The sequence below is a fragment of the Oncorhynchus mykiss genome, chromosome 8 (assembly GCF_013265735.2).
Source record: "Oncorhynchus mykiss isolate Arlee chromosome 8, USDA_OmykA_1.1, whole genome shotgun sequence".
Lineage (NCBI taxonomy): Eukaryota > Metazoa > Chordata > Actinopteri > Salmoniformes > Salmonidae > Oncorhynchus > Oncorhynchus mykiss.
This window is the reverse complement of record NC_048572.1, coordinates 10,503,593-10,575,681: the sequence shown is the minus strand read 5'-3', so window position 1 is coordinate 10,575,681 and position 72,089 is coordinate 10,503,593. Positions and strand designations below refer to the sequence as shown.

Genomic DNA, 72,089 nt, shown 5'->3' with positions numbered 1-72,089 from the left:
TGGTTCCTAGAACTCTCATTTCCCAAGGGCATCATTAGAGGGTGAAACTTCCTGTTGCACAAAAAAAAAAAAAAACATCCCCAAAAGCAGCGACAGTGGGGCCTTCACGTTACCGGGGCACCGGACCAGGATGTTTGTTTACCCTGTAGTAAATTACCCTTTGTTGCAGGTCCAAATTGACCACACAAACACGACAGTACAGCCATGAAACATTCAATTAACAAAGCTGGTAAACAAAAGCTGGGTTGGGATGCTTGAGCAGGCCTGTGCTTGATCAGCAGGGGTCGAAGCTAAATGGAGCCAACCTGGTTCTATAGGCACCAACGGGGAGAAAAACGGACTGAAGCTGGGAGAGACAACCTGAACTTGTCTAATAGGAACCACTTGTTCTTGGTTTTCCGTTGGAAAATGTTTTGCTACAGTGTGCACTAACGAATAGAACCTTGGATCTGCCTGAGCCCAGCGCACTGCCTGAGGGTAGAAAATTCCCTGGTTCTGATCCAGACCAATCAAAAGAGGTATGCCTCTGAAGGTAGGTTGAACTCTGGCGACCTCAGAGAGGCAAGATAAAACAACATGCATCCTGGGTAACTTCCAGGTATTTCCGGAGCGCTCCCGGTCTAATGCACCTTGGGCCGACTTTACAGTGAACCTCGTGGATCGGCTTTCAGCATGTGCGCGCGTGCATACATACAATCATGCATGCCTGTGTGTCTTGGCCCAACATGTGTTTCTGATGAGTCAATATAAATCTGCATTTCAAATAAAACTTAATGGGAAGCAGGAGAGAGGGATGAGTGGGAGAAAGGAAAGAGGGATGAGTGGGAGAAAGGAGAGAGGGATGGAGTGGGAGAAAGGAGAGAGGGATGGAGTGGGAGAAAGGAGAGAGGGATGAGTGGGAGAAAGGAGAGAGGGATGGAGTGGGAGAAAGGAGAGAGGGATGGAGTGGGAGAAAGGAGAGAGGGATGGAGTGGGAGAAAGGAGAGAGGGATGAGTGGGAGAAAGGAGAGAGGGATGGAGTGGGAGAAAGGAGAGAGGGATGGAGTGGGAGAAAGGAGAGAGGGATGGAGTGGGAGAAAGGAGAGAGGGATGGAGTGGGAGAAAGGAGAGAGGGATGGAGTGGGAGAAAGGAGAGAGGGATGGAGTGGGAGAAAGGAGAGAGGGATGGAGTGGGAGAAAGGAGAGAGGGATGGAGTGGGAGAAAGGAGAGAGGGATGGAGTGGGAGAAAGGAGAGAAGGATGGAGTGGGAGAAAGGAGAGAGGGATGGAGTGGGAGAAAGGAGAGAGGGATGAGTGGGAGAAAGGAGAGAAGGAGGACAACATCTTGGGGGGGGGGGGTGACATTCTTGCGGTCTGATGTAGAATGGATGCAAAATTAAAAATATCCCACGCTCCTGGAGGGGGTCCAAAACCTTGGATACACACACACACACAACCACTGTCAGGGGATCCTCCCCCAAAAAGAAAGGAATCGCTCTGGATCCGCTCACAGCCAATTGCGCCCCCCCATACACCCCAGCCTACGGTCTTACTCCTCTGGCATATCAAACGCCAGTGAGAGGGAGCTGTCAAACCGCTGGGATCAAAAAGCATAATGAAATGTGAGACTGACAGAGTCACAGGTGATGATTAATGAACTGTGTTTCTGTGTAGCTGAGAAGAAACGAAAGAAGCGGAGCAGGGAAATATACAGATGGGAGCTCTCATTGAAAGTAGAGTACAGTAAGTAGCCCAACGTGCTAAGAGAAGATGTGTGAGAGACTCATACGTTTCAGGGATGGACATTTTGACGCAATTATCTTTATTCGAGATGAAAGGTTGGAGTTTTGTTCAGTTGAGGGCAGAGGCTGTCCTTCTATTTTCTTATGCTTCCCAGAGAATTAACAGTGGATACAAGGTTTTCTATTCATGTCTCTCTCAGGTTTCCACTGGCATCCAGCCATGCACACACACACACACACACACAGTCTCTCTCTCCTTCACTCTTTTGCCACTGGCGTAAAACCGGGCACAATGGTGGAAACCAAACACTCCAGTATTTTGACTGGCCGTGATCCGTGGTTCCGGGTGGGATGAGGCCAGAGCGGGATTGATGACTCTCACCTGGAGGAGGACATTTACAGGAAAAACTTCCTCGCTGGAATTCTCAAGTTCTTATATTGGATCCTGGACACACAAGGCCACAGTCATGCCTGTGTGAGGGCCAAGTGGTCCCTGAGTGAAAGTGAAGAGTCCCTGGCGACACATACCACACACATACAGACACACATGCGAGCTTGAAAACTCATCGAAGCACAGACAAGCAAGCATGCACGCATGTGTGTGTGTGTTTGGATTAGTGTTTTCAAGCTCACGTGAGTGTGTGTGTCTCTCTCTGTATGTGTCGTCAGAGACTTGCTTTTCACTAAGGGACCACTTGGCCCTCACACAGGCATATGAGAGAGAGACACCCACACACAGAGAGACCGGGAGAAATAATAAAATCAAAATGGTATTTGTCACATGAGCCGAATACTACAAGTGTAGACCTTACAGTGAAATGCTTACTTACAAGCCCTTTTATTAACCAACTATGCAGAATAGAGAACATGGAGAGATAATTGAGAGAAAGAGAGATCATGAGCTCCTGCATTTTTCAGTATGTTCTTAAAAAATATATATAGTTAGATAAACTTGGATTTTGTGGCAGAGACATATACAGGATGCTACCCTCCACAACAACCTTCACTCAAACCCTACAACCTGATTTTGGATGGAATTAAATGGAAGGCCCAAGCTATACATCAAATGCTCTGGCAAACAAACAAACTGAAAACACCATCCAACCTGGAAATGAGTGAGCAATGTTGAGTCTGAAACTATATTTTATATTCAAAAGCCAAGAAGAAAAATACATTACAATCATATATTTGACTTTATAAGGACTGAATACTAAGTTAGACTACCAAGCCGCTTGGACAAGAGCTTCAATTAGCACTGCCGTGTCAAGTGTGAATGTTGCCAAAGTCCTTTAGCCCGACAATGGCAGGAGAATCAAAACAGGCTACCCCAACCAAATTCAGAGCTGCCTCCCGCTGTTCAGAGGTAACTAAAATACAGTACCCAGAAGGGACTTTTTCCCAACGTGATGATCATTGCACAGGTGCACCTTGTGCTGGGGGGGGGGGCAATTAAAGGCCACTCTAAAATGTGCCGTTTTGTCACACAACACAATGCCACAGATTGAGGGAGCATGCAATTGACATGCTGACTGCAAAAAGGCAAGAAAATACACTGCTCAAAAAAATAAAGGGAACACTTAAACAACACAATGTAACTCCAAGTCAAATCACACTTCTGTGAAATCAAACTGTCCACTTAGGAAGCAACACTGATTGACAATAAATTTCACATGCTGGTGTCCAAATGGAATAGACAACAGGTGGAAATTATAGGCAATTAGCAAGACACCCCCAATAAAGGAGTGGTTCTGCAGGTGGTGACCACATCCTGGCTGATGTTTTGGTCACATTTGAATGCTGGCGGTGCTTTCACTCTAGTGGTAGCATGAGACGGAGTCTACAACCTACACAAGTGGCTCAGGTAGTGCAGCTCATCCAGGATGGCACATCAATGCGAGCTGTGGCAAGAAGGTTTGCTGTGTCTGTCACCGTAGTGTCCAGAGCATGGAGGCGCTACCAGGAGACAGGCCAATACATCAGGAGACGTGGAGGAGGCCGCCGTTGTGCAAGGAGGAGCAGGAGGAGCACTGCCAGAGCCCTGCAAAATGACCTCCAGCAGGCCACAAATGTGCATGTGTCTGCTTAAACGGTCAGAAACAGACTCCATGAGGGTGGTATGAGGGCCCGACGTCCACAGGTGGGGGTTGTGCTTACAGCCCAACACCTTGCAGGACGTTTTTCATTTGCCAGAGAACACCAAGATTGGCAAATTCACCACTGGCGCCCTGTGCTCTTCACAGATGAAAGCAGGTTCACACTGAGCACGTGACAAACGTGAGTCTGGAGACGCCGTGGAGAACGTTCTGCTGCCTGCAACATCCTCCAGCATGACCAGTTTGGTGGTGGGTCACTCATGGTGTGGGGTTGCATTTCTTTGGGGGGCCGCACAGCCCTCCATGTGCTCGCCAGAGATAGCCTGACTGCCATTAGGTACCGAGATGAGATCCACAGACCCCTTGTGAGACCATATGCTGGTGCGGTTGGCCCTGGGTTCCTCCTAATGCAAGACAATGCTAGACCTCATGTGGCTGGAGTGTGTCAGCAGTTCCTGCAAGAGGAAGGCATTGATGCTATGGACTGGCCCGCCCGTTCCCCAGACCTGAATCCAATTGAGCACATCTGGGACATCATGTCTCGCTCCATCCACCACAGACTGTCCAGGAGTTGGCGGATGCTTTAGTCCAGGTCTGGGAGGAGATCCCTCAGGAGACCATCCGCCACCTCATCAGGAGCATGCCCAGGCATTGTAGGGAGGTCATACATGCACGTGGAGGCCACACACACTACTGAGCCTCATTTTGACTTGTTTTAAGGACATTACATCAAAGTTGGATCAGCCTGCAGTGTGGTTTTCCACTTGAATTTTGAGTGCGACTCCAAATCCAGACCTCTATGGGTTGATAAATTTGACTTCCATTGATAATTTGTGTGATTTTGTTGTCAGCACATTCAACTATGTAAAGAAAAAAGTATTTCATAAGAATATTTCATTCATTCAGATCTAGTATGTGTTATTTTAGTGTTCCCTTTATTTTTTTGAGCAGTGTAGTTTAAAATGAAGCTCCTTATGGAAAATCAAGAGACAATTTTTGCTGACTATTATTAATCTTCCACACAGATCATCCCCTGGCATGGCACAGTGCTATATTAACTAGAGGTCGACCGATTAATCGGAATGGCCGATTAATTAGGGCCGATTTAATCTTGCAACCTTACAGTTAACTAGTCCAACGCAATAACGACCTGCCTCTCTCTCGTTGCATTCCACAAGGAGACTGCCTGTTCCGCGAATGCAGTAAGCCAAGGTAAGTTGCTTGCTAGCATTAAACTTATCTTATAAAAAACAATCAATCATAATCACTAGTTAACTACACATGGTTGATGATATTACTAGATATTATCTAGCGTGTCCTGCGTTGCATATAATCTGACTGAGCATACAAGTATCTGACTGAGCAGTGGTAGGCAGAAGCAGGCACGTAAACATTCTTTCAAACAGCACTTTCGTGCATTTTGCCAGCAGCTATTCGTTGTGCGTCAAGCATTGCGCTGTTTATGACTTCAAGCCTATCAACTCCCAAGATGAGGCTGGTGTAACCGAAGTGAAATGGCTGGCTAGTTAGCGTGCGCTCAAACGTCACTCGCTCTGTGGTTGTTTCCCATGGGTAACGCTGCTTCGATGTGGTGGCTGTTGTCGTTTAGTTGCTGGTTCAAGCCCAGGGAGGAGCGAGGAGAGGGACGGAAACTATACTGTTTGTTACACTGGCAATACTAAAGTGACTATAAGAACATCCAATTTTTATTTTACCTTTATTTAACTAGGCAAGTCAGTTCAGTCTTATTTTCAATGACGGCCTAGGAACAGTGGGTTAACTGCCCGTTCAGGGGCAGAACGACAGATTTGTACCTAGTCAGCTCGGGGATTTGAACTTGCAACCTTCCAACGCTCTAACCACTAGGCTACCCTGCCGCCCCAATAGTCAAAGGTTCATGAAATACAAATGGTATAGAGGGAAATAGTCCTATAATTCTTATAATAATTACAACCTAAAACTTCTTACCTGGGAATATTGAAGACTCATGTTAAAAGGAACCACCAGCTTTCATATGTTCTCATGTTCTGAGCAAGGAACTGAAACGTTAGCTTTCTTACATGGTACATATTGCACTTTTACTTTCTTCTCCAACACTTTGTTTTTGCATTATTTAAACCAAATTGAACATGTTTCATTATTTACTTGAGGCTAAATTGATTTTATTGATGTATTATATGAAGTTAAAATAAGTGTTCATTCAGTATTGTTGTAATTGTAATTATTACAAATAAATAAAATTGGCCGATTAATCGGTATCGACTTTTTTGATCCTCCAATAATCGGTATCGACTTTGAAAAATCATAATTGGTCGACCTCTAATATTAACACACTACCCCCCTGTTAAGAGGGGGGGGGGGGTGTTAACGAGGGATGGAAACTCCAGATATTAGACAATGAGGACTCGGAGTCAGCTAATATAGATCTCTATAAGTCTGGAACAGTAATGGTACAGGATAACAGTTTCAGCTGGACTTTCACCCAAACAAAGAATTAGCTCAGCAGGAGAAGCTCTCCCTTGAGAAAGATACCCCCACCCCCACCCCGGGTGGGTCAGACCAGACCTCTTCATTATACAACCCCACAGACGAGCAACCCCAGGCTGAAAGTCAACCTCCCAGCCCAGAGTACTACTCCCTCATTGAAATGAAGGATGAATTCACCCAGCTGGAAGTAAGTCAGGTGGAGCTGGAACAGCAGGTGATTACACTCCAGTCAGCACAGACCCAGACAACAGTCCAGCACAACAACACCCCCTTAACTAGACCCGGAGAGCTGGAGGTGGAGAGAGACATATCTGCACTCTGGACAGTGGTGAGACAACTTCAACAGGAGAAAGAGCAGGATCAGGAGAAGAACAGAGCACTAGAGGAGAGGATCAGACTGCTGGAGGAGAGGGTGAGGGGGATGGAGGAGAGGATCAGACTGCTGGAGGAGAGGGTGAGGGGGATGGAGGAGAGGATCAGACTGCTGGAGGAGAGGGTGAGGGGGATGGAGGAGAGGATCAGACTGCTGGAGGAGAGGGTGAGGGGGATGGAGGAGAGGATCAGACTGCTGGAGGAGAGGGTGAGGGGGATGGAGGAGAGGATCAGACTGCTGGAGGAGAGGGTGAGGGGGATGGAGGAGAGGATCAGACTGCTGGAGGAGAGGTTGAGGGGGATGGAGGAGAGGATCAGACTGCTGGAGGAGAGGGTGAGGGGGATGGAGGAGAGGATCAGACTGCTGGAGGAGAGGGTGAGGGGGATGGAGGAGAGGATCAGACTGCTGGAGGAGAGGGTGAGGGGGATGGAGGAGAGGATCAGACTGCTGGAGGAGAGGTTGAGGGGGATGGAGGAGAGGATCAGACTGCTGGAGGAGAGGGTGAGGGGGATGGAGGAGAGGATCAGACTGCTGGAGGAGAGGGTGAGGGGGATGGAGGAGAGGATCAGACTGCTGGAGGAGAGGGTGAGGGGGATGGAGGAGAGGATCAGACTAATGGAGGAGAGGTTGAGGGGGATGGCGTGTGACAGAACAACCTACTAGAGAGGTGGCCACCCCTACAGAGAAGCCAGCAGAACAACCCACTAGAGAGATGGCCACCTCTACAGAGAAGCTAGCAGAACAGCCCACTAGAGAGGTTGCCACCCCTACAGAGAAGCCAGCAGAACAACCTACTAGAGAGGTGGACACCCCTACAGAGAAGCCAGCAGAACAACCTACTAGAGAGGTGGACACCCCTACAGAGAAGCCAGCAGAAAAACCCACTAGAGAGGTGGACACCCCTACAGAGAAGCCAGCAGAACAACCCACTAGAGAGTTGGCCAACCCTAATGAAGAACCCCAAGCCCCATCTGAGAACCCCCCTGTCAGCATCCTGACAACACCCCCATACCCACTGAGGACATACACAAAACAAATTGTACTCCTTATGGACTCAAATGGGAAATATATACAAAAAATATATACTTTTTCCAGACACAGTGTCTAAACACCCAGCGCGCCCTAGACCTTCTGTCCGAGGACCAACTAGGTTCACCAAGCCACATAATAATACACACAGGCACAAACGACCTGAAAGCATAGCAGGGAAGGGTGGCCACAGCACTGAAGGGAGGGATTGAAAAAGCTTCTTCCACTTTCCCCAACGCACAAGTGGTTATCTCCACCCTGCTACCACGAAAAGACTTCCACACAGCGGGCAAACGCAATCATTTCCCGTGACTGTGCCTGAAAACCAGATGTTTACCTGGTCCACCACTCCACCCTGGACTTGAACAGACTTTATGACCTGTTCCACCTATACAAGGCAGCAGTGCCAATCTTCGCAAGGACATCGCTCTCAACCGCAGCCCCAACACTTCACACAGGAGCAACAGATCAATAGACACCACCCCCCCACGGACCTACACATAGAGGACCCACGCCGAGAGGACCTACATCCAGATCACACCCCCACCAATCAACACCCCCCCAAGTCAACCATGCCCACACCCCATTTAGACCCCTAGAGATCAGACCTATGCCCCTCCTGCCCCCCGCTCCTGCAAAGAAAGCCTCAACATGGAAGTCACACATACACCCAGGCTGTGAGCAGGAGCAGGCCAACCCCCACTCTTACACTAGCCCAAGTCAATGGAATGTACCAGATGCTCTGCAGGCTCTGCTCACACTTACTGGCCTGAGGCCAAACCACACAACATTGGACACTTTATTGAACACAAAGCCTTCACTATCTCATCCTGGAATATCCAAGGTCTGAGGTAATCTGCCTTTAGCCTAAAGAGCATGAACCTGGACTTTATCAAAGAAATACAGACATTGTCATACTACAAGAAACATGGTATAAAGGAGACAGACCCACTGGTTGCCCTCTAGGTTACAGAGAGCTGGTAGTCCCATCCACCAAACTACCAGGTGTGAAACAGGGAAGGGACTCAGGGGGTATGCTAATTTGGTATAGCGCAGACCTAACTCACTATTAAATTAATCAGAACAGGAACATTTTACATTTGGCTAGAAATTCAAAGGAAATTATCTCAACAGAGAAAAATGTCCTCCTGTGTGCTACCTATATCCCCCCACTAGAATACCCATACTGAAGACAGCTTCTCCATCCTGGAGGGGGAAATCAATCATTTTCCAGGCCCAGGGACATGTAGCCTGTAGCGACCTAAATGCCAGACCTGGACAAGAACCTGACACCCTCAGCACACAAGGGGACAAACACCTGCCTGGAGGTGACAGCATTCCCTCCCCCATTTGCCCCCCTAGGCACAGCTATGACAATATAACCAACAAAATAAACAGGTCACAACTCCTGCAGCTCTGTTGCACGCTAGGTATGTACATAGTCAATGGTAGGCTTCGAGGGGACTCCTCTGGTAGGTACACCTATAGCTCATCTCTTGGTAGTAGTACTGTAGACTACTTTATCACTGACCTCAACCCAGAGACCCTCAGAGCATTCACAGTCAGCCCACTGACACCACAATCAGCCCACTGATCACAGCAAAATCCTAGTCTACTTGAACAGAGGAATACTCAATCATGAGGCATCAAAGCCAAAGGAACTGAGTAATATTAAGAAATGCTATAGATGGAAGGAATATGGTGTGGAAACCTACCAAAAAACAATTAGGCAACAACAAATTCAATCCCTTTTAGACAACTTCCTGGACAAAACGTTCCACTGTAATAGCGAAGGTGTAAACTTGGCAGTAGAAAATCTTAGCAGTATATTTGACCTCTCAGCTTCCCTATCAAATCTAAACATTTCAAACAGAAAACCAAAGAAAATGAACAACAATGGTAAATAGTTTGATGAACAATGCAAAAACCTAAGAAAGACATTTAGAAACCTGTCCAACCAGAAACAGAGATCCAGAAACCCTGAGTCTATTCCTTCACTATGATGAATCACTAACAATACAGAAACACCATGGGAAAAGGAACAGCACGTCAGAAATCATGACCAATGTAATTGAAGAATCCATAGACTCTAACCTTTTCTGGGAAAATTGGAAAACACTAAAACAACAACAAAGGATTATCTATCCAAAATGGAGACGTATTGGTAAACCACTTCTGCAATCTTTTCAGCTCTATAACAAAAGAACAAACAGCAAAACATATACATGATCAAATGCAAATCTTAGAATCAACTATTAAAGACTACCAGAACCCACTGGATTGTCCAATTACCTTGAATGAACTACAAGACCAAATAGAAACCCTCCAACCCAAAAAGGCCTGTGATGTTGATGGTATCCTCAATGAAATGATCAAATATACAGACCACAATTTCCAATTGGCTATACATAAACTCTTTAACATGATCCTTAGCTCTGGCACCTTCCCCAATATTTGGAACCAAAGACTGATCACCCCAATTGAGGAGACAAATTTGACCCCAATAACTACCGTGGGATATGCGTCAACAGTAACTTTGGGAAAATCCTCTGCATTTGTCACACCCTGATCTGTTTCACCTGTTCTTGTGACAGTTTCCACCCCCTCCAGGTGTCGCTTATTTTCCCCAATGTATTTATCCCTGTGTTTCTATGCATGTTCGTCTTGTATGTTTCCAAGTCAACCAGTGTGTTTTTCCCCCCGTGCTCCTGTTTTCTATTCTCTTTTTCTAGTCATCCTGGCTTTGACCCGTCTGTTTTTCTGGACTCCGGACCCGCCTGCCTAACATCGAGCCTGTCTTCCGCTCTTTACCTCTTAAACTCAGAATCTGGTTTTGACCTTTTGCCTGTCCATGACCATTCTCTTGCCAACTCCTTTTGGATAAAAATAAACAACAAAGACTCTAACCATCTGCCTCCTGTGTCTGCATTTGGGTCTCGCCTTGTGCTCTTATAGCATTATCATTAACAGCAGACTCGTACATTTCCTCAGTGAAAACAATGTACTGAGCAAATAACAAATTGGATTTTTAGCAAATTATTGTATGACAGACCACGTATTCCCCCTGCACACCCTAATTGACAAACAGACAAACCAAAACAAAGGCAAAGTCCTCTCATGCTTGGTTGATTTCAAAAAAGCCTTCCGACTCAATTTGGAATGAGGACCTGCTATACAAATTGATGGAAAGTGATGTTGGGGGAAAAACATACGACATTAGAAGATCCATGTACACAAACAACAATTGTGTGGTTAAAATTGGCAAACACATTTCTTCCCACAGGGCCATGGGGTGAGACAGGGATCCCGCTTAAGCATCACCCTCTTCAACATATATATCAACGAATTGGCGAGGGCACTAGAACAGTTTGCAGCACCCGGCCTCACCCTACTAGAATCTGAAGTAAAATGTCTAATGTTTGTTGATGATCTGGTGCTTCTGTCACCAACCAAGGAGGGCCTACAGCAGCACCTAGATCTTCTGCACAGATTCTGCCAGACCTGGGCCCTGACAGTCAATCTCAGTAAGACCAAAATAATGGTGTTCCAAAAAGGTCCAGTCGCCAGGACCACAAATACAAATTCCATCTAGACACTGTTGTACTAGAGCACACAAGAAACTATTTATACCTTGGACTAAACATCAGCGCCACGGGTATCTTCCACAAAGCTGTGAACGATCTGAGAGACAAGGCAAGAAGGGACTTCTATGCCATCAAAAGGAACATAAAAATTTGACATACCAATTAGGATCTGGCTAAAATACTTGAATCAGTTATAGAATCCATTGCCCTTTATGGTTGTGAGGTCTGGGTTCTGCTCACCAACCAAGAATTCACAAAATTTGACAAACACCAAATTGAGACTCTGCATGCAGAATTCTGCAAAAAATATCCTCAGTGTACAACGTAAAACACCAAATACTGCATGCAGAGCAGAATTTGGCCGATACCCACTAATTATCAAATTCCAGAGAAGAGCCGTTAAATTCTACAACCACCTAAAAGGAAGCGATTCCCAAACCTTCCATAACAAAGCCATCACCTACAGAGAGATGAACCTGGACAAGAGTCCCCTAAGCAAGCTGGTTCTGGGGCTCTGTTCACAAACAGACCCCACAGAGCCCCAGGACAAAAACACAATTAGAACCAACCAAATCATGAGAAAACAAAAAGATAATTACTTGACACATTGGAAACAATTAACAAAAAAAACTGAGCAAACTAGAATGCTATTTGTCCCTAAACAGAGAGTACACAGTGGCAGAATACCTGACCACTGTGACTGACCCACACTTAAGGAAAGCTTTGACTATGTACAGACTCAGTGAGAATAGCCTTGCTATTGAGAAAGGCCGCCGTAGGCAGACATGTCTCTCAAGAGGAGACAGGGTATGTGCACACTGCCCACAAAATGAGGTGGAAACTGAGCTGCACTTCCTAACCTCCTGGCAAATGTATGACCATATTGGAGACACGCATTTCCCTCAGATTACACAGACCTACAAAGAATTTGAAAACAAACCCGATTTGGATAAACTCCCATATCTACTGGGTGAAATTCCACAGTGTGCCATCACAGCAGCAAGATTTGTGACCTGTTGCCACAAGAAAAGGGCAACCAGTGAAGAACAAACACCATGGTAAATACAACCCATATTTATGTTTATTTATTTTCCCTTGTGTACTTTATTAACTATTTGCACATCATTACAACACCGCATGTAACATAATATGACATTTGAAATGTCTTTCTTCTTTTGGGAGTGTAGTATTTACTGCTCATTTTTATTGTCTATTTCACTTTTGTATATTATCTACTTCACTTGCTTTGTCAATGTTAACATATGTTTCCCATGCCAATAAAGCCCCTTGAATTGAATTGAGAGAGATTGTTGAGCGACAGAGAGAGAGAGAGAGAGAGATCGCTGAGGGAGAGAGAAAAATAGATAATTGAGAGACAGAGAGATCGTTGAGAGAAAAGATAGGACACATAGATGGGGGTAAGGGTGGGGTAGGAGGAGACCCCAGAGACTAGTCAGAGGGGCGAGCCCATCGATCTGGTACACTGAGTGGGGTTGCATTTCACCTCCTCAGCAGAACACTGGCGCTTGGCCCATGGAACTGAGCCCTGTCCCATCTGTTCAGGGTCACCTCCAGGTGTGTGTGTGTGTGTGTGTGTGTGTGTGTGTGTGTGTGTGTGTGTGTGTGTGTGTGTGTGTACGCCAAATCAAATCACATTTTATTTGTCACATACTTTGTAAACAACTAACAGTCGTCAAACAATTTCTGTATGGACCTCGCTTTGTGCACGGAGGCAGTGTTATGTTGAAACAGGAAAGGGCCTTCCCCAAACTGTTGCCACAAAGTTGGAAGAACAAAATCATCTAGGATCTAATCAAATTGTATTTGTCACATGCGCCGAATACAACAGGTCAAAGACCTTAACCAACAATGCTTTAAGAAACAAAAAGTGTTAAGTAAATAATAGATCATTTACTCTGCTACTTGAGTCATCCCTCTCCGCTCTCTCTCTCCATGCTGCTTTCCACACAGACCTAGTCCCACCCCGTCATTCAAGGAGCGCATTTGTTGTTGCTTGACCGCGAGATACTTTCGTTCAGTCTGCATGGTCAATACAGCACATGCAACAATGTTGATGACAACGATGTTGTTTCCACTTTGATCTATAATTACAATATTAGTGTTTCTTACATCTGCAAAGAGATATTTTCTTAGCAAGTTAAGCTAAATAATGTTAGCCACTAATGCTAATCCCTAGTTAGCTGGCTAGCTAACTTGCTAATAAAAGTACTGAGTCAGAGCAAACTTGGCTAGCTAAAAAGTACTGAGTCAGAGCAAACTTGGCTAGCTAATACAGCCTGATACCAGTGCTGGTGGAGGCTTAAATCAGCAAGTTGTTTGTGCAACAGTATCTTCTAAATCAAAGAAGAATAGGCTAAGCATAAATATGTCGGCTATACGAATAAAGATTTTATGTATCCTAAGATTATAGGGTCCCCTAGGAAACACTGAACATCACTTTGGTTCCTAACCTGTCACAATAATCCATCCATGGTATTTTCATTAATTGTCATGTCAAACAACACTGTATTCAATGTACCGACTGTTATTTATATTCTAACTATATAATAAAGTCTCTAAGTTTGTTTTACTCACTGCTTTAGCGCACTCTGCCAACCCGGATGTCTTAGTCGTGTCTGAATCCTGGCTTAGGAAAACCATCAAAAACCTTGAAATCTCCATCGCAGCATTTTCTGTCAAGATAGAACTGCCAAAGGGGGCGGTGTTGCAATCTACTGCAAATATATACAGAACTCTGCAGGCTTACTATCCAAGTCTGTACCCAAACAATTCGAGCTTCTACTTCTAAAAATTCACCTTTCCAGAAACAAGTCTCTCACTGTTGCCGCTTGCTACAGACCTCCCTCTGCCCCCAGCTGTGCCCTCGATACCATATGTGAATTGATTGCCCCCGATCAACTGAGCTCGTGGTACTAGGTGACCTAAACTGGGACATGCTTAACACCCCGGCCATCCTACAATCCAAGTTTGATGCCCTCAATCTCACACAAATTATCAATGAACCTACCAGGTACAACTCCAAAACCGCAAACATGGGCACCCTCATAGATGTCATCCTAACTAACTCACCCTCCAAATACACCTTTGCTGTTTTCAATCAAGATCTCAGCGATCACTGCCTCATTGCCTGCATTTGTAATGGGTCAGAGGTCAAACGGCCTTCACTCATCACTGTCAAACGCTCCTTAAAACACTTCCGCGAGAAGGCCTTTCTAATTGACCTGGCCCGGGTATCCTGGAATGACATTGACCTCATCCCGTCAGTAGATGATACCTGGCTATTCCTCACCATCTTAAATAAGCATGCCCCATTCAAAAAATGTAGAACTAGGAATAGACATACTGTAGTCCTTGGTTCACTCCAGACCGGTCTGCCCTTGACCAGCACAAAAACATCCTGTGGCGTTCTGCATTAGCATCGAATAGCCCCCGTGATATGCAACTTTTCAGGGAAGTTAGGAACAAATACATATAGGCAGTTAGGAAAGCCAAGGCTAGCTTTTTCAAACAGAAATTTGCATCCTGTAGTATTAACTAAAAAAAAACTTCTGGGACACTGTAAAGTCTATGGAGAATAAGAGCATCTCCTCCCAGCTGCACACTGCTCTGAGGCTAGGAAACACTGTCACCACCGATAAATACACTATAATTGAGAATTACAATAAGCATTTCTCTACGGCTGGCCATGCTTTCCACCTGGCTACCCCTACCCCGGTCAACTGCCCGGCACCCTCCACAGCAACCCGCCAAAGCCCCCACCATTTATCCTTTACCCAAATCCAGATAGCTGATGTTCTGAAAGAGCTGCAAAATCTGGACCCCTACAAATCAGCCGGGCTAGACAATCTGGACCCTCTCTTTCTAAAATGATCTGCTGAAATTGTTGCAACTCCTATTTCTAGCCTGTTCAACCTCCCTTTCGTATCGTCTGAGATTCCCAAAGATTGGAAAGCTGCCGCGGTAATCCCCCTCTTCAAAGGGGGTGACACTCTAGACCCAAACTGCTACAGACCTATATCTATCCTACCCTGTCTTTCTAAGGTCTTCGAAAGCCAAATTAACAAACAGATTACTGACCATTTCGAATCCCACCGTACCTTCTCCGCTATGCAATCTGGTTTCAGAGCTGGTCATGGGTGCACCTCAGCCACGCTCTAGGTCCTAAATGACTTCATAACCGCCATCGATAAGAGACATTACTGTGCAACTGTATTCGTCGACCTGGCCAAGGCTTTCGACTCTGTCAATCACCACATTCTTATTCGCAGACTCGACAGCCTTGGTTTCTCAAATTATTGCCTCGCCTGGTTTACCAACTACTTCTTTGATAGAGTTCAGTGTGTCAAATCAGAGGGCCTGTTTTCCGGATCTCTGGCAGTCTCTATGGGGGTGCCACAGGGTTCAATCTTCGAGCCAACTCTCATCTCTGTATACATCAATGATGTTTCTCTTGTTGCTGGTGATTCTCTGGTACACCTCTACGCAGACGACACCATTCTGTATACCTCTGGCCCCTCTTTGGACACTGTGTTAACTAACCTCCAGACGAGCTTCAATGCCATACAACTCTCCTTCCGTGGCCTCAAACTGCTCTTAAACAGAGGGGAAACTAAATGTATGCTATTCAACCGATCCCTGCCCGCACCTGCTCGCCTGTCCATCACTACCCTGGATGGCTCTGACTTTAATTACAAATACCTGGGTGTCTGGTTAGACTGTAAACTCTCCTTCCAGACTCACATTAAACATCTCCAATCCAAATTTATATCTAGAATTGGCTTCCTATATCGCAACAAAACATCCTTCACTCATGCTGCCAAACATACCCTTGTAAAACGGACCATCCTACCGATCCTCGACTTCAGTGATGTCGTCTATAAAATAGCCTCCAACACTCTACTCAAGAAACTGGATACAGTCTATCACAGTGCCATCCGTTTTGCCACCAAAGCCCCATACACTACCCACCATTGCGACCTGTACGCTCTCGTTGGTTGGCCCTCGCTTCATACGCATCGCTAAACCCACTTGCTAGAGGTTATCTACAAGTCTCTGCTAGGTAAAGCCCCACCTTATCTCAGCTCACTGGTCACCATAGCAGCACCCACTCATAGCACGCGCTCCAGCAGGTATGTCTCACTGGTCACCCCCAAAGCCAATTCCTCCTTTGGTCGTCTTTCCTTCCAGTTCTCTGCTGCCAATGACTGGAACGCTGCAGCTCACAGATCACTGTACCTGTACATAGCCCATCTGTAAACAGCCCATCTATCTACCTACCTCATCCCCATACAGTATTTATTTATCTTGCTCCTTTGCACCCCAAAATCTCTACTTGCACATTCATCTTCTGCACATCTACCATTCCAGTGTTTAATTGCTATATTTTAATTACTTCGCCACCATGGCCTATTTATTGCCTTAACTCCCTTATCTTACCTCATTTGCACTCACTGTATATAGACTTCTTGTTTTCTTTTGTTCTGCTGTATTATTGACTGTGTTTTGTTTATTCCATGTGTAACTCTGTGTTGTTGTATGTGTCGAATTGCTATGCTTTATCTTGGCCAGGTCGCAGTTGCAAATGAGAACTTGTTCTCAACTAGCCTAATCAGAGAGAACAGTCTATGACTAGGGTGACTGGAGTCTTTGACCATTTTTAGGGCTTTCCTCTGCCACCGCCTGGTATAGAGGTCCTGGATGGCAGGAATCTTGGCCCCAGTGATGTACTGGGCCGTACGCACTACCCTCTGTAATGCCTTGCATAGGTCAGTGGTCAAGCAGTTCCATACCAGGCAGTGATGGAACCAGTAGAGATGTTCTCGATGGTGCAGCTGTAGAACCTTTTGAGGATCTGAGAACCTATGACAAATCTTTTCAGTCTCCTGAGGGGTAATAGGTTTTGTCGTGCCCTCTTTACAACTGTCTATGTGTGTTTGGACAATGATAGTTTGATGGTGATGTGGACACCAAAGAACTTGAATCTCCCAACTTGCTCCACCACAGCCCCATCGATGAGAATAGGGGAGTGCTCTATTCTCATCGAATCTCCTTTGTCTTGATCACGTTGAGGGAGAGGTTGTCGTCCTGGCACCACATGGCCAGGTCTCTGACCTCCTCCCTATAGTTTTTCTCATCATTGTTGGTGATTAGGCCTACCACTGTTGTGTCATCGGCAAACTTGATGGTGTTGGAGTTGTGCCTGGCCACTCAGTCATAAGTGAACAGGGAGTACAGGCGGGGACTGAGCATGTACCCCTGAGGGGCCCCTGTGTTGAGGGTCAGTGTGGAACATGTGTTTTTACCTACCCTTACAACCTGAGGGTGGCCCGTCAGGAAGTCCAGGATCCAGTTGCAGAGGGCGGTGTTTAGTTCCAGGGTCCTTAGCTTAGTGATGAGCTTTGAGGATACTCTGGTATTGAGCGCTGAGCTGTAGTCAATGAATAGCATTCTCACATAGGTGTTATTTTTGTCCAGGTGGGAAGGGCAGTGTTGAGTGCAATAGAGATTGCATCATCTGTGGATCTGTTGGGGCGGTATGCAAATTGGAGTGGGTCTAGGGTTTCTGGGATGTGATTGTAGCGTCACATACATGTGTTTAGCAGATGTTATTGCGGGTGTAGCGAAACGCTTGTGCTTCTGTACCTGCGGGACAGGTACAGGATGGTAACAACAACTGCCCGAGTTACACCAGGAACATACAATCCCTCCATCAGTGCTCAGACTGTCCGCAATAGGCTGAGAGAGGCTGGGCTGTGGGCTTGTGGGCCTGTTGTAAGGCAGGTCCTCACCAGACATCACCGGCAACAACGTTGCCTATGGGCACAAACCCACCGTCGCTGGACCAGACAGGACTGGCAAAAAGTGCTCTTCACTGACGAGTCGCGGTTTTGTCTCACCAGGGGTGATGGTCGGATTCGAGTTTATCGTCAAAGGAATGAGCATTATACCGAGGCCTGTACTCTGATGCGAGATCAATTTGGAGGTAGAAGGTCTGTCATGGTCTGGGGCGGTGTGTCACAGCATCATTGCAGGCAATCTCAACGCTGTGCGTTACAGGGAAGGCATCCTCCTCCAACATGTGGTACCCTTCCAGCAGGCTCATCTTGACATGACCCTCAAGCATGACAATGCCACCAGCCATACTGCTAATTCAGTGCGTGATTTCCTGCAAGACAGGAATGTCAGTGTTCTGCCATGGCCAGCGAAGAGCCCGGATCTCAATCTCATGTCTGGGACCTGTTGGATCGGAGTGTGAGGGCTAGGGCCATTCCCCTCAGAAATGTCCGGGAACTTGCAGGTGCCTTGGTGGAAGAGCTGGGTAACATCCCACAGCAAGAACTGGCAAATCTTGTGCAGTCCTTGAGGAGGAGATGCACTGCAGTACTTAATGCAGCTGGTGGCCACACCACACCAGTTCTTGCTGTTGGTGTGGCCACCAGATTTGCCAGTTCTTGCTGTTACTTTTGATTTTTGAAACCCGCCCAACTTTGTTCAGAGACACATTATTCAATTTCTGTTAATCACATGTCTGTGGAACTTGTTCAGTTCATGTCTCAGTTGTTGAATCTTATGTTCATTTTAATATTTACACATGTTAAGTTTGCTGAAAATAAACGCAGCTGACAGTGAGAGGACCTTTCTTTTTTTGCTGAGTTCATATACATATATGTCAGAGCGGCATTGGACTAAGATACAGTGGCATAGTATAGAGTACAGTATATACTGTACATGTACATATACAAATGAAATGTTTGATGCAATATTTACACACAATTGACCCTTACACACAATTAAAGGGACTAAGATACCGTAGAATAGTATAGAGTTTATACATATGGGATGAGTAAATACAAGACACAGAGACATTATTAAAGATGTTTCATTTCCTTAAAGTGGCCAGTGATTCCTAATCTATGTCTATAGGCAGCCGCCTCTGATGTGCTAGTGATGGCTGTTTAGCAGTCTGATGGCCTTGAGATAGAAGTGTTTTTTCAGTCTTTCGGTCCCTGCTTTGATGCACCTGTACTGACCTCGCCATCTGGATGATAGTGGGGTGAACAAGTAGTGGCTCGGGTGGTTGTTGTCCTTGATGATCTTTTTGGCCTTCCTGTGACATCGGGTGCTGTAGGTGTCCTGGAGGGAAGGTAGTTTTCCCCCGGTGATGCGTTGTGCAGACCTCACCACCCTCTGGAGAGCCCTGCGGTTGCGGGTGGTGAAGTTGCCGTACCAGGCAGTGATACAGCCCGACAGGATGCTCTCAATTGTGCATCTGTAAAAGTTTGTGAAGGTTTTAGGTGTTAAGCCAAATTTCTTTAGCCTCCTGAGATTGAACAGGCGTGTCTTCTTCACCACACTGTGTGGGTGGACCATTTAAGTTTGTCAGTGACGTGTATGCTGAGGAACTTGAAGCTTTCACCTTCACAGCGGTACCATCGATGTGGATAGGGGGGGTACTCCTCCTGCTGTTTCCTGAAGTCCTTAGTTTTGTTGACATTGAGGGAGAGGTTATTTTTCCTGGCACCACACTCCCAGAGCCCCTCTTATATGCTGACCAGAGCGGAGCCGTCGCGTGCGCGAGCGTCGCAAATTAAATGTAGAAATCCATGTTATTCAATTATTGCACCCACACTGCTCGCGAGCGTCTGCAACACCAAGGGCTAAAATATAACTCATTCCTATTTCTGACGCAGATCGCGCTGAAAGTCCTGCCTCTCCCATCTCCTCATTGGTTTATAGAAGCAGGTACCCACGTGCCATCTCCTCATTGGTTATACCCACGTGGGTGACTGAAAGACAAACTGTTTTGCCGGTAGTCGTGGTAATACAATGAAAGTTTAGATGCGATCTCCTTATAAAAGTTAAACGATGAAAAAGCCTGGAAGGAGGAGATAACTAGAAACAATTCGGTTGGCTGTTTTTGTCGGAGTAGAGGTCCTTGTGCATTTCAGGTAAAATAACAACTCAATGTTTATACCCCAGGACAAATTAGCTAGCAACAGCAAGCTAGCTAAATAGGACAAATTAACGTTAGCTAGCAAGTGCAAGCTAACTAGCTAAATTGCCATACATGTTTAATGATTTTCAACCTGTCCCCAAATTAATGTAATTGGTTCAGAGTTTGTTTTGATATTTTAACCTGCGTGTTGTGATCGCGTTTGGTGTGGGGGGGGGCAAAATACATTTATGCACGATAGCGCACGACGGCGCACGCGCAGAGCCGGTTTGGGTTCCGCGTTACACTATTCCAGCGGACGCTTGGCATTGGGCATAATGATCTTAGGCTTGTGTGCAGCTGCTTGGCCACGGAAACCCATTTCATGAAGCTCCCAACGGACAGTTATTGTGTTTACATTGCTTCCAGAGGCAGTTTGGAACTTGGTAGTGAGTGTTAAACTATTTCTACGTGCTACGCGTTTAGCCCTCGGCGGTCCCGTTCTGTGAGCTTGTGATGCCTACCACTTCGCGGCTGAGCCGTTGTTGCTCCTAGATGTTTCCACTTCACAATAACAGCACTTACAGTTGACCGGGGCAGCTCTAGCAGGGCAGAAATGTTGTTGGAAAGATGGCATCCTATGATGGTGCCATGTTGAAAGTCACTTAGCTCTTCAGTAAGTCCAGTCTACTGGCAATGTTTGTCTATGGAGATTGCATGGCTGTGTGCTCGTTTGTATACACCAGTCTGTATTGGATGTGACTGAAATAGCCAAATCCACAAATTTGAATCCACATACTTTTGTATACATAGTGTACCTTGTGAAAAGCCTGATGACCACCAATACCGGATTTGTCTCTCCCGTTGGAACAATAAACACCTGGTACAGTGATGTTATAGTACTGTTGGATTGTTTCACACTTTATTCACTAGCGGATCAAGGCAAGAGAACTTGTGAGGGGAAACAGCTCATATCCCCTCTTATCCTCTTTCGCTCGACCGAACAAAACCCATCAACCCAGTTTCCTGATCATAATGTAAATATAGCTCACCCCATGAAGAACACAGACTGTGCTGAAAACACAATATATCCTCAAATAAAACATGAAAGAAAAAGAAAAACACTATTTACAGTAAGGTTTAAATCACAGTTAACATGAAAGAAAAAGAAAAACACTATTTACAGTAAGGTTTAAATCACAGTTAACATGACAGAAAAATAAAAACACTATTTACAGTAAGGTTTAAATCACAGTTAACATGACAGAAAAAGAAAAACACTATTTACAGTAAGGTTTAAATCACAGTTAACATGAAAGAAAAAGAAAAACACTATTTACAGTAAGGTTTAAATCACAGTTAACATGACAGAAAAAGAAAAACACTATTTACAGTAAGGTTTAAATCACAGTTAACATGACAGAAAAAGAAAAACGCTATTTACAGTAAGGTTTAAATCACAGTTAACATGAAAGAAGAAAAAAAGCTGTAACATATAAAATATAACTTATTGTTATATCTTAGGACTTCTTACACCTTTTCAAGTAGGCACTCCCTGTACTTCTAAACTCTGGTTCCATGTCAGATTTTAACACAGGGGAGTAGTTTGAAGCATTCCTAAACTCACAGACCTTTAATTCTAGGGTCAGATTGAAAACACTGTGGGGAGCGCTACAGCATTCCTAAACTAACATCAAACTGGTCTTGAGTCAGATATTGAACAGTGGGGAAAAGCACAGATGAACACTGGGTCTTGTTCTCTGGTCTACAGAAATCTAAGACATTCCTAAACTAACATCAAACTGGTCTTGGGTCAGATATTGAACAGAGGGTAAAAGCCCTGGGAAACATTACTGAACACTGGGTCTTGTTCTCTGGTCAGGTTGAGACCACTGGGGTGTAGTTTTCTACTTTTTAGTAGGATGGTTCACTTGTGTTTTGCACACGTTCTTGACTTAAAGTTCCGCAAAGTCTCGTACACGCCACACACACACACACACACACACACACACACACACACACACACACACACACACACACACACCAGTCGTCAGAGACTGTGGACAGATTTACCTGTCAATCTAGAGGCTTTTCTCCTGAGAGGTGGTGCAGACAGTCATCCTGGTCTCATTTTCTTTGTGTGGGTGTTCGTGCCAGACACAGAAGCCTCCACTCAAAGTAAATTTGCTCACTTTTCTTTCACTTTCCTTTTGTGCCTTTAATAACTCTTCTCAATTTCTATAAACCATTAAAAAACTTGTCAATGTCTATAAACCATTTAAAAACTTGTCAATGTCTATAAACCATTTAAAAACTTGTCAATGTCTATAAACCATTTAAAAACTTGTCAATGTCTATAAACCATTTAAAAACTTGTCAATGTCTATAAACCATTTAAAAACTTGTCAATGTCTAGAAACCCTTTCAACTCTTCTCAATGTCTCAAAGCCCTTCAAAACTCTTCTCAATGTCTCAAAGCCCTTCAAAACTCTTCTTAATGTCTCAAAGCCCTTTAAAACTCTTCTTAATGTCTCAAAGCCCTTCAAAACTCTTCTTAATGTCTCAAAGCCCTTCAAAACTCTTCTTAATGTCTCAAAGCCCTTCAAAACTCTTCTTAATGTCTCAAAGCCCTTCAAAACTCTTCTTAATGTCTCAAAGCCCTTCAAAACTCTTCTTAATGTCTCAAAGCCCTTCAAAACTCTTCTTAATGTCTCAATGCCCTTTAAATTCTTCTCAATGTCTCAAGGACACATAAACAAATATGGACTTAATGGGGCTGAATTAAGGTGTCAGGACATCAAAGCCAGGATGTGGGCATGGCATGGGAAAGCGTGTGTGCGTGTGTGTGTGTGTGTGTGTGTGTCTAACAGTGTGTAAGTAGATAGGTATGTATGTAGGTTCAAACCGATCTACAAACTGATTAGCTACATCTACAGATCCATCTATATACAGCTGTGTCAGATTCAGAGCTGTCTGTATTTCATTTAGCTCAGATTCAGAGCTGTTTGTATTTCATGTAGCTCAGATCCAGAGCTGTCTGTATTTCATGTGGCTCCGATTCAGAGCTGTCTGTATTTCATGTAGCTCAGATTCAGAGCTGTTTGTATTTCATGTAGCTCAGATTCAGAGCTGTTTGTATTTCATGTAGCTCAGATTCAGAGCTGTCTGTATTTCATGTGGCTCCGATTCAGAGCTGTCTGTATTTCATGTAGCTCAGATTCAGAGCTGTTTGTATTTCATGTAGCTCAGATTCAGAGCTGTTTGTATTACATGTGGCTCCGATTCAGAGCTGATTGTATTTCATGTGGCTCCGATTCAGAGTTTTACTTCTAAATGGCACTCTATTTCCTATATAGTGCACTACTTTTGACCAGAGCTCCATGGGCCCCGGTCTAAAGTAGTGCACTTCATGTGGAATAGGGTGCCATTTGGGAAACACACAGAGATTATGAAACTCTAGTATAAAAAAGTGGAGGGGGAAAAAAAACACAACCATGGAAGAGAGGGCTAAGAATAGCAGCTAATTGTGTGAAACCTGCCACTGGCTCTCACACACACACACATTCCTTGGAAACGAGTCTGAACAGTAACCTAAGCTGTCCCACCACAGAAACCAAGGCAATCAGAAAATCAAAGTGCTGTGTGTGTGTGTGTGGGGGGGGGGGGGGGGGGGGGGGGGGGTAAACGAAAGCAGAAGACGTGATGGAAACAAATCGTCCGAAAAATGAGCGGTGTGTGTGTGTGTGTGTGTGTGTGTGTCTGCAATCTGATGTATAGGTGAATGAGAGAGATTTTGTTCACTCGTCCCCTCATCTTCCCCCTTCCTTCACTCCTGGAGAGCATCTGAAGTCCATTCTCTCCCCTCTTCTTCCACCACACACAAATACAACATCTCTCTCTGATGGGCCACTCTCCTCTCTAACTGTGCCCAGACAATTTCGGAGAGAGGAGGAGAAGAGTGGAGGGGTTAGGTGAAGAAGGAGAGAGGAGAGGAGAGTGGAGGGGTTAGGTGAGGAAGGAGAGCAGAGATGAGAGTGGAGGGGTTAGGTGAGGAAAGAGAGCAGAGGAGAGTGGAGGGGTTAGGTGAGGAAGGAGAGAGGAGGAGAGGAGAGTGGAGGGGTTAGGTGAGGAAGGAGAGAGGAGGAGAGCAGAGTGGAGGGGTTAGGTGAGGAAGGAGAGCAGAGAGGAGAATTGGTGAAAGGAGGGTGAGTGCAGAGTTGGAGAGACAGAGACAAAGAGACCGAGAGAAAGAGAGCGAGATGAAGGGTGAGGGTGAAGGAAAGAGTGGAGAGGGGTGGAGATGAGAAGAGAGAGGAGTGGAGAGGAGTAGAGAGGAAATGAGAGAGAATGGTGAAGTGGAGAGGAGAGGGGTGGAGTGGAGGAGAAGAGAGAAGAGCGGGGTGGAGAGAAGAAGAGAAGAGAGTGGAGAAGGGTGGAGTGAGAAGAGGAGAGGGGTAGAGTGGAGAAGAGAGAGAGGAGAAGAGAAGAGGAGAGAAGAGTGGAGAGGAGAGGGGTGGAGCGGAGAAGAGTGGAGAGGAGAGAGAGGAGTGGAGAAGAGAGAGAGGAGAAGAGAGCAAGGAGAGGGGTGGAGAGGAGAGGGTGGAGAGGAGAAGAGGGAGAGAGGAGAAGAGTGGAGAGGAGAAGAGTGGATAGGAAAAGAGAGGAGTCAAAGGAGAAGAAATGAAGTGTTTGTTCACAACCACCAGCTGATAACTTCTCTTATCTCTTGCCCAGCTAAACCACATGCCCCTAGGCCACACCGAGGGAGCTGTGTGTGTGCTTGCATGAACAAGACAGGGCACGTGCCAGACAGACAGAGAAGAGAGAAAGTGTGAAAGAAAAAGGTCAAATAGGATGAATGGAGAAAGTGAGAGTATAAGAGAGAAAATATGGCCATGGAGAAAGAAGGCGAGAGAGCAAGAGAGTAACAGACAGACAGATGGGGGAAAGATGAGTGGAGTTAGCAGGGGCTCGGCTTTGACCTGGTTCCACTCTCTCCCCCATGGTCACCCAGTCGCCTGATGACCACACACATCGCCGGCCCGCCGTGGTGCAACTGGCAGGGCACAGACGCCATCGCCCCACGACACAGAGCCGCCGCCACAATCCTCCAGACACCCCAGCGGGCCGCCATTTTTGCTTGACAGCCCTGACTTAACATCTTTGGAGCTGATAGTTTGCCGTAACAAAAAAAATGACCGTTGTGTCCGTGGAAAATTTGGGAGGGAAAGTGTGAATGTCAAACAACGCTTAGACTGCCACCGTATGTAGAAAACATATACTAGCAAAACATAGCGGCTGCTAAGACATTAACATAAAATCTACAGGTTTTTGAATAGTCGAGTTAAACGTTAAGTTAAATGAGGAGTGAAATGTACACAGAGTATAACAGTGTGTATCCAGACAACGGTGACTGGGGGTTGGGACGCAAATCGGCGACTTGCTCCACATGTTCCGACTCCGGTTGAACCTTTAGGTCCTCGACTTCTGACTCCCCTGTTAATTGCTTATTATTCATTTATTAAAATGACTATTTATTACTGTTTATTTGGGACGCGATATCTTTAAGGCTTTATTCGTTCCAGCTTTAAAAGGCCTGGTGCAGTCAAAAATGTGATTTACCTGTGTTGTATATACATGAGTGTACAAAACCTGCTATTTCCATGACATAGACTGACCAGGTGAAAGCTATGATCCCTAATTTATATCACTTGTTAAATCCACTTCAAATCTCCATAAATGAAGGGGAGGAGACCGGTTAAAGAAGGAGTTTTAAGCATTGAGGCAGTTGAGACATGGATTTTGTGTGTGCCATTTAGATGGTGAATGGACAGGACAGATGGTAGTAGGTTTGAGTGGGTCAAGAACTGCAATGCTGCTGGGTTTTTCACAATCAACAGTTTCCTGTGCTTATCAAGAATGGTCTACCACCCAAAGGACATCCAGCCAACTTGACACAACTGTGGGAAGCCAGCATCCCTGTGGAACGCTTTCGACACCTTGTAGAGTCCATACCCCAACAACTTCAGGCTGTTCTGAGGGCAAAGGGGGGTGCAACTCAATATTAGGAAGTGGTTCCCAATGTTTTGTACACTAAGTGTATATTTCCACACTGAGTTTGTAATAATAATGTGAAATTGTGAAAATTATGATAATGCCCTTTTAGTGTAAAAGCTGTTTGAAAAGGCTGATTTAAATGTCTGCCTGTTTTTGGCCTTCCTGGTGACATCACCAGGTGGTAAATGAGTTAGACTTATAAGGAAGAGGGATCCAAACATTTCTGCCAAAAACAACTCGTTTTCAGTTTCCCCCTCCACACTCAGATCACTTCCAGACGGTCCTTGAAAGACTTTTCTGCTTGAGAAATTGCTCTTTGCTAAGAATGTATTCTTTACCTTTTTAATTTCAAACCATCAACACCATAGTGCCCACCAAGCTCACGACTAAACTAAGGACCCTGGGATTAACCAGTTATTCAAAAAAATTATAATAATTTGATCTTTATTTAACTAGGCAAGTCAGTTAAGAACAAATTCTTATTTACAATGACAACGCTGGGCCAATTCTGCGCCACCCTATGGGACTCCCAATCACGGCCGGATGAGATACAACCTGGATTCGAACCAGGGACTGTAGTGACACACTGAGATGTGATGCACTGAGATGCAGTGCCTTAAACCACTTGGGAGCCCAAATGTAATAAAAAATCTACATAAAAGTCATTATTTATCATGAGAGGGTCATAACCAATAACTAGTAGTGCTGCATACTCAGAGAAAGGATCAAATCTTAGTTTTCTGGTTTAAAAATAAAAGTTATATATTGCTCAGGTCACAAGCTCAAGTTCACAGTAGAAATATGAAACGTTTGATATGATGCATTTCCTATTCAACAACACTATGAATAAGGCTGGAAATGACATAAGCTTTCTAAATTTAACATAATCCAATTATAAAACGACTAACTAATAAGATTTCCTCTGTAAAATACATATTTTCATGTTTAGTGTTCGATAAATGTGCTTATTTTCTTAAGGTCTCTTCTCTGCCCCCATCGCTTTGAACGTGTCAGAGCTCTAGCTTGACTTTCTGAATTCATTAGGAACTCACCTTTCATTACATATGAATCTTGTCCATCTATGACAAACAGAAAGTGTTTTTTTGTTTTAAATCTATGAACTATTTTAGATGAATGGCTATAAATAGATCTCTGAATGTGCTACCGTGATGAAACCACTCTTCTACTGCGCTAGCATGTAACAATCACAGGCAGGTGTGCTTTGTCAGTGGCTGCAATGTGGGGTTCAGCTTGGGATCGATGGACAGTTAGACAAGCTAATTAAATGGTAGGAGGAACATCCCAGCTTCAAGTGGTTTCAGATTGCACATCCTACGTCACACAGGCTCAAAACAAATACTACTGGGTCCGTGAAAACCAAGACTATCACTCAATGTAAGGCATTTCAGTCTACCATGTCCACAGATCAATTTATAAGTGAAAATGTCAGTCGGAACCAGTACCAGAACCACACAGGTCCCCAAAACAGGGGTCCAGATGTTTTAAACTCTTCCCTCTGCAACTGTATCCTGGACTTACTGACGGACTGCCCCCAGGTGGTGAGGGTAGGCAACAACACATCCTCCCCGCTGACCCTCCTCACAGGGGCCCCACTGGGGTGCGTGCTTAGTCACCTTCTATACTCCCTGTTCACCCACGACGGCGTGTCTGCGCACAACTCCAACACCATCATTAAGTTTGTTGATGACACGATGGTGGTAGACCTGATCACCGACGACGACGAGGGAGGAGGTCAGAGAGCTGGCAGTGTGGTGCCAGCACAACAACCTCTCCTTCAGAGTGAGCAAAACAACAGAGCTTATCGTGGACTACAGGCAACTGAGGGCCGAGCACGCCCCCATTCAGATCGACAGGGCTGTAGTGGAGGAGGTCAAAGGCCTCAAGTTCCTCAGTGTCCACATCACTAAGGACCTATCATGGTCCACACACATCAACACAGTCCTGAAGAGGACACGACAATGCCTCTTCTCCCTCAGGAGGCTGAATAGATTTGGCATGGGGCCTCAGATCCTCAAAACGTTCTACAGCTGCACCATTGAGAGCATCCTGACTGGTTGCATCACTGCTTGGTATGGCAACTGCTTGACATCCGACCGCAAGGCGCTACAGAGGGTAGTGTGTACGGCCCAGTACATCACTGGGGCCGAGCTTCCTGCCGTCCAGGACCTCTATACCAGGGGGTGTCAAGGCCCTAAAAATTATCAGAGACTCCAGCCACCCAAGTCATAGACTGTTCACTCTGCTACCGCATGGCAAGAAATACCAGAGCGCCAAGTTTGGGACCAAAAGCCTTCTCAACAGTTTTTACCCCCAAAGCCATAAGACTACTGAACAGTTAGTCAAATTTATTTCCAGACTACTTACATAAACCCCCTTTATTTTATATTCAGAATCATTGCACTGGCTCTATGCTCACTAGACGTTATCCACACATAACTACACTGGCTCTATGCACACTCACTAGACTTTATCCACACATACTACACTGGCTCTATGCTCACTAGACTTTATCCACACATACTACACTGGCTCTATGCTCACTAGACTTTATCCACACATACTACACTGGCTCTATGCACGCTCACTAGACTTTATCCACACATACTACACTGGCTCTATGCACGCTCACTAGACTTTATCCACACATACTACACTGGCTCTATGCACGCTCACTAGACTTTATCCACACATACTACACTGACTCTATGCTCACTAGACTTTATCCACACATACTACACTGGCTCTATGCTCACTAGACTTTATCCACACATACTACACTGGCTCTATGCTCACTAGACTTTATCCACACATACTACACTGGCTCTATGCTCACTAGACTTTATCCACACATACTACACTGGCTCTATGCTCACTAGACTTTATCCACACATACTACACTGGCTCTATGCACGCTCACTAGACTTTATCCACACATACTACACTGACTCTATGCACGCTCACTAGACTTTATCCACACATACTACACTGGCTCTATGTACGCTCACTAGACTTTATCCACACATACTACACTGGCTCTATGCACGCTCACAAGACTTTATCCACACATACTACACTGGCTCTATGCTCACTAGACTTTATCCACACATACTACACTGGCTCTATGCTCACTAGACTTTATCCACACATACCACACTGGCTCTATGCTCACTAGACTTTATCCACACATACTACACTGGCTCTATGCACGCTCACTAGACTTTATCCACACATACTACACTGGCTCTATGCTCACTAGACTTTATCCACACATACTACACTGGCTCTATGCTCACTAGACTTTATCCACACATACCACACTGGCTCTATGCTCACTAGACTTTATCCACACATACTACACTGGCTCTATGTACGCTCACTAGACTTTATCCACACATACTACACTGGCTCTATGTACGCTCACTAGACTTTATCCACACATACCACACTGGCTCTATGCACGCTCACTAGACTTTATCCACACATACTACACTGGCTCTATGCTCACTAGACTTTATCCACACATACTACACTGGCTCTATGCTCACTAGACTTTATCCACACATACTACACTGGCTCTATGCACGCTCACTAGACTTTATCCACACATACTACACTGGCTCTATGCACGCTCACTAGACTTTATCCACACATACTACACTGGCTCTATGCTCACTAGACTTTATCCACACATACTACACTGGCTCTATGCTCACTAGACTTTATCCACACATACTACACTGACTCTATGCTCACTAGACTTTATCCACACATACTACACTGGCTCTATGCTCACTAGACTTTATCCACACATACTACACTGGCTCTATGCTCACTAGACTTTATCCACACATACTACACTGGCTCTATGCTCACTAGACTTTATCCACACATACTACACTGGCTCTATGCTCACTAGACTTTATCCACACATACTACACTGGCTCTATGCTCACTAGACTTTATCCACACATACTACACTGGCTCTATGCACGCTCACTAGACTCTACCCACACATACTACACTGGCTCTATGCTCACTAGACTTTATCCACACATACTACACTGGCTCTATGCACGTTCACTAGACTTTATCCACACATACCACACTGGCTCTATGCTCACTCGACTTTATCCACACATACTACACTGGCTCTATGCACGCTCACTAGACTTTATCCACACATACCACACTGGCTCTATGCTCACTAGACTTTATCCACACATACTACACTGGCTCTATGCTCACTAGACTTTATCCACACATACCACACTGGCTCTATGCTCACTAGACTTTATCCACACATACTACACTGGCTCTATGCATGCTCACTAGACTTTATCCACACATACTACACTGGCTCTATGCTCACTAGACTTTATCCACACATACTACACTGGCTCTATGCACGCTCACTAGACTTTATCCACACATACCACACTGGCTCTATACACGCTCACTAGACTTTATCCACACATACCACACTGGCTCTATACACGCTCACAAGACTTTATCCACACATACCACACTGGCTCTATGCACACTCACTAGACTTTATCCACACATACTACACTGGCTCTATGCACGCTCACAAGACTTTATCCACACATACCACACTGGCTCTATGCTCACTAGACTTTATCCACACATACCACACTGGCTCTATGCTCACTAGACTTTATCCACACATACTACACTGGCTCTATGCACGCTCACTAGACTTTATCCACACATACTACACTGGCTCTATGCTCACTAGACTTTATCCACACATACTACACTGACTCTATGTACGCTCACTAGACTTTATCCACACATACTACACTGGCTCTATGTACGCTCACTAGACTTTATCCACACATACTACACTGGCTCTATGCTCACTAGACTTTATCCACACATACTACACTGACGCTTCAACACACACACATATGGATGCCACACACACACACTCACACATGGATGCCACACACACACTTTCACATATGCTGCTCCTCTGTTCATTGTCTATCCTCATCTAATTTGATTTGAGTAAGCCTGAGGTACTTCATTGTTTCCCAGAAATGATTTGATATTGAGATAAAAAGAGCTGCATTGGACCTTTACCAAGCAAAAAGACAGTAGCTGCTAATAGCGTGGAACTGAGAAAACAGCTTTAATTTACCTTGGATTCATAGTAACTTTATACAGTTACTGCTAACATGACCACCATTCTCTCCAAAACAATACAATAGAGGCAGGATACTTGTACATTATTAAGCATGTATTTAATGAAGCAAAAATATCATTGGCTAATTTTCAACCAAATTAGCAGTTACTTCCTTTTTGCTTGGTAGGGCAGAATACTTAGGTGAATGAAGTGAATTCAATAGCTTGATTGCTGTTGGCAGTTTCCCTCTATGCCAAGTGATATTACACCGCTGTGAGTGAGTTTGGCTAAACCCTGGTCCCATTCATTAGGCACGAAACAAAAAGAAACAGGGAGGGAATAGCTGAACTTGCCCAATGTGAAACGCTGATATTCGTTTTCCGTTGTAAAACATTTTGCTTTGGCATGCCCTAATGAATACGACCCCAGTCTGGATGTTTGTCTCTCTCTGCCTCTAGACTGTACAAGCCTTTGGGGCCTTTTAACTGTTAGTTTCACTCAGTGTGAGTTTGATACGTCTGTTAATGGAGGGGAGGAATTCACACCTGTGGAGGTTTTTATCTGCTCGATCTCAATGCATGACTTTACATAGCAATTTTTTAAAATTGTACCTTTATTTAACTAGGCAAGTCAGTTAAGAACAAATTTACTTATTTACAAGGATGGCCTACACCAGCCAAACCCGGACGACGCTGGGCGAATTGTGCTCCACCCTATGGGACTCCCAATCACGGCCAGTTGTGATACAGCCTGGAATCGAACCAGGGTGTCTGTAGTGATACCTCTAGCACTGAGATGCAGTCGCTTATACCGCTGCGCCACTCGGGAGCCCATTCTCTAGACTCTAGAGAGTAGTAGTACAACTGCAAATGGGAGTTGTAGCGATTGCAGAATAGTCTCTCTCACACACTCTCTCATTATCTCTCTCTCTCTCTCATTATCTCTCTCTCACACACTCTCTCTCTCTCTCTCATTATCTCTCTCTCTCTCACATTATCTCTCTCACACTCATTATCTCTCTCTCTCACATTATCTCTCTCACACTCTCTCATTATCTCTCTCTCACACACTCTCTCTCTCTCATTATCTCTCTCTCTCACATTATCTCTCACACTCTCACATTATCTCTCACACACTCTCTCATTATCTCTCACACACTCTCTCATTATCTCTCTCTCTCTCACATTATCTCTCTCACACACACTCTCTCTCTCACATTATCTCTCTCACACACACACTCTCTCTCTCTCACATTATCTCTCACACACTCTCTCACACACTCTCTCTCTCTCTCTCTCTCACATTATCTCTCTTACACACACTCTCTCTCTCACATTATCTCTCACACACTCTCTCTCACACATTATCTCTCTCTCTCTCTCTCACACACACAAACACACTTCCGGTGCCGGAGGTGCGCTCTTTATCACTGTGACAGTTCCATTTAACACGCGGCTCGAACGCACTTAGCCTCACATCCTTGTTTCCTGTGCCCCCATAGTGAGCAATAACACCCCCCACCACTTAACATTTGAGACGGGCGTAAAGCAGGAACAGATCCCATCGCCATTCACTGAAAAGCTCATCATATCCCTCCAGATCTGGAGTGACAGCAGACTGATGGTGGGATTGGGGGTTTGCTGTTATCCAAGACAAAGAGAATAGGCGATGTATCCAAGCTGCAAAACTTATTGAGAAACAGATGTATGTAACCGAGTCACATTGAATAGCTGGGTTATACTGTATGCCTATACACTGAGTATACAAAACATTAAGGACGCCTGATCATTCCATGACATAGCTTTCTCCTGGATTCACCTGGTCAGTCTATGATCCCCTATTGATGTCACTCTTTAACTCCGAAAGATTTAAGTGCCTTTGAACGGGGTATGGTAGTTGGTGACCGGCGCACCGGTTTGTGTCAATAACTGCAATGCTGCTGGGGCTTTCCTGCCGAACAGTTTCCTGTGTGTATCCAGAATGGTCCACCAACCAAAGGAGATCCAGCCAACATGACACAACTGTGGGAATCATTGGAGTCAACATGTGGAATGCTTTCGTCACCTTGTAGAGTCCATACCCCAGATGAATTGAGACTGTTGAGGGCAAAATGGGGAGCAACTCCATATTAAAGGTGTTCCTAATGTTTTGTACACTCAGTGTATGTTGCCACTTGAGAAAGCACATTTTGTACTGGTCATCTGACCTGGTAGGCCTTCCGTTTTCTTGTGGAAGACAAGTCTGCTTATTTAAGTAGAGTTGTACAGGAAATCACAGATGTACAACACGTGGCCATTTGTAGATGGGATAAGGGATATGAGTGATATAAGCATGCATGCAGGCAGGCAGGCAAAGAACACACACACACACACACTTTAGGCCTACATATTGGATAATGCTTGGCACAACTCAAAATACAAATTAGGTTACTGAATAGGGTAGGACGACATATTTTATATCCAAGAATACGGGATTCATCCAAGGCCTACATCTGACCTTTCCAGTGAAGCATGTTATCACCAGAGACCCTGAGCTCTAATGTCTCTCATCAACGCACCTACTGACAATTAAAAAGAAAACTCCAGGGCTGGCAGAAAGCCAACAGTGTAGTGCTGCAGTGAGGCCTCTTCTCTCCCAGCAGCGGCATTAAATCTAAAACACATGGCGAAACAGATGACTTTTTTTCTCAGGTCTTTCATTACAGCTACCGACGGACGGATGCTGACTGTTGCGGAGACGGATGCCGACTTGCTGTGACCTCGGGCATGGGGCGGCTACTACCAATTTCGCAATGCGAGCGGCAGCCATCTGCACAGTTGGACCTCCCGCCACTCTCTCACCCCGTAGGACACAGCACACAGAGATCCGGCCGTTTTCACATGGTGATTAATCACAGCGGACACGCTGTGCTGAACATGGCCAATCACCTCTATTAGCCCGGGAACCGCCGCCAACACAAGGCGAGACAGAGGAGACTTTGTTGGCGAGAACACAGGTCATTGTCCGCCGGTCGCGACGCCTGGGTCCATTTTGCGGACATTGTGCGGGGCTCGTTTCGACAACCTCGCCATGTATTTCCTCCCCAGTATAGGCTACGTTTCCTATTTCCTATTTTGCCACAAGATTCATTTTTCATTAATGTTTCATATTAGGCCTACATGCTAGAAGAAGATTAAAAAAAGGCACTTAATTAGCTAAAAGTAGCAGAAATTACATCTGGGGTGGCTTCCTCCACGGCAATAATTGGCACATGAAAGTTGTTTTGCACGTTGATACTCGAACCCTAACTTCTAATTATATTTCACTTTCTCCGAAGGGCCCATGGCGGGGGTCCGATGACAAAACGACCAGGTTACATTTCCGTTCTTCAGTTGAATCCAAGCCCAGGTAGCAGCAGCAAAGACTCCATCACTCTCCCTTGTTACAGCTGACGGGCGATTCCTCACTAAAACTAGGAAAGATACCACTTTGGAACGTTTCATTTTTAATATTCATGTTTATATATTTCTATATTCATAAATTTAGAAAATTGTTATTGAACTCAAAATAACTTACTACTCATATTACAGCGCAAGAGGTAGAGCTTCATTTGACACACAGTCCTTTGTAGCGCATACATATGAAACGTGATATAGTATTAAAGGAGGTCTGGGTAAGGCCAACAAAAATTCCAAATTAAAACATAATTGAGAAATAATAAAGATACAAATGTAAATTATACTGTAAGTCAACAATTCTTTCTCCAAAAGACCCTTTGATGGATAAAATTGTAAAAAACAAAAACAAAGGTATCCTGGTCTTGTTTTATTATAGTTTGGTGAGGAATCACCCTCTCATCTCTCAGGTGTATCTCCTCAGGTGGAGGTGAGCATTAGAAGGGTAGCCTACTGTGAAAATAACAGTCCCTAACGAAGTCTCAATGGCAATGCCATAATAAAAGTCCTTAACGAAGTCTCAATGGCAATGCCATAATAAAAGTCCCTAACGAAGTCTCAATGGCAATGCCATAATAAAAGTCCCTAACGAAGTCAATGGCAATGCCATAATAAAAGTCCCTAACGAAGTCTCAATGGCAATGGTATTATAATAAAAGTCCCTAACGAAGTCTTAATGGCAATGCCATAATAAAAGTCCCTAACGAAGTCTCAATGGCAATGCCATAATAAAAGTCCCTAACGAAGTCTCAATGCCATAATAAAAGTATCAGATACACATTTCTGATTCGGATTGTAAAACATTTATTTCAAATCCATGGCTTCTTATAGCAGCTAGCCTAACGGTTAAGTGCATTGGGCCAGTAACAGAAAGGTCATTGGTTTTGAATCCCCGAGCCGAAAAATCTGCCATTCTGCCCTTGAGCAAGGCAGTATACCCCCAGCAACAACTGCTCTCTGGGAGCCGTTGACGTGGATTAAGGCAGCAGCCCCCCGGACCTCTCTTATTCAGAGGGTTGGGTTAATTGCGGAAGACACATTTTGGTTGAATGCATTCAGGTTGTGCAACTGACTAGGTATCCCCTTTCCATTCCCTGTACCTGCTTTCAAGACCAGATAAGAGGACAAGATTGACCTACCTGAAGTGTGAGGTGACCAATTCAGGACTGTACGCAGCAGAAGGGCCGCTGGTTGCTCTAGTTATAGTGTCATACAGAAGGTTCAGGGCCCATATCCACAAAGTATCTCAGAGTAAGAGTATTGATCTAGGATCAGTCCATATAACCTTATTGTGATCTAAAAAGGCAAAAAATTATCCTAGATCAGCACTCTCACTCTGAATTGCTTTGTGAATATGGGCCGTGATCCTCATCCTCATCTACTTCCTAATTAGGGGATCCGAAGCCATCTCACTGTTCATCACATTGTGTTAGCCTACCTCACAACCTCGATATCAAGGGTGGAAATCAGTCTGGGAACCCACTAACGTAAAATCCTTGAATTCACCTTATATTCATTTTTTACATGTCAAAATGATTTCACTCCCAGAATCCGGTCCATGCCTGTATATAAACCCTCAATTCCTAGGCTACTGATTTACATACACAAATTACCACTGCCATAAGCATTCTGTATGCTTAGCCAGTTTCATCTCAACGAAATGCCATTTCCCTCTGCAGGAACCCACGACAGTCACGGCCCATTGGCAAGATGATGCAGTCGTCTGGATTCTTAATACAACGAAATAAGACTGGGGTAGTAGGACTTAACATATGGGCTAACTATAGGCTACATACCTACGCCCTCCCAGGCCCACCCATAAACTAGGGGAAACACTGGCCTAAGGGACCTTGGCTAGATAGCATTTAAGTGAACCAGTTATGTAGCGTTGTCAGTTACCTGCATTGCTGTTAATGCTCATCCTGGACTGGCCAGTCGACAGAACAGCTCCTGATCGCGCCCAGACAAAACTGTGGGCAGCAATGCCGGCGAAGACAGGGAGTCATGCCAATCAAAAGAGCTGTCAAAGAGGGTATTCAATGGCACGCCAGGAAGTCCACGGCACGCCAGCAGTTCCGCCAGTGGGGATGCCTTCAGGCTGGCAGACACACAGGCGGGCAACGCAAGGGGCAAGGGTCTTGGCAAAAACCTTGCGTTGGGTTGGCATGCCTTTTGGTCGAGTAGAGCTGGCATCACTAGGCCACTACCAGACTGCCCCTGTCCCCAGTCCGGTAGGGAGTCGAGAGAGAGAACACACAGTCATGCTGTGGAACAAAAGTAGTATTGGCAGGGAGAAAGGTTGTTTTTGAAACGCATCTTGTCTCTGAAGTCAATAAAGGCTTTGTAGTGAATGGGGTTGGAAATAGGCGTTGTGAATCACAATGAATCGCGGCCTGCTGAGCTTTGTGGATCAGATGGGTTTAATCAGATGGTTTTAATTAATAGCAGACGTTTGATAGCCGACTCTGCTATTGAAGGGATGAGGCAGGATAATGCGAGGCGCACCATGTCACAGTTAGCTTTTTGGTTTAGTTCCAGGGCCCACTGAGGCACAGATAAGACAAGACTAATCAATGTTTATCGTAAAGAGAACTGTCAGTCACACATCTATCCTGGTCTTAACCATAAAAATGGTGTGTAGTTAGTTACCTTCAACAATTGCCCCTTGGGTATTAATAGAGTGGATGGAATTAAAACTAATCTCCCCTGGCCCATAGACTATCTGCAAAATGGGAAATATTTAAATCGTTGACATTTTAAATGAGCATACAAAGGCAATCTAATACAGATGAGACAATACAATTAAATGTAGTGTTATTGTAATCCCAGAGGTGGTGCTTGTTGCTTTAGCGGTCAAACCCTGCTATCAAACGTTACACAGCGGGTCTAAGTGGACTACAGATGCTCTTCTCTTTGAAGAAACCTGCACGACTGTAGTAGAACAAAATAGCAGTTTATCAAAATAAGCAGTTTGTTGAGAAAATAAGAACCATGACAACCTGATTAACCTGCATGTGAGAACTCAAAACTCAATATAGACAAGGACCCACAAAGGACGTCAACAAAGGCCCACAAAGGACGTCAACAAAGGCCCACAAAGGACGTCAACAAAGGCCCACAAAGGACGTCAACAAAGGGCTACTAACCAACTGTGCTATGTTGTTTGTATTGTTGCATTGCTTGTAACACATTTTGTACATAATGCTGCTGCTACCGTCTCTTATGATCAAAAAGAGCTTCTGGACCTCAGAAGAGCGATTACTCACCTCAAACTGGACTAAGATTTTTTTTATTTAATGAGTCCGACGCGAAGGACAAACGGTTTTGTCAAGACAAGGCCCAAATCCCCATAAACGGCATGAAGAACAGATGCAGAAAAAGGGGAAGGCGGGGTGCCTTGTAAGAATTTGCTGACGAGTAGGTAAACCACCACTACCCTCCGTTTTATTGGAAATGTGCAATCACCGGAAAACAAACTGGACAATCTACGACAATCCTACAAACCGGACATTAAAAACGAATAACTTATGTTTCACCGAGACGTGGCTGAACGACGACACAGATAATATAGAGCTGGCTGGCTTCTCCGTGCAGCAGCAGGACAGAGCAGCTACGTCTGGTAAGACAAGGGGTGGGGCTGTATGTCTATTTGTCAATAACTATTGGTGCACAATGTCTAATATTAAAGAAGTCTTGAGGTGTTGTTCGCCTGAGGTAAAATACTTCACGATAAGCTGTAGACCACACTATATCTACCAAGAGAGTTTTTCATCTATATTATTGGTAGCCATCTATTTACCACCAAACTGATGCTGGCACTAAGACCGCTGTATAAGGACATAAGCAAACAAGAAAATGCTCAACCAGAAGCGGCACTCCTAGTGGCCAGGGACTTTAATGCAGGCAAACTTAAATCAGATTTACCTCATTTCTACCAGCATGTCACGTGCAACCAGAGGGGAAAAAAATACTCTGGACCACCTTTACTCCACACACAGAGAGGCATACAAAGCTCTCCCTCACCCTCCATTTGGCAAATCTGACCATAATTATATCCTTCTGATTTCGGTTTACAAGTAATAACTAAAGCAGGAAGTACCAGTGACCCGCTCAATACGGAAGTGTTCAGATGACATGGATGCTATGCTAAAGGACGACTTTGCTAGCACAGACTGGAATATGTTCCGGGATTCATCCAATGGCATTGAGAAAATAAGAACCATGACAACCTGATTAACCTGCATGTGAGAACTCAAAACTCAATAGACAAAGACCCACCTCAGTCACCGACTTCATCAATGACGTCGTCCCCACAGTGACCGTAAGTACATTTCCCAACCAGAAGCCATGGATTACAGGCAAATCTGCACCGAGCTAAAGGCTAGAGTTGCCGCTTTCGAGGAGTGGGACACTAATTTGGATGTTTATAATAAATCCCGATATGCCCTCGGATGAACCATCAAATAGGCAAAGCTTCAATACAGGACTAAGATTGAATCATACTACACCGGCTCTGACGCTTGTCGGATGTGGCAGGGGTAGACAAATATTACGGTCTACAAAGGGAAACCCAGCCGCAAGCTGCCCAGTGACGGAAGCCTACCATACAGGGTATATGCCTCTTATGCTCGCTTCGAGGCAAGCAACACTGAAGCATGCATGAAAGCACCAGCTGTTCCAGACGACTGTGTGATCACGCACTCCATAGCCGATGTGACCAAGACCTTTAAAAAGGTCAACATTCACAAAGCCGCGGGGCCAGACGGATTACTGACATGTCATGTACTCAAAGCATGTGCGGACCAACTGGCAAGTGTCTTCACTGACAATTTCAACCTCTCCCAAACGAGTCTAATATCTACATGTTTCAAACAGACCACCATAGTCCCTGTGCCTAAGAAAGTGAAGGTAACCTGCCTACATTACCACTCACGTCGGTAGCCATCAAGTGCTTTGAAAGGCTGGTCATGGCTCACAACACCATCATCCCGGGAACGCTAGACCCACTCCAGTACGTATTCCGCCCCACAAGATCCACAGATTACGCAATCGTGTCCACATTACCAACAAACTATCATAGTCCAAACCTGAGAGAGTCGTGAATAAAATAGTTATATAGCTGCAGCATCGAGAGCATCCTGACCTGTTACATCACCGCCTGGTACGGCAAATGCTCTGCATCTGACCTTAAGGTGCTACAGAGGGTAGTGCATCACAGGTACATCCAGGACCTATATATACTAGGCGGTGTCAGAGGAAGGCCCAAAAAATGGTCAATAACTCCAGTCACCCAAGTCATAGACTGTTCTTTCTGCTAATGCACGACAAGCGGTACCGGAGCACCAAAGCTAGGACCAAAAGGCTCCTTAACAGCTTCTACACTGAAGCCATTAGACTGCTGAAAAATGTAACAAATGGCTTTTGTTTTTACACTGCTGCTACACTCTGTTAATTATCTATGCATAGTCCCTTTACAAATTACCTCGACTAACCTGTACCCCCACACATTAACTCGGTACCAGTACCCCCTGTAACTCATTATTGTTGTGTGATTTTCTAGTGTTACTTTATTTAGTAAATATTTCCTTAACTCCATTTCTTGAACTGCATTGTTGGTTAAGGGCTTGAGGGTAAGCATTTCACAGTAAGGTCTACCTACACCTGTTGTATTCGGAGCATGTGACAAATACAATTTGATTTGAACAAAACAATGGACTTCAACAAAGACCCAGAATGAACTTCAACACATAACGAGTAGCTAAGACCAGAAAGAACAACCTTCCACCTCCCAAAGACCAAAGATAACTTTTACAAACTGGTAGGTCTTGTGATACGAGGGCGCCACCTGGAGGAGATGTTGAATGTGTGCACTGACTGAGGTTTACCCATGTCAATATTTAGAACTGATCAATGATGAGGTCAGCTTCAAACGATTACAAAATTGTTAGAAATAGGTTTAAAGTATAAAAAGTTCCCATTCACAGTAAAACAATATCCCACTAGACTTTTCAACAACAGTTTGGGTCCTATAATTATATTTGATTAATTTTGTATTTTTAATCCCAGCCCCCGTCCCCGCAGGAGGCCTTTTGCCTTTTGGTAGGCCGTCATTGTAACTAAGAATTTGTTAACTGACTTGCCTAGTTAAATAAAGAAATTAAAAATAAAACCCCTGCCCAAAAAAATGTTTGACGTGTCAGGTGAAAAGCAACTAGAGAACATTTAAACATGAGCCTGGTCCCAGCTCTGTTTGCTTTGCCAAGTCCTGTGGTCATTGTCAAACCCCTATAGGAGTTGGCAAGACGGCACAAACAGATCTGGGACCAGGCTACAGCCACATAGGAGTGCAGAGATAACACAATTCAGTCTTGCGAGTCGCCATCACAAAAGGTAGTAGGACATCATACAGCAAAGATAATTTTTAATGGTCCCAAATATTTCTGAACAACTAAGTATACACTTATGTAAAAGAAAACAAAAAAGAAGCGAAGATATGACAAAATTGATCACATCTACAATTCCACTCAATCTTTAATCAAGACGGGATTACAAATTCTTTTTCCCAAAAAATCTGCAGTTTCAAAGGGCAAAAAAGGGTCAAACTAGCTCAACCTACTGAGGTCTTTAAAAACCTGTTCAAGTGCGACTGAAAATGTCCTGAACATGTAAAGGCTGGGTTGTTTACAAAAACAGGAGAGGGGGGAGAGAGAGAGAACGAGAGAGCGAGAGAGAGACAGAGACAAAAAGAGAGTAAAAAGACAAAATAAGAAATCTGTCTTTTTTCGAATCAAGAGGAAGAACTTCCCTCTGAACGACTACAATGACATCATCAAAACGAAAAAAAAACAGACAGCATTTTCGCCGCGCCGGTGTCTGCCGTCTCCCGTCTGGTCCTAGAAACTAACTTCTTTAAAAAAACAATGTAAAAACAAACAAAAAAAACGGAGAGAAAAAGGGGGGAAATGTAGCGGAGGGAGGAGAGAGAAAAAAAAGGAGCTGGATGAAGGAGGAGTCAGCGTAGGGGGTGAGTGGTGGTTCTGCGTCTGGATTGGCCGGCCCCATTTTGGGGGTCGTTGCGATGTCCTTCCCTGAGTGGGGGGTTGGGGGTGGGGCAGTGGGTCATGGTCTGAGCCAGCAAGCTCTTTGGGGTTTTAGTTTGTATGCGAGTGTGTGTGTGTGGATAAATGTGTCTACTTTTCCGGTATTTTAGCTTTATTTAATTATTTATCGTCAGTCTGCTTCTTTCATCTGACGGTAATATTGGAGATGGTCATTTCTCCACACCTTCCTCTCTCGTCCATTCGTTCGCTGCGTTTGCTCCTAGCTCCGCGGCCTCCCGATTGGCACTTGTATATTGGGATTAGTCCGAGGAGACGCGTTTCCATTCATAGTCCGCTCCTCAACAAGAGCCCCCATTAAAAAAAACCAAGGGGGTGAAGTCATTCATGGTTTTAACAGTTGTTGTTAGTTTCTGTGCCTATCGTGGGATCGGTGGGAAATAGTCTGGCGCTCGGAGCGAGAGAGAACAACAACATTAACGTTTTTTTTTTATTTTATTATTATTATTATTATTTTTAGGAGCTCAGCTTGGACTTCTTGGACAGGGGAGGAGTCTCCTCTTTACTCTCGCCGCTCACATCCTCTTCGTCTTCCTCGTCGTCGTCGGGGTAGTCCACCAGACCCACCAGACCTCCCTGAGAAAGCGAGAAAGCGAGAGTTGGAGAGAGAGAGAGAGAGATGGAGAAAGCGAGAGATGGAGAGAGAGAGAGATGGAGAAAGCGAGAGATGGAGAGAGAGAGAGATGGAGAAAGCGAGAGATGGAGAGAGAGAGAGATGGAGAAAGCGAGAGATGGAGAGAGAGAGAGATGGAGAAAGCGAGAGATGGAGAGAGAGAGAGATGGAGAAAGCGAGAGATGGAGAGAGAGAGAGATGGAGAAAGCGAGAGATGGAGAGAGAGAGATGGAGAAAGCGAGAGATGGAGAGAGAGAGAGATGGAGAAAGCGAGAGATGGAGAGAGAGAGAGATGGAGAAAGCGAGAGATGGAGAGAGAGAGAGAGAGAGAAAGCGAGAGATGGAGAGAGAGAGAGAGAGAGAAAGCGAGAGATGGAGAGAGAGAGAGAGAGAGAGAAAGCGAGAGATGGAGAGAGAGAGAGAGAGAGAAAGCGAGAGATGGAGAGAGAGAGAGAGAAAGCGAGAGATGGAGAGAGAGAGAGAAAGCGAGAGATGGAGAGAGAGAGAGAAAGCGAGAGATGGAGAGAGAGAGAGAAAGCGAGAGATGGAGAGAGAGAGAGAAAGCGAGAGATGGAGAGAGAGAGAGAAAGCGAGAGATGGAGAGAGAGAGAAAGCGAGAGATGGAGAGAGAGAGAGAAAGCGAGAGATGGAGAGAGAGAGAGAAAGCGAGAGATGGAGAGAGAGAGAGAAAGCGAGAGATGGAGAGAGAGAGAGAAAGCGAGAGATGGAGAGAGAGAGAGAAAGCGAGAGATGGAGAGAGAGAGAGAAAGCGAGAGATGGAGAGAGAGAGAGAAAGCGAGAGATGGAGAGAGAGAGAGAAAGCGAGAGATGGAGAGAGAGAGAGAAAGCGAGAGATGGAGAGAGAGAGAGAAAGCGAGAGATGGAGAGAGAGAGAGAAAGCGAGAGATGGAGAGAGAGAGAAAGCGAGAGATGGAGAGAGAGAGAAAGCGAGAGATGGAGAGAGAGAGAGAAAGCGAGAGATGGAGAGAGAGAGAGAAAGCGAGAGATGGAGAGAGAGAGAGAAAGCGAGAGATGGAGAGAGAGAGAGAAAGCGAGAGATGGAGAGAGAGAGAGAAAGCGAGAGATGGAGAGAGAGAGAAAGCGAGAGATGGAGAGAGAGAGAGAAAGCGAGAGATGGAGAGAGAGAGAGAAAGCGAGAGATGGAGAGAGAGAGAGAAAGCGAGAGATGGAGAGAGAGAGAGAAAGCGAGAGATGGAGAGAGAGAGAAAGCGAGAGATGGAGAGAGAGAGAAAGCGAGAGATGGAGAGAGAGAGAAAGCGAGAGATGGAGAGAGAGAAAGCGCGAGAGATGGAGAGAGAGAAAAAGCGAGAGATGGAGAGAGAGAGAGAAAAAGCGAGAGATGGAGAGAGAGAGAGAAAAAGCGAGAGATGGAGAGAGAGAGAGAAAAAGCGAGAGATGGAGAGAGAGAAAGAAAAGGCGAGAGATGGAGAGAGAGAGAAAGCGAGAGATGGAGAGAGAGAAAGAAAAGGCGAGAGATGGAGAGAGAGAAAGCGAGAGATGGAGAGAGAGAAAGCGAGAGATGGAGAGAGAGAGAAAGCGAGAGATGGAGAGAGAGAGAAAGCGCGAGAGATGGAGAGAGAGAGAAAGCGCGAGAGATGGAGAGAGAGAAAAGGCGAGAGATGGAGAGAGAGAAAAGGCGAGAGATGGAGAGAGAGAAAAGGCGAGAGATGGAGAGAGAGAAAAGGCGAGAGATGGAGAGAGAGAAAAGGCGAGAGATGGAGAGAGAGAAAAGGCGAGAGATGGAGAGAGAGAAAAGGCGAGAGATGGAGAGAGAGAAAAGGCGAGAGATGGAGAGAGAGAAAAGGCGAGAGATGGAGAGAGAGAAAAGGCGAGAGATGGAGAGAGAGAAAAGGCGAGAGATGGAGAGAGAGAAAAGGCGAGAGATGGAGAGCGAGAAAAGGCGAGAGATGGAGAGCGAGAAAAGGCGAGAGATGGAGAGCGAGAAAAGGCGAGAGATGGAGAGAGAGAAAAGGCGAGAGATGGAGAGAGAAAAAGCGAGAGATGGAGAGAGAGAAAAAGCGAGAGATGGAGAGAGAGAAAAAGCGAGAGATGGAGAGAGAGAAAAAGCGAGAGATGGAGAGAGAGAAAGCGAGAGATGGAGAGAGAGAAAGCGAGAGATGGAGAGAGAGAAAGCGAGAGATGGAGAGAGAGAAAGCGAGAGATGGAGAGAGAGAAAGCGAGAGATGGAGAGAGAGAAAGCGAGAGATGGAGAGAGAGAAAGCGAGAGATGGAGAGAGAGAAAGCGAGAGAAGGGGTAGAGATAATCTATTCAGATCTGCTCCTCAGGAAAACTAAATAGCTCCACTAAAGTCTTTACCTACTAACTCTACTCAACACAAGGCCCAGGGGCCACATCTGGACCGCAAGCTACTTTCTTGGGGACCACAGACTGATATCTGATTCCCATCCAGAGGACTTATTCCCTATTGGAACAATTACGTTTATTACCATTGCATATTACAGGCCACATATCTTGGAGTAACCAATCTACATACAGGACGCAACAACTCCAACAACTAACATAGAATGCTGGCAAATATGTTAATGAGCCCCCAACACCACACAAATAATATTTTGTACAATGTGGACATGACTCAAAATGGCCACCTATAACAGCAGCAAGACTCCGGCATCAGACTGTGCAAAGCTAGCATACACTGCACCTGCTAATTTGGGGTAAATTGACTACTGGTAAAAGTCAGCGGTTGTTGGTAGTGGCTCTGTAAACAAACCCAAAGAGTGGATTGCAGTCTGTCCTTCTCCAGACTGCGTTCAAGGTAAGGAAACAAATGTCAATTCTCTATTATGGGTAAACTATCCCTGTCTTCTGTAAGACCTAAACTACTAAAACAAGCCCAAAAACAAATCACCCCATTACTAGACACAGAACGAAGACAACTGACAAACTGGCAGGGTTCCCTGGACTTGTCCAATAAGACATTTTCATTTTCCATCGGGAAAACATTTGAAATGTTTTCTGTTCTTACGGGCCTTAATGAACACAATTCAGGTCCCCGTGGGTTAGGTACTACTACCCACCTTTGTGGTGACTGCGGTCGGGGGCGAGCCCTTGGCCCCTGATCCTGGTGATCCTGGGGAGCCTGGCGAGCCGGGGTGCAACGAGGCGGAGGGAGGCGGGCTGGACAGGCTGGTCTTGGTAGTGGAGCCGGAGAAGGACAGCTTGAAGCTGGGGCTTTGGCGGCCCGACAGACTACTGGACTTGCCCAGAACTTCCTTCTCGTCTGAGTCTTTCACTGTGGGGTGGAGAGACCGAGATAGACAGTTGTAGGAAGTCAGTTTGACCATTTTTAAAGACACAACTTACTTTCTTCTCAGTACATAAGAGTATGTCAGATACTTTCGAATGAATGAGCTGCGCTTACATTTAGTTAACTCACAGTAAGAGAACCAATTGAATAATAAGTACAAATTCCAAGCTAATCCACGCGTAACTAAAAAATATATTTCACATAACTGGCCTGGGTCAAATACATGTTTTGCCAGGAATTCATGCATTCTTTCCCTGCGACTTACGTTTCTTCCTCTCCATGAACTTGCTGATGGGGTCCATGAGGTCTTCGTTCTCGCCGGCGCCGCCGCTACTCTTGGTGGTCTTGTTGTCCGAGGGGGGCACCACCGCCTCGCCGTCCTCCAGCTCGTCCTCGTCCGCGTTGAACCACATCTCCTCGTCGTCATCCAACGTCCGCGCGTCCCGGCGGAACCTGTGGTTCCTCAGGATCGACCTCATGCTGTGTGAGGGGAGGTGACCAACGGTTAAATCTGACCATGACTGTAGAGCTTTTTTACAGATACATAATGAATAGCAATCAATAAAGAACCGGCAGATTCCAAACTGTAAAAATGGTCAAACTATTGGTAAAGTCAATAGTGGAGGGGCATAAATATAGCGGCCCCCCATGCACTTATCACAAATTCCACATTTGTTAAGTTCTCTGTAGTGTACAGTGCTCTCCTTTACTCTTTTCTTGTATGGTCATTAGCAAAATATGCATGATCCCAATTTTACATCCAAGATGGCGGCAATTTGAAAAAAATGAAAAAGATTGTGCTGATTTGATGGCACATTGTACCATGTCGCGTGCAGTAGTTTAAACAGTCAGTGGGTAGTGCTAAAAAAATCACATATCTGAACTCTGACATCTTTATCAACGTTTGACATTAGATCGAGTCAAAAGAAGATCGCAGCACTAGCCAATGGGAATCCTTCAAAGCCAAAGACAACCACTCACTCACCCTGTAGCTAACGGTAGTCATTCCCAAACAACCACAGCTAGAATGAACACCAACTCCAAACATCACTAGCAGAATTTTGATTCCACTGTCCTTCCTTCCATCCATTCGATCATTCATCCACCCACCTTCCATCAATCCATCCCCCTCCCTACATATTACAGTAGTCTTTACTATCCGACACGACAGTGGTAGGCTTGATTACCAACAACGACGAGACGGCCTACAGGGAGGAGGTGAGGGCCCTCGGAGTGTGGTGTCAGGAAAATAACCTCACACTCAACGTCAACAAAACTAAGGAGATGATTGTGGACTTCAGGAAACAGCAGAGGGAACACCCCCCTATCCACATCGATGGAACAGTAGTGGAGAGGGTAGCGAGTTTTAAGTTCCTCGGCATACACATCACAGACAAACTGAATTGGTCCATACACACAGACAGCATTGTGAAGAAGGCGCAGCAGCGCCTCTTCAACCTCAGGAGGCTGAAGAAATTCGGCTTGTCACCAAAAGCACTCACAAACTTCTACAGATGCACAATCGAGAGCATCCTGGCGGGCTGTATCACCGCCTGGTACGGCAACTGCTCCGCCCTCAACCGTAAGGCTCTCCAGAGGGTGGTGAGGTCTGCACAACGCATCACCGGGGGCAAACTACCTGCCCTCCAGGACACCTACACCACCCGATGTCACAGGAAGGCCATAAAGATCATCAAGGACATCAACCACCCGAGCCACTGCCTGTTCACCCCGCTATCATCCAGAAGGCGAGGTCAGTACAGGTGCATCAAAGCTGGGACCGAGAGACTGAAAAACAGCTTCTATCTCAAGGCCATCCGACTGTTAAACAGCCACCACTAACATTGAGTGGCTGCTGCCAACACACTGACACTGACTCAACTCCAGCCACTTTAATAATGGGAATTGATGGGAAATGATGTAAATATATCACTAGCCACTTTAAACAATGCTACCTTATATAATGTTACTTACCCTACATTATTCATCTCATATGCATACGTATATACTGTACACTATATCATCGACTGTATCCTTATGTAATACATGTATCACTAGCCACTTTAACTATGCCACTTTGTTTACATACTCATCTCATATGTATATACTGTACTCGATACCATCTACTGTATCTTGCCTATGCTGCTCTGTACCATCACTCATTCATATATCCTTATGTACATATTCTTTATCCCCTTACACTGTGTACAAGACAGTAGTTTTGGAATTGTTAGTTAGATTACTTGTTGGTTATTACTGCATTGTCGGAACTAGAAGCACAAGCATTTCGCTACACTCGCATTAACATCCGCTAACCATGTGTATGTGACAAATAAAATTTGATTTGATTTGATTTATCCCGGATCGGGAAATCTTTTTGCACCACATTGTAAAAACAATTGACACATGACAAACATACACAAAAACAATATTACCCGTCCAGTTTGGGGTTGTCAATATATTACCTGTCCAGTTTGGGGTTGTCAATATATTACCTGTCCAGGTTGGGGTTGTCAATATATTACCTGTCCAGGTTGGGGTTGTCAATATATTACCTGTCCAGGTTGGGGTTGTCAATATATCACCTGTCCAGTTTGGGGTTGTCAATATATTACCTGTCCAGGTTGGGGTTGTCAATATATTACCTGTCCAGTTTGGGGTTGTCAATATATTACCTGTCCAGGTTGGGGTTGTCAATATATTACCTGTCCAGGTTGGGGTTGTCAATATATTACCTGTCCAGGTTGGGGTTGTCAATATATTACCTGTCCAGGTTGGGGTTGTCAATATATTACCTGTCCAGGTTGGGGTTGTCAATATATTACCTGTCCAGGTTGGGGTTGTCAATATATTACCTGTCCAGGTTGGGGTTGTCAATATATTACCTGTCCAGGTTGGGGTTGTCAATATATTACCTGTCCAGGTTGGGGTTGTCAATATATTACCTGTCCAGGTTGGGGTTGTCAATATATTACCTGTCCAGGTTGGGGTTGTCAATATATTACCTGTCCAGGTTGGGGTTGTCAATATATTACCCGTCCAGGTTGGGGTTGTCAATATATTACCCGTCCAGTTTGGGGTTGTCAATATATTACCTGTCCAGGTTGGGGTTGTCAATATATTACCTGTCCAGGTTGGGGTTGTCAATATATTACCTGTCCAGGTTGGGGTTGTCAATATATTACCTGTCCAGGTTGGGGTTGTCAATATATTACCTGTCCAGGTTGGGGTTGTCAATATATTACCCGTCCAGGTTGCGGTTGTCAATATATTACCCGTCCAGTTTGGGGTTGTCAATATATTACCTGTCCAGGTTGGGGTTGTCAATATATCACCTGTCCAGTTTGGGGTTGTCAATATATTACCTGTCCAGGTTGGGGTTGTCAATATATTACCTGTCCAGGTTGGGGTTGTCAATATATTACCTGTCCAGGTTGGGGTTGTCAATATATTACCTGTCCAGGTTGGGGTTGTCAATATATTACCTGTCCAGGTTGGGGTTGTCAATATATTACCTGTCCAGGTTGGGGTTGTCAATATATTACCTGTCCAGGTTGGGGTTGTCAATATATTACCTGTCCAGGTTGGGGTTGTCAATATATTACCTGTCCAGTTTGGGGTTGTCAATATATAACCACCTGTCCAGTTTGGGGTTGTCAATATATTACCTGTCCAGTTTGGGGTTGTCAATATATTACCTGTCCAGGTTGGGGTTGTCAATATATTACCTGTCCAGGTTGGGGTTGTCAATATATTACCTGTCCAGTTTGGGGTTGTCCTGCCTCTCCCTCTGCTGTTCGTAGCGCAGCTTCAGTCCTTTAAAGGTCTGCACATAGTTCACGTCCTCCAGAGCCTTCCAGTAGTTCTCCACTATGTGGGCCGTCAGGGACTTCACATCCTCCTGGGGGGAACGGGAGAGTATAAAGGGAGAAAGAGAGAGAGGGAGGAAGGGAGAGGAGGAAGGGGGGAGGGAGGCAGGGAGGGATGGGATGGGAAGAGGGAGAACGTACCAGTCTTGTTTAATACAATGTCCTGTGTCATGTATATATGCGCACATTAGTACGTGTACTCTAATGAAATTTGTGGATTCGGCTATTTCCAGCAACACCTGTTGCTGACTGGTGTATAAAAATGGAGCACACAGCCATGAAATCTCCATAAACAAACATTGACAGTAGAATGACCTTACTGACTTTCAACGTGGCGCCGTCATAGGATGCCACCTTTCCAACAACTCACAGTTCATCAAATTTCTGCCCTGCTAGAGCTGTCCCGGTCAACTGTAAGTGCTTTTATTATGAAGTGGAAACATCTAGGGGCAACATCTGCTCAGCCACGAAGTGGTAGGCCACACAAGCGTAGAAATTGTCTGTCCTCGGTCGTAACACTCACTACCAGTTCCAAACTGCCTCTGGAAGCAGCAACAGCACAAAAACTGCTCGTCTGGAGCTTCATTAAATAGGTTTTCTTGGTCGAGCAACCGCACACAAGCCTAAGATCACCAAGTGCAATGCCAAGCGTCGGGGCAGGAGTGGTGTACAGCTCAAACAACATTGGGCTCTGGAGCAGTGGAAACGCGTCCTCTGGAGTGATGAATCAAGTTTAACCACCTGGCGGTCCGATGGACAAATCTAGGTTTGGCGGGTGCCAGCAAAATCCCACACCATCACACCTCCTCCTCCATGCTTCAGGGTGAGAACTACACATTAGGAGAAAACCCGTTCACCTACTCTGCGTCTCACAAGACAAAAATCTAAAATTTGGACTCAAAAGACCAAAGGACAGATTTTCACCGGTCTAATGTCCATTGCTCGTGTTTCTTGGACAAGCTAGTCTCTTGTTCTTATTGGTGTCCTTTAGTAATGGTTTATTTGCAGCAATTCGACCATGAAGGCCTGATTCATGCAGTCTTCTCTGAACAGTTTATGTTGAAATGTCTCTGTTAGTTGAACTCTGCGAAGCATTCATTCAGACTACAATCTGGAGTGCAGTTAACTTTAATGAACTTATCCTCTGCAGCAGAGGTAACTCTGGTTGTTCCTTTCCTGTGGCGGTCCTCATGAGAGCCATTTTCATCATAGAGCTTGATGGTTTTTGCGACCACTTGAACAATTTTCCAGATTGATTAAGATGATTATTAAACAGCATGATCATTAAACAGGTGCGCCTTGTGCTGGAGAAAATAAAAGGCCACTAAAATGTGAGGTTGTCACACAACACAATGTCACAGTTGTCTCAAGTTTGGATGGAGTGTGCAATTGGCATGCTGACTGCAGGAATGTCCACTAGAGCTGTTGCCAGATAATTAAATGTTAATTTCTCTATCATAAGCCACCTAACCACTTGTAACCACACCAGCCCAAGACCACACCCGGCTTCTTAACCTGCGGTATCGTCTGAGACCGGCCACCCGGATAGCCGAGGAAACTGTGGGTTTGCGCAACTGAATTTTTTTTGCACAAACTGTCAGAAACTCCCCCTGGGAAGCTCATCTACATGCTCGTCATCCTCACCAGGTTCTTGAGTGCCCCGCAGTGTCAGTGGAGTTTCAGTTTGGACTGGTATAAACTACAAACAATGAATTGCAATTTTATCGATGGCAATTGCATTTTATCGATGGCAATTTGAATGCACAGAGATACCGTGACAAAATCCTGAGGCCCATTGTTGTCATTCATCCACCTCCAACACCTCATGTTTCAGCATGATAATGCACGGCCCCATGTCGCAAGGATCTGTACACAATTCCTGGAAGCTGAAAATGTCACCCATTCAGCATGTTTGGGATGCTCTGGATCGACGTGTACGACAGAGTGTTCCAGTTTCCGCCAATATCCAGTAACTTCACACAGCCATTGAAGAGGAGTGGGACAACATTCCACAGGCCACAATCAACAGCCTGATAAACTCTATGTGAAGGAGTTGTGTCGTGCTGAATGAGTCAAATGGTGGTCACACCAGATACTGACTGGTTTTCTGATCCACGCCCCTATTTTTTTTTTTTTTTTTTTAAAGGTATCTGTGATCAACAGATGCATATCTGTATTCCCAGTCATGTGAAATCCAAAAATAAAGGGCCTAACAATAAAAAGTTAAATCACAAAAAGACGAGACATCGGAAGCGGAAAAATACTCACCACGCGGACATACTCAAACATCTCTATGATGGCTGAGTTCATGAGGTTGTAGCGTGCGCCGTTGTTGAGGAAGGCCTTGACCACGGGTTCAAACAGGAAGTTCCTTATGATGTAGCGGTTGTAAAACTCGTCCTTCAGACCAATGATCCGCCGCATGAAGCGCAGCGCGCCTGGAGAGGGGGGGGGGGGGGGGGGGGGGGGGGTGTAGGAGGAGAGAGAGGGTGGTGTAGGAGGAGAGAGAGAGGGTGGTGTAGGAGGAGAGAGAGAGAGGGTGGTGGAGGAGGAGAGAGAGAGGGTGGTGGAGGAGGAGAGAGAGGGTGGAGGATGAGTCAGCACTGTGTGACAATATAGCATCCATCCCTGTCTGTACAAAGCAGAGTTAGACCCAGAGACTCCGCACAACACCTGCCACCAAAAGCCCGCCGTGCTGACAGGCCAAGAGACAAGTCTATCATGTTGACTTTTATGTCAAAGGGAAGGTGACGTCAATTGCACGATGGCCGTTACTAGTATCGCTAGATAGAAACTAGCTAGTGATTTCACATCAGCTACAGTGCATTTGGAAAGTATTTTTCCACATGTTACATTACAGCCTTATTCTAAAAAGGATTCAATTAAATTGTGCAAACCCACAGTTTCCTCAGCTATCCAGGTGGCTGGTCTCAAACGATATCGCAGGTGAAGCCGGAAAAAGTATTTAATCCATTTTAGAATAAGGCAACATCCTGATTCATCTTATTATTATTATTATTATTATTTATTATTATTATTCACTCAAAAAAAGGTTGATTATTTTGGTTTCTATTACAAAGTAGGGCTATGTCATTGCAGGTCGTAACCGCATTTGAAAAAACGATGCCACTCTAGCAATTGAAGGAGTAGAGAAATAAACGTGGCGGCATTGGAAAACTGGGATCACAACTGGGATCACAACAAAGGCCAAAACGGCTTTCAAAATACATTTGCGAAAACTGCTTTGAAAAGTGTTTTCCTGTGATGCATTAAGATGTGCTGTGCTTTGACGTCATGTCAGAATACATGTTTCCCTCCCTATGACTCTTGCAACTTCAATGCGCCTGGAGGGGAATATTTCTCTGGCACAGATGAGGTAAATAGGTCAACTGCTCTTCTATGGGGCTGTCTGATTTAGTTTTAATAACAGCATTATTATGGCAGAAATAGTAGCAGTGGACAGTTCCATCCTGAGAGAATGACTTAGCCAGCAGCTACACGCCGCTGCCACAGAGATGTGCATTACAGACCTGTTAATTCCCTTCCTCTGAACATCGGAGCGTCCGCAAACAATCGTGCATGTCAGTTCAGTGCACGGTGTAAGAGAAAGTAAAATATTTGAGAAATACATTTATTTGGGAATATATTTCTTAGAACAGAATGTTATTCAATTATTGCACCAACGAGTGTCTGCGTTGCCAAGGGCTGAAATAGAAGTCAGTTCTATTTCTGACGCAGATCCCGCTGCCAGCCCCGTCTCTCCCATCTCCTCATTGGTTTATAGAAGCAAGTACCCACGTGCCATCGCCTCATTGGTTATACCCACGTGGGTGACTGAAAGACGAACGAGGTCAGTGGCGGTAATGCACCTAATTTATGAAAGTTTGCAATCGCAATATAAAGTCAAGAGAAGAAAAAGCCTAGAAGGAGGAGAGATATGTAAACTAGAAACGATTCGGTTGACCGTTTTATGTGTGGATTAATTGGCAGAGTAGAGGACCTTGTGCACTTCAGGTAAAATAACAACTCAATGTTTATATCCCAGGACAAATTAGCTAGCAACAGCAAGCTAGCTAAAAATGACAAATTAGCTAGCAAGTGCAAGCTAGCTAGCTAAATTGCCATAAATGTTTAATGCTTATCGACTTGTCCCTAAAATAAAATAATTGGTTCAGAGTTTTGATATTTTAACCTGCGCGTCGTGATCTCGTTTGGTGTGGGGGGACAAAATACATTTATGCACAATGGTGAACGTGCACAGCCGGTTTGGGTTCCGTGTCAGGGATGCAAACTGCTGAGGGCCCAAAATGGTGACACCTTTTTTTTTGTTACACTGAAACATGCAAATAAAATCCCTGCTAGGGGGAAATGCAGATTTTAGCTAATTAAACAACAAAGAATATGATCTACATGATCAGTCTCTGTGTGTAGAATAAAAAGTGGTTCATGTGAACCTGACTCACAGCTAAAACATGTAAAGAAAGCAATCTAATGGTATTTGTTACCTAGACTTTACTGTAAGTCTTGAGAACAAAACAATAGTCTAATATTGCAGTTAGCCATGATGGCCTTTACAATAGAATGCTTGTTACCATGACAGCCGTTATAATAGAATGCTTGTTACCATGACAGCCTTTATAATAGAATGCTTGTTACCATGACAGCCTTCAGAATAGAAGGCTTGTGACCACACACACATAAATATTGCACTTGGGGAAAAAACATCTTAAAGTAGAAATAGAATGAAACAGGCATTCTATTGTTGCTCTATTATAGTGGCCACTATAGTAAACATTGATCAAGTGCACAAGGCTGTGTTTAAAAATAACGTTCACCGAGTTTAAAAAATATATAATCCCCCTCATTCACACGTGTTACTGTCAGGTTCAACACAACAAAAGCAATATCTTTGGGCTACACATTAGTACATTGTACACTTTCTGCCTGTGGACATCTGTTCTACAAAGTGCCAGCAAAAGTGAGAAAGAGGGAATGTGTGTGGTGTTCCTTTCACCTCTATAGTGGCATCCAGTTTAAGCCAGGCCCAGCTCCAGCTACACTTTAACCCTGAATCTACTTGTTTATCAAGCAACACCTCATTTTCACCTAATTCTCCCATTCTGAAAATGAACCACATACTTTAGAGGGAAAAAATGTCATTTCACAGATAGTAGTTAGTTAGCTAGTGAACATTTCACACGGATTACCAGGGTCCAGTAAGCACTAACGTGTTATAACTTGAGGAATGGCAAGGAGTTGTATACCAGTAAATACTATAGCCAATTGGTTAGGTTACTAACGTTAGCTGTCTGACTCTTTGCAAGCAAATATTCACAGCATAAGCTCAATTATTTGATCAGATAAGTGTTGCTCAACATTTCTCTGGATAGCTAACGGAGCTCCAGCTAGCAAGATACTTAACAATGCTAACAATACTTGTTCCACAACACTTTCTCCCCTCACCCCTGCCAGGTGTTTTTTTCAGATATAGTTCATGAAGTCTCCGTGGTCAGGCTGCTCACCTAACGTTACCTTCATCACCCCCGTCTCCGTGGTCAAGCTGCTCACCTAATGTTACCTCTTCGTTATCGTTCAGGGGACGCGCCGATGCTGTAACTAGTAAGTTGGTTGTCTCTTCTCTCTTCAGTCGAGGTGCTGCGCTTCATTCTGTTGTTATGTGAACAATTGGCTGAGCCTTGGATACAGACAGTATTGCTCCAAATGCGCATCACTCAACCTCTTACAGACAGTATTGATCCAAAGCCCCTCCCAACCTTTTCTCATCGGATCTACACAAATCGTGAAGGTCACCTATTTTGGATTCAAAACGGCAAATTTCACCTAAAGGTGACTAGTTTGCATCCCTGAACAGTGAACTTTAACCCCTGACTTTACGGTGTGTGTGTGTGTGTGTGTGTGTGTGTGTGTGTGTGTGTATATATAGGACTCACAAAGGGCCAGGAAGGCGTGCTGCGAGGCGGTGAGCACCAGGACACGGCGTAAGACGTCCTTGTTGATGATGTAGTTCTTGATGTGGTAGGTGTGGTGTTCCACGCAGAACGTCAGCAGCTCCAGGATCAGAGCCAGCAGCTGAGACGTCTGGAAGTCATCTGGGGGAGAGAGGTGGTGTTTGGGGGGGTTCATAACTATCATAAAGCACAGTGGCTCATATGGTGAGCGTGTGTGTGTGTGTAAGATTGGTTGTCACTCACTCACACATACAGTAGCTCATCTCAGGTGAGCGTGCCTGTATGTATAACTTTCAGTGAATGTGTTCTCATGATAAACAGAGAACTCACACATTTACAGTGGGCCATGGTCAGGTCAAAAACAATGTCATCTTTGCACACACACGTACAGAGGATTGATGACTCACCTTTGCTGAGTTTGTCGTCTGTGGTGTTGGCCAGTAGAGGAGCAGAGAGGATGTGCATGCAGTGCTTGTAGAAGAAGCTTAGGAACTCAGTCTTCTCCGTTTTCTGCAGAAGGACCAGAGACAAACTGTCAGTTACAAACACTCCCAAGTAAAAAAAAAAAGCTTCAACAAAACACAGGAGATCTACACCAGGGGTTAGACGAGAGAGGCCTGGTCTCCGGACGAGAGGTGTGAGAAGGAGCTAGACTTTCGTTGATGATGACAAGCATGTTCCCGGGTGAGGTTTGTTAGCTCAGGGTGAGAGGTGTAAAGAAGGGTGAGAGGTTAAGAGGAAAGAAGCTCTACTCACATTGGCGGTAGCCAGCATGTTCTCAGGGTCCACCAGGGTGCGCAGTAGGCCCATCAGCTGCACGGCGCCACCCAACTCGGGGTCCGTGTCACAGATCATGTGCTCGATGATCAGGTTGATCAGCAGAATGTCCTGGGAGAGACACGGTGGGAGATACAAGAGAGACTTTAGACAGACACCATTAGCACTGCTCCCCTAGGGACAGATCTGGGATCAGCTTCCCCTCCCCCAAACCTAACCTTAAAACATTTGTGGGGGGAAATGCAAAACTGACCCAAGATCAGCGTCTAGAGGCAATATTACCACTAGCACTCATGCTACCTTTAAAAACACATAGGCGACTCAAAGAACGTCAGACCGGATGACGTGAAAACGTGGACTACCCTACGTTGATAGGCAGTTTGCCTGGCTGGCTGATTTGAAGAACATGCTAGCTTAGCTACATCCAAAATTCCAAACTGAAAAAAATATGGCACTTTGAACATCCAAACTTCCTAGCTAAACTGTAGGTGATGTTGCTAAACATATCCTGAGACATTAAAATGAGCCTAGCTATTGCTTTAGTTAGTCTTCATGACTAGTCTTATGCAAACAGAAGGCAAAATGTTCAACATTTTAGGCATCACTGTCTGACATCAGGTTTCGTCCTGGTATGATGAGTCGCCTATGTGAACGCAGCATCATGCACAATGGTGGCGTTCCAGGTCATTTTTATTGCAGTCAAGCTGTGCAGATTACCAAAGGATTCAAGATCAAAGCCTGGAAAGGTGTGTAACGTCTCAGGAAACTCATTGATGGGACATAAGCCTAGAAATATTCTGAAATGCACAGCAGCGCGACAGCAAAAACGACAACCTGGAACGTCACCCTCACGATGTTCCAACCAGTTCAGGGAACAGAACCGAAACCCGGAAAATAATGACATTTTGAGGAACGGAAACAGAACTGAAAGGGATCTCTAGTGTTTCCGGAACAGTCCGTTTATTTGGTTGTTTCATATTTGTCCCATTTCGATAGTCCAACTCTGAGGTTAGCATCTCGGATGTCCTACTAAGGGAATGCAGGGGTGTATTCATTAGACAAACCCCATAGCAAATTCAGTTCCAAATGTTTTGCAACGGTAACCGTTTAAACCAAACGGAAAACATTTTTTGCAAAGACAATGAGAGTGTCTATTGCACAAATTCAGGCACAGTTAAAGTTGTTTTTGTTACACCTTAGCCACATACATATAAACTCAGTTTCACAATTCCTGACATTTAATCTTTGTACAAATTCCCTGTCATTAGGTCAGTTAGGATCACCACTTTACTATAAGAATGTGAAATGTCAGAATAATAATAGAGCAAATTATTTATTTCAGCTTTTATTTCTTTCATCAAATTCCCAGTGGGTCAGAAGTTTACATATACTCAATTAGTACTTGGTAGCATTGCCTAGCCTTCCACAAGCTTCCCACAATAAGTTGGATGAATTTTGGCCCAATCCTCCTGACTGAGCTGGTGTAACTGAGTCAGGTTTGTAGGCCTCCTTGCTCACACACGCTTTTTCAGTTCTGCCCACAAATTTGAGATGGGATTGAGGTCAGGGCTTTGTGATGGACACTCCAATACGTTGACTTTGTTGTCCTTACGCCATTTTGCCTCAACTTTGGAAGTATGCTTGGGGTCATTGTCCATTTGGAAGACCCATTTGAGACCAAGCTTTAACTTCCTGACTGTGGTCTTGAGATGTTGCTTCAATATATCCACGTAATTTTCTAGATGCCATCTATTTTGTGAAGTGCACCAGTCCCTCCTGCAGCAAAGCACCCCCACAACATGATGCTGCCACCCTCGTGATTCAAGGTTGGGATGGTGTTCTTTGGCTTGCAAGCCCCCTTTTTACTCCAAAGATAACTATGGTCATTATAGCCAAACAGTTCTATTTTTGTTTCATCAGACCAGAGGACATTTCTCCAAAAAGTAAGATATTTGTACCCATGTGCAGCTTCAAACCGTAGTCTGGCTTTTTCGTGGCAGTTTTGAAGCAGTGGCTTCTTCCTTGCTGAACGGCTTTTCAGGTTATGTTGATATAGGACTCGTTTTACTGTGGATATAGATACTTTTGTACCCGTTTCCTCCAGCATCTTCACAGGGTCCTTTGCTGTAGTTCTGGGATTGATTTGCACTTTTTGCACCAAAGTACTTTCATCTCTAGGAGACAGAACGCGTCTTCTTCCTGAGCGGTATGACAGCTGTGTGGTCCCATGGTGTTTATACTTGCGTACTATTGTTTGTTCAGATGAAGGTGGTACCTTCAGGCATTTGGAAATTGCTCCCAAGGATGAACAAGACATGTGGAGGATGAACCAGACATGTGGAGGTCTATAATTTATTTTCTGATTTCTTTTGATTTTCCCATGATGTCAAGCAAAGAGGCACTGAGTTTGAAGGTAGGCCTTGAACTACATCCACAGGTACACCTCCAATTGACTCAAATGATGTCAATTAGCCTATCAGAAGCTTCTAAAGCCATGACATAGTTTTCTGGAATTTTCCAAGCTGTTTAAAGGCACAGTCAACTTAGTGTAATGTAAACTTCTGACCCACTAGAATTGTGATACAGTGAATTATAAGTGAAATAATAAATAAAACTATAGTTTGTTCATTTTTATTTCACCTTTATTTAACCAGGTAGGCTAGTTGTGAACAAGTTCTCATTTACAACTGCGACCTGGCCAAGATAAAGCATAGCAGTGTGAACAGACAACACCACAGTTACACATGGAGTAAACCATAAACAAGTCAATAACAGTAGAAAAAAAAGAGTCTAAATACATTGTGTGCAAAAGGCATGAGGAGGTAGGCGAATAATTACAACTTTGCAGATTAACACTGGAGTGATAAATGATCAGATGTGCAGGTAGAGATACTGGTGTGCAAAAGAGCAGAAAAGTAAATAAATAAAAACAGTATGGGGATGAGGTAGGTAAATTGGGTGGGCTATTTACCGATGGACTATGTACAGCTGCAGCGATCGGTTAGCTGCTCAGATAGCAGATGTTTGAAGTTGGTGAGGGAAATAAAAGTCTACAACTTCAGCGATTTTTGCAATTCGTTCCAGTCACAGGCAGCAGAGAACTGGAAGGAAAGGCGGCCAAATGAGGTGTTGGCTTTAGGGATGATCAGTGAGATACATTTGCTGGAGCGCGTGCTACGGGTGGGTGTTGCCATCTTGACCAGTGAACTGAGATAAGGCGGAGCTTTACCTAGCATGGACTTGTAGATGACCTGGAGCCAGTGGGTCTGGCGACGAATATGTAGCGAGGCCCAGCCGACTAGAGCATACAGGTCGCAGTGGTGGGTGGTATAAGGTGCTTTAGTAACAAAACGGATGGCACTGTGATAAACTGCATCCAGTTTGCTGAGTAGAGTATTGGAAGCTATTTTGTAGAGGACATCGCCCAAGTCGAGGATCGTTAGGATAGTCAGTTTTACTAGGGTAAGTTTGGCGGCGTGAGTGAAGGAGGCTTTGTTGCGGAATAGAAAGCAGACTCTAGATTTGATTTTAGATTGGAGATGTTTGATAGGAGTCTGTGAAGGAGAGTTTACAGTCTAGCCAGACATCTAGGTACTTATAGATGTCCACATACTCTAGGTCGGAACCATCCAGGGTCGTGATGCTAGTCGGGCGTGCGGGTGCAGGCAGCGAACGGTTGAAAAGCATGCATTTTGTTTTACTAGCGTTTATGAGCAGTTGGAGGCCACGGAAGGAGTGTTGTATGGCATTGAAGCTCGTTTGGAGGTTAGATAGCACAGTGTCCAAGGAAGGGCCAGAAGTATACAGAATGGTGTCGTCTGCGTAGAGGTGGCTCAGGGAATCGCCCGCAGCAAGAGCAACATCATTGATATATACAGAGAAAAGAGTCGGCCCGAGAATTGAACCCTGTGGCACCCCCATAGAGACTGCCAGAGGACCGGACAACATGCCCTCCGATTTGACACATTGAACGCTGTCTGCAAAGTAGTTGGTGAACCAGGCGAGGCAGTCATTAGAAAAACCGAGGCTACTGAGTCTACCGATAAGAATATGGTGATTGACAGAGTCGAAAGCCTTGGCCAGGTCGATGAAGACGGCTGCACAGTACTGTCTTTTATCAATGGCGGTTATGATATCGTTTAGTGCCTTGTGCGTGGCTGAGGTGCACCCGTGACCGGCTCGGAACCCAGATTGCACAGTGAAGAAGAGCCGGGTGGGATTCGAGATGGTCAGTGATCTGTTTGTTGACTTGGCTTTCGAAGACCTTAGGCAGGGCAGGATGGATATAGGTCTGTAACAGTTTGGGTCCAGGGTGTCTCCCCCTTTGAAGAGGGGGATGACTGCGGCAGCTTTCCAATCCTTGGGGATCTCAGACGATATTAAAGGAGGTTGAACAGGCTGGTAATAGGGGTTGCGACAATGGCGGCGGATAGTTTCAGAAATAGAGGGTCCAGATTGTCAAGCCCAGCTGATTTGTACGGGTCCAGGTTTTGTAGCTCTTTCAGAACATCTGCTATCTGGATTTCGGTAAAGGAGAAGCTGGGGAGGCTTGGGCGAGTAGCTGCGGGGGGTGGAGCTGTTGGCCGAGGTTGAAGTAGCCAGGAGGAAGGCATGGCCAGCCGTTGAGAAATGCTTGTTGAAGTTTTCGATTATCATGGATTTATCGGTGGTGACCGTGTTACCTAGCCTCAGTGCAGTAGACAGCTTGGAGGAGGTGCTCTTGTTCTCCATGGACTTTACAGTGTTAACAATGTAGAAATGTGTGGAGTGGTTGAAAAACGAGTTAATGACTCCAACCTAAGTGTATGTAAACTTCCGACTTCAACTGTAGGTCCCTCCCCGCTTAATTGTGTTTTCTTATGTTTGGTTCATATTAATACACATCCCTGGTATAGGTGAGAGCTGTACTCACGTCGTCGTTCTGCTGGGACTCCTGCATGACAAACTCTCGTACCATAGAGGGGTTGTACTCCACCAGATAGGAGAAGATATCAGTGGCCGCACCACGCACCTGCACATCATCCATCCCCTGATGGCACAAACACACACCACATCAGTCACAGAACACAATGGAATAGAATATTACGGAGTAGAACAGAATAGACTAGAATAACAACATCATAAGTAGTTAGTGAAGGAAAAAAAACATGTGAATTTGTTAGTAATTGTTAAAGGCCGATGGCACCGTAGTACGGCTGGTCAAAAAAGATCAGTCAAATGCTTGAGCGGTATTTGATTTAGTTTGCCTGGTCAAATGGAACGCTTCCAAAAGTTATTTTACCATTTCTGACCCTGACGCCCAAGCTTAATCAACTGATTGTTGACTGATTGATTTTATTCCAGTGTCATACACCCATTGGTGGCCAGCTGTGCTTTGGCAAAGTGGGTGGGGTTATATCCTTCCTGTTTGGCCCTGTCCGGGGGTGTCCTCGGATGGGGCCACAGTGTCTCCTGACCCATCCTGTCTCAGCCTCCAGTATTTATGCTGCAGTAGTTTGTGTCGGGGGGCTAGGGTCAGTTTGTTATATCTGGAGTACTTCTCCTGTCCTATTCGGTGTCCTGTGTGAATCCAAGTGTGCGTTCTCTAATTCTCTCCTTCTCTTTCTTTCTCTCTCTCGGAGGACCTGAGCCCTAGGACCATGCCCCAGGACTACCTGACATGATGACTCCTTGCTGTCCCCAGTTCACCTGGCCGTGCTGCTGCTCCAGTTTCAACTCTTCTGCCTTATTATTATTCGACCATGCTGGTCATTTATGAACATTTGAACATCTTGGCCATGTTCTGTTATAATCTCCACCCGGCACAGCCAAAAGAGGACTGGCCATCCCACATAGCCTGGTTCCTCTCTAGGTTTCTTCCTAGGTTTTGGCCTTTCTAGGGAGTTTTTCCTAGCCACCGTGCTTCTACACCTGCATTACTTGCTGTTTGGGGTTTTAGGCTGGGTTTCTGTACAGCACTTTGAGATATCAGCTGATGTACGAAGGGCTATATAAATAAATTTGATTTGATTACATGATCACTAAATACTGGACAATTTAAACACTTCACCAATCCTCTCTTCCACAAACATGTGTAAATATTGTACTATAAATTTGGCCTCCTGTATCATACTGATGTTAACATGTTTATTCTGTTCTGAGACATTTACTTTATGTTGCTATTATTATTTATTGTTGCATTGTCCAGAAGGAACCTGCAAGCAAGCATTTCATTGGACGGTGTTTGCCATACATACAACTAATACAACTTTAAAATTACACACAGACCATAATCATGGCAAGAACAGCTGCCCGTATTTCACATTTTTACAAACAATACATTTCTCCTTCTCCCCAAGACTATGAAAATAAAAATCCTCAAACACTTTCAAGTATTTGTTGTGTATGACCCAGGTCTGGAGTGCTGTGTGGGCTCTCACCAGTACCACCTCTAGTGCAGGGAGAATGCCCATGTTCGACAGCGTCTTGAAGAAGGCTTCTCTGTTTTGAGGTTGTAACGTTTGGGAGAAGGCGCAGAACTCCTTTAGGAAGTTTACCTGTGGAGAAGAGAACTTCATGTTAGCCAATGACTACTATACAATGTGTGAGAAAGGTGGTAATAATGGTCAATTTTGTCCAAATAAACCCTTGTGCTTGATTCACATTATAAGGCCAAGCCAAGCCCTACCGGCCTGGTAATGCGACCTAGTTTGGTCGGGCCCATAGTGGGAGTCCGGCATTAGTTGCGTCTGTGCGGATGTCAGTTGGCGTACCAGTTCGTATCGCTTGTCGTCGTCTGTGGCCTCGTCTGTCAGCTGTGCAAAGAGGTCTGTCAGGAACTTCTCATCGTCCTGACCGTGAAGGATAGAAAAACAAGAGAACAAAGGTTGAGGAGGAGGCATAAAGTTGTACATGGACACAGATCTGTCCATTCTTGGGTTTGACTCCCAAATGGCTATGGTTGGAGAGGGGTAAGCTGATCATAGCTCTGTGCCTATGAAGGCAATTTGTATCTGAAGTTTGCATGGTCAATAGGTCTGCTGATGTTTAGCTGTTCCACCATGCAGTGTTAACCCTGGGGTTGTTTCAATAGGCACGAAACAAGATAAAATAATTCAAAAAAGAGGAAGTACTACCGTTCCTTGTCCAATAAGAACACTCATTTTAACTTTTAGTTGAAAAACATTTGAGCTTAACAAACCTGACTCACTGTAAGAGGAAGTTGAAAACCGTTTCCTAGATAAAAGGACCTTTATGAGAAGTCCTTATCAGTGATGGGAGGGGGGAAATGATTGTTACATATCGGCATATTTATTTTCTTATATTGCCATATATATTTTTTCATTAATCACAATATTCTTTTTGCACTAGTGGGCAGTACCTGTGACAAAACTCTGTTTCCTTCTACAGCACGTTCTCCTCTTTTTAAAATGGTGAGCCAACATGTTTTCAGCACTTATTTCCATGACTGATCAAAAACCTAGTTTTGGAATGGCTCTCGCTTATCCCACTGCAGCAGACATATAGTGAGCAATATGTTTGGAACATTTAAAATAGCAGAATTGAAATTAGAATTAAAATTGTAATATACTGAAAAAAAAATATTTTAAAAACGCAACATGCAAAAATGTCTACGATTTTTACTGAGTTACAGTTCAATATAAGGAAATCAGTCAATTGAAATTCATTAGACCCTAATCTATGGATTTATCACGACTGGGAATACAGATATGCATCTGTCAGTCACAGAAAACCAGTCAGTATCTGGTGTGACCACCATTTGCCTCAAGCAGTTTGACATCTCCTTTGCATAGAGCTAATCAGGCTGTTGATTGTGGCTTGTGGAATGTTGTCCCACTCCTCTTAAATGGTTGTGCGAAGTTGCTGGACATTGGCGGGAACTGGAATGCGCTGTCATACACGCCGGTCCTGAACATCCCAAACCTGCTCAATGGGTCACATGTACGATGAGCACACAGGACATGGAAGAACTGGGATAATTACAACTTCGAGGAATTTTGTTCAGATCCTTGCGACATGAGGCCGTGCATTAAAATGCTGAAACATGAGGTGATGGCGGCAGATGAATGGCACAACAATGGGCCTCAGGATCTTATCACGGCATCTCTGTGCATTCAGATTGACATCGATAAAATGTAAGTGTTTGTTGTCCATAACTTATGCCTGCCCACACCATAACCCCACCATGTGGCACTCTGTTCACAACGTTGACATGAGCAAACCACTCGCCCACACGACACCATACACGTGTTCTGCAGTAGTGAGGCCGGTTGGACATAACTGCCAAATTCTCTAAAACGATGTTGGAGGTGGCTTATGGTAAAGAAATTAAATCAATTCTCTAGCAAAAGATCTGGTGCACATTCCTACAGTCAGCATGCCAATTGCACGCTCCCTCAAAACATCTGTGGCATTAAGTTATGACAAAACTTTAGAGTGGCCTTTTATTTTCCCCAGCACAAGGTGAGCCTGTGTAATGATTATGCTGTTTAATCAGCTTTTTGATATGCAACACCTGTCAGGCTCACTAGTGTATGGACAATATCTGGGATCTTTTATTTCAACTCATAAAACATGGGTCCAACACTTTACATATTGTGTTTATATTTTTGTTCAGTGTATCAGCACCTAAGCAATTCCTAGTCACAACATTTTTACCATAGTTAGTCTAGTTTTAGAGTCAACAAATTAACTTTTCTTATTGGACAAGCCCAGCTAGTCCCTCACTGCTTCAGTCTGCTTTCTTCCCTTTGGTGCCTGATTAACACAGCCCATGTCTGTCCGCTTCCCCCCAAACAGCATAACCTGTTTACAAAACACTCTTCCGTTTCCACGGAGACTAGCGTACACAAACAAGGTGTGGAGTTGACAGTGCAACAACCATAAGGTCACTTGACCATAAAAGCAGCCAATCATTGACCATGGGTACAGCACATACAAGACAAAGTAAAAAGCACAGGCTTCCTTTATAGTGAGAACACACAGCAGTTATTTATACTGGACTTTATCTGGTGCCTCTGTAATGACACAAATGCTGACCATTTATTTTAGTTCCAAGGGGTGTGGTTAGGACCAGGAGAATGAACCTCTGGGCTCTAGGTATGGTTCATATAGCCTGGGTACCAGTCTCCTTACTAGCTAATCCACTTCCTGTACTCCATGTCATGTGCCAAAGACACTGGCCTTTCTGCCATCTTCAAATACGAACACTATCAATAATGAGCTTGAGATCACCATCACAGTTATCGTCCAATCACAACGACTATGCAAATATTGGAACACTATCACTTTCTCTTCACAGAACATGTTGGTATCTGGTTGCTAAGCAACAGTTTGTTTGTCCAGATGAAACCAGTCTGTCAAAAGTTTGTAGCTCACAGCTCACATGCATAACGCAATTCAAACCACAAAATACCTTAAAATACAACAACTGGCCTAGCTAACTGCTAAATGTTTATTTTTGACTTTGTTATAACTTATAATTCTATTTAAGGCTCCACATGTCATCATGGAAAATATTCAATGTTACTTCCAACAACCAATGAGCAACTCCACTGTAAATCCAACACATATTGAATGTTGAGATTGCCGAAAGGCAAGGAGTGGAACGTTAGCGACTGGTACTCAGACTGGGGTTTATATTGCTATCATAAGAAAAAATGAAACGAAAATAAAAACCAAAACACAGAAATCGCTGACATTTCACCATGCTCCCCATGTGTACACCTGCACGTGTGTGTGTGTGTAGCACCTTACTCTGGCCTATGTTGTCCTGACTGTGGCCACGTAATTCAAATCAAAATCAAATGTTATTTGTCACATCGTTGGTAAACAACAGGTGCAGACTAACAGTGAAATGCTTACTGACGGGACAACAACACAGAGATAAAATGCTACTAATTATAGAAAGAAAGTAACAAGGAAAAAAATACAAAACATGTTTGTGTTTACTGTGCATGCTGGTGCCCTCCCCGTGTCCCCACAATCTCACCTGCAACATGCCCACGATCTCCACCTTGTTGAAGAAGATGAAAGAGTGCAACGTGGAGAGCATGTTCTCCTCGAACACCGACGGCGTGGGCAGCACCATGTCCTGGATGTACTGCACCCGGTACGTCTGGTGGATCTTGGCGCGCAACTCAGGGTCGCCGATAGGGATCACCTCCTTGAAGCGGGCAGTCTTGGTGAGGAAGTCACGGTGGCGCCGCGGCGCAGCCCCCAGCACCGGGTCGTGTTCCAGGCAGCCAATCACGTCCATGATGCACTCCTCTGAGAACATAACCTCGAACAGTGCCGTGCGGTTCAGCAGGAAAATGCCCTTGACGATCTCGTAGAGGTGGTGGAGGCCGTCGGCGTTCTCCAGGTCCTCGCACTGGCGGAAGAGCTCCAGGAGCTTGCGGATGTAGCCCTCGTTCTCCACAGCCAGGGCCAGTTTCTCACGGCGTAAGGGCGAGGGGAGGGAGGAGGCCACAAGTTCTGCGAGCTCCTCGAGGCGGCCCAGCTCGCAGGGTGGGAGCTCGAGCCCCGGGGAGGACATGTCGTCGAAGCGCTCCTCCTCCGACTCATCCACCAGCTCTTGGGTGATGTCCACTGATGGGTCCTTGCCCTGGACCTAGTAGAGATGGAGGAACGGGAGTCAAAAATCACATGAACAAACCAATGAGTTATAACACCACAACATTAGGGACAGAACAGAGAGAAACACGAGTCAAAACACAACGCACGAGTCAAAACACAACGCATGAAGGCATTAGTTATACATGAACATGCAAGCTCTATCCTTTAAACCATACTTAGAAATGTAGAAAATGACATTCTCACATTAAGTGAGAGCTAAACATATAATTATACTTCATTATTAAGGGACTTTTGGATTCTGCCACAAGACAATAGAGTTGAGTATGTTCCATCTTCATCTTCTACGCACGCACACACAGAGAAGAAAAGTGGGATTACCTGACAGATTTTCTCCCAGATCTCATCGCAGCCAGCCTTCTCCTGGAAGCTGAGGGCCAGGTCATAATTCTCAGCCTCCGACCATACTATCAACGTGTCCTGATGGAAAGACAAAAAACAGCACTATTACTATCATAAATACGCTGCTAGAATAAGACAGGAGACATGACGCTAACATTCAAGTGTCTTTGTGTAGCAAGTGACTGACCTGTTGTTTCTGGTAGGCTGTGTTTGGGTTTATCTTCGACTCCAGCAGCAGGGAACCTGGGGGTGTGAAGAAACACAAAGTGAGTTAGCGATAACACCAAAAACTAACACGCAGCTTTGCCCAAAGATTTCAACAGCTGAAGTGGACGCAGCTCACTGCTGCAAAAGGACGGCGGGGGGCTAAATCGGGAGTTGTGTATCTCGGCCCCTCTTTGGGTGGCTGTGGGGACAGTGTGATTATGTAACTGTAAGGCCATGACATAGTGTTTAGACTGAGCTGCATTTACAACAGGGGCCTGGCTGAGATGGGGCATGATATTCCATGATCCCTTCTAGCTATGTATTTGTATATTTTAGTGCACATGGTATGAGGATTCAGGGTCAGTGACTTGTGTAGGACTCAAGGGATCAATGAACCAACCACTAATTAGATATCGAGGCTCCTCTTTTGACTGTCTTCATAATAGTACACAAAAACGAGGCTACGTAGTTTGTTTACAGATAGCTAGCTAGGTGTTATCGACAACATCGTGACATTATCAGAATAAAGAGTATAGTAATCAATCAATGGTTGTGAGTATTAGTGAGAGTATAACAATACTTTTACCTGACTCACCATCGCTCTCCGCTCGCACCAGCAGAGACATGCCTTTCAGCCGCTCTACATAGCCCGAGGAGACGTGTCCGGTGCCGCGGTCGTCCCATTGTCTGTCCTCGTTGAGCGTATAAACTTTGACTCGGCGGCGGGTGTCCGTCATCTTGGCAGGTGGTCGTGACCGCTTTCCCCAGCCGACTTCTGTTTACCTTGCTCCGCAACGCGCCAACTCTACCGACTGCCTAGTATGGTGGTTGTGAGGATCAACTACCGTAGATCCACTTAGTCAGAATAGTTAAAAAACTAGATTAACTAGCTAGTTATCACAGTTCGCTATGTGTAGCTTGCTACAGATGCTAGCTGGCAACCACAAAACTTGCCTCGCTTAGATCAAAAAGCCTACGACGCGTCCGTTCGCACTGTCTAGCAGATCGGTTAGCTAGCTACGGACAGTCTCCTTCAGAAACTAGCTACACAAACAGTACAACCATAGACCAAATAATACGTATATAAACTAGGTTCGAATGGGAAACATTCCGTGTAATATTACAAATATACTATGTTAGAGGACTTCAGCTATAGTACACTGAGATAATTGCTATATGCTAGCTAGCTAGCTATCTACCGGAGCTAACTAGCTAGCACGTTAGCTAGCTAGTCGGCTAACTGCCTTGCTACATTCAACATCTTATGAAAAAAGTACATTATTATACATCGACAAATACCATACACCGGTTACATTATTGCCCGTTTACGAACCGCAACCAGTGTCGTTAAATGTAGCCCGACTTTTCCGATCAGCTATACGGCTTTCTATAATACGTTAGCTGCTAGCTAGCTATTTCTTTCCCAAGTGTTCCGCCATGTTCTGGCTCCGGGCCGCGGAGAAATCCGTCTCTCTCCTCACTGGGTGTCCTTGCATTTCAAAATGAGGAAGACCATCAAGCTGTAATCGTATAACTCCCCCCAATGTTATGTTTCACATACTAACATTATTTGTCATTCATTTCCATCATATCGCTTATCTAGATAATTGTTAACTACAGCCCCTGTGACCATTCAGCCATCTTGGGTCCCTTCAGAAAGTCAGTACGGGGTTTCCAGCACAGCAACAACAGGGCAGCACAATAGTATCCAGCTGCAGCCCCGCAGTATCCTGTCACTAAAAGCAATACTATCTCCATCTTCAGGCCGTGGTTAATCCCTAGCACATACATGTGAACTTTTTCTTTCCTCCTTTCCTAACTTTAAGGAAAGGGAGCTAGAGAAGGAGGGGAGGAAAGGGTGGTAGGGATGGAAAGGAATCTAGGAAAGGAGGTAAGGAAGCTAGGAAAGAGGAAAGGATAGGGAGTTAGAAAATGGAGTGAGGAAAGCTAGAAAGGAATCTAGGAAAGAAAATGAGTAAAGGAAAGGAAGCTAGGAAAAGAGCTAAGTAAGGAAAGGAGATAAGGAAATAGCGATAGGGGAATAGCAGAATGAGAGTAGGGAAGGAAAGGAATACTTTTTTTTCACTATTGCTACTCGCTTTTCATTATCTATGCATATTCGCTTTACCCCTACCTACATGTACATATTACCTCAATTACCTCAACTAACCTGTACCCCCGCACATTGACTCGGTACCTATATAGCCTCGTTATTGTTGTTTTATTGTGTTACTTTTTTTTTTACATTAGTTTATTTTGTAAGTATTTTCTCAACTCTATTTTCTTAAAACTGCATTGTTGGTTAAAACATCTTATGGCTGCAGGGGCAGTATTGAGTAGCTTGGATGAAAGGTGCCCAGAGTAAACAGCCTGCTCCTCAGTCCCAGTTGCTAATATATGCATATTATTATTAGTTTTGGATAGAAAACACTCTGAAGTTTCTAAAACTGTTTGAATGATGTCTGTGAGTATAACAGAACTCATATGGCAGGCAAAAACCTGAGAAGAAATCCAAACAGGAAGTGGGAAATCTGAGATTTGATTTGGAAAAGAAAAGGAGCTAGGAAATGAGGTTGGAAAGGGAGCGAGGAAAGGAGAAAAGGAATCTAAGAATGAAAATGAGGAGTTCACATGTATGTGGTAGGAATGAACCATGTCCAGTAGATGGCAAATTTTCTCATAGAAAATTGATGCAACAATTTCCTGCTATGATGCAATCACATTTAATTGTCTTGTATCTGTAAAAACAGCTGGACATAATTATGTCACACCTAAAAAACATATTTTTTAAATGCTACAAACTAGAATGTCAAATAAAAATTAAGTGGTTGAAGTGTTTCCATTTAGTCAAATTGCACATTAGTATCTCTTTCATTTCTCAGGTAGCATGAGAAGCCAGTATGGATAGAATGCAAGAATCTACTAATATCTGCCACATTCTAGTAATTCTCATGTCTCAAATTTCTGCCCTGCTAGAGCTACCCCGGTCTGTAAGTGCTGTTGTTGTGAAGTGGAAACGTCTAGGAGCAACAACAGCTGAGACACGAAGTGGTAGGCCACACAACCTCACAGGACAGGACCGGCAAGTGATGAAGCATGTAGCGTGTAAAATTCATCTGTCCTCGGTTGAAACACTCACTACCGAGTTCCAAACTGCCTCTGGAAGCAACATCAGCACAAGAACTGTTCGTCGGGAGCTTCATGAAATGGGTTTCCATGGCCAAGCAACTGCACACAAGCCTAAGATCACCAAACACAATGCCAGGCGTCGGCTGGAGTGGTGTAAAACTCACCGCCATTGTTCTCATGACCAGTGGAAACGCGTTCTCTGGAGTGATCAATCACGCTTCACCATCTGGCAGTCCGACGGACTAATCTGGGTTTGGCAGATGCTAGGAGAACACTACCTGCCCCAATGCAAAGTGCCAACTGTAAAGTTTGGCGGAGGAGGAATAATGGTCTGGGACAGTTTTTCATGGTTCAGGCTAGGCCCCTTACAATGAAGGGAAATCTTAACACTACAGCATAAAATGACATTTTAGACAATTCTGTGCTTCCAACTTTGTGGCAACAGTTTGGGGAAGGCCTTTTCCTGTTTCAGAATGACAATGCCCCCGTGCGTGCACAAAGCAAGGTCCACTCAGAAATGGTTTGTCGCGATCTGTGTGGAAGAACTTGACTGACCTGCACAGAGCCCTGAACGCCGACTGCGTTCCAGGCCTATTCGCCCAACCTCACTAATGCTCTTGTGGCTGAATGGAAGCAAGTCCCCGCAGCAATATTCCAACATCTAGTGGAAATCCTTCCCAGAAAAGTGGAGGCTGTTATAGCTGCAAAGTGGGGACCAACCCCATATTAATGCCCATGATTTTGGAATGAGATGTTCGACAAGCACGTGTCCACATACTTTTGGCCATGTTGTGTATGTTGTGTCTACATAGGCCTTATTATATGGGCTAGCCAACTAATTTTCAGCATTTCTTCAGTTGCTAGCAAAGTAGGCTACAGCCTCATGATAAGCCAATGCCAACCTAATAGTTTCTTAAGAGGAATTTATACAAAAGCCTACCTGTAGGTACTCTCTCCCGGGTGTCATCCTCAGCGTCGTCTACGGACACTTCTCCCTCAGGGCAATTGTCATCACCTATGTGGAGATTGAGAATCACAACATTATTGCAAGTTACCTTGCTGAAGTCCTATAGCCCAATGTAACATTACTTACCAGCACGTGAGCTGTTTATGTTGGTGTGCATTGAAACAACAGTCTTTGTCCTAGGATTTCATTCTTTCTGATAGAAAAATATTCCAATCATGCTTTTACCTCCAGGACCACTTTGAGGAAGCTCTTTTTTCACTCAGGTAGCGCTGTTT

General features: G+C 44.8%; 1 protein-coding gene across 3 annotated transcripts; it reads right to left on the bottom strand.

Annotated features, from left to right (window-relative positions):
- Positions 1-41,302: 41,302 nt before the first annotated feature.
- On the bottom strand, positions 41,303-69,557 carry LOC110529180 (serine/threonine-protein phosphatase 4 regulatory subunit 3). 3 transcript variants are annotated; one of them, XM_036984738.1, is made up of 15 exons: positions 68,314-69,557; positions 67,699-67,754; positions 67,491-67,589; positions 66,526-67,146; positions 63,287-63,364; positions 62,954-63,070; positions 61,447-61,563; positions 56,514-56,645; positions 56,165-56,267; positions 55,740-55,898; positions 52,057-52,226; positions 49,678-49,820; positions 46,185-46,399; positions 45,690-45,904; positions 41,303-42,592 (listed from the first exon to the last, which is right to left on the bottom strand). In XM_036984738.1, exons 1-15 carry the CDS (start codon positions 68,453-68,455, stop codon positions 42,473-42,475), a joined length of 2,487 nt encoding a protein of 828 aa, XP_036840633.1. In that variant the 5' UTR covers positions 68,456-69,557; the 3' UTR covers positions 41,303-42,472. The 3 variants fall into 3 exon arrangements, with proteins under 3 accessions (XP_036840633.1, XP_036840631.1, XP_036840632.1); XM_036984736.1 differs by having other exon boundaries at positions 68,305-69,556; XM_036984737.1 differs by having other exon boundaries at positions 49,678-49,817; positions 68,305-69,555.
- Between the last annotated feature and the right edge of the window lie 2,532 nt (positions 69,558-72,089).

What these genes read in the sequence shown, in the direction of transcription:
- LOC110529180 (XM_036984736.1), bottom strand. Translation starts at nt 68,455, where the DNA reads ATGACGGACACCCGCCGCCGAGTCAAAGTTTATACGCTCAACGAGGAC. An exon ending in GGAGAGCGATGGTGAGTCAG is followed by an intron (nt 67,755 to 68,304) that starts GTAAAAGTATTG and finishes TCACACCCCCAG; the next exon opens with GTTCCCTGCTGCTGGAGTCG. An exon ending in AGTCCCAGCAGAACGACGAC is followed by an intron (nt 56,646 to 61,446) that starts GTGAGTACAGCT and finishes TGTCTCTCCCAG; the next exon opens with GACATTCTGCTGATCAACCT.